Raw genomic sequence first — 72089 nt, 5'->3', positions numbered from 1 at the left:
CTACTTTGCACAAGTGATTTTAGAAGTGTTACAAACCCAAACAGCTTCCTGGCCAACAGCAGTTTTTCACATGAGATCATGGCTTTAAATCTCAAAATCACAGCATACCTTGTTATTAATATCCGGGGATTTAAGCTCAACAACACAGTTCTCCAGTCAGCTGCTAGAAATGCAGGTTTAACATCCTCCCGACTGTGAAATTAAAAGAAAATTCCTAAAAGCATGAACATTTTCATTTCATTATAACTACACCTTTCATGTTTTAATCCAACATCCCAAAACATCACAGGATCCTTCCAAACTGGATCTTGGAACAGGTAACCACATCTTAGCTTTTCAGCTTCAGTGCTATTGTACAGTGAGTTCTTGTATTTGTTTCTCCTCTGCCACTGCAATAAAAAAAAGTATCTTCCCTGTCTTCTTTGTGTTGGAATTAGTCACAAGATTTTGCTTTGTCCAATGGGATATTAGGGAATGTCATGCAGCAATAATGGAAATTGTGTCCGTGCCATTGGGACTGAGCTCTTGGAGTTCCAACAGACTCATGAGATATACTTGTCACTGGACCAAGAAGGAGAATGAGAAGAACAGAGCTTGTAGCTCCTGCTAGACCTGTCGCAGCCAACCTAAAGCCAACCCAAACACATGAGCTTATGATTTTATGTCATTATCATCCCTTAGAATTCTGTTTGTTTTCTAATGAGAAACAGAATGGGATAGATCCAGATGGGAGGGGAAGAAGGAGGGACTGGAAAAAGGACAAAGAAAGGGAACCATAATCAGGATATATTGTATGAAAAAATATCTATTTTCAATAAAAGAAAAAATAATAACCTATTGCCATGTGTCACTGGGATATCACAGCCACGTGTTACAGCACACTGGAGTGTGACAAAGTTTTTCAAGGGGAAAGTATGTAGACTGCAAGACTACCATACAATGACTCCTTATTGCCTGGAGCTTAACAAGAGAGGAACTAGGTCATTTGCCACTAGACATGTAGTCTTTTGCCTCCCGCTGAGGAAAGTGCCATAAGAGTGCATGCCACATCTGAAGAGTTACACAACATGACTTATAATTTGCTATTATGTAACACCAGACAAACTAAAAGAGAATTTTTTCCAGTTTATTTTTTGTTGTTTGTTTGTTTGTTTGTTTGTTTGTTTGTTTGTAAAGGGGCCTTGTGTAGCCCAAGGTAGCCTCAAACTTACCATATAGCCAAAGATGCCTGTGAACTCCAGGTCCTTCTGCTTCTACCTCCTGAGCACTGGGTTCACAGTTATGCACCGCCGTGCTCGGTTCTTCAATTTTGTTTCATACTCTCCTTCTCTGACCTTGTCTTTATCCCACAGATAAGAAAACTCCCTTCTGAGAAGGGCAGAACTGTCCTGAAGTCACGCTGTGCAGAGGAGAAAAAAAATCTAATCTCTTCTGTAATAAAATGCCTTAGAATTTATAAGAATCAAGAATTCCCAATAAGCATATAATTGAACTTGTTTTTACTGCTGTGGTAGAACTGGGCTGAAAATTAAAAATTCATTACCTAGTGCAGTTTACAGAAGCTATGTTTCAGCTCTTTGGAAAAAGGGTTCCCAATTCACTCAATTTAACAAACATAAGAACACAAACATTACCAAACCAGGTCAGATCCCCAGGACCTTCAGCACAGAGTTCTCTGACAGTTGAAAAAGGCAAAGTTGTCCTTGATGAAAAGTTAGGTTGGAAGCAAAAGACCCCTGGCTCTTAATAAATCATCCTGGATCTGTCATTCAAGGAAGCCTTTTGTACAAGATTTGCCTATCACACACAGACACACACACACACAAAGAGACAGACACACACACTCGTGCACACACACAGAGAAAGAGGCAGGCAGACAGACACAGACACATGCACACATATATGCATACGCACACATGCACAAAAACTATGAAAATAGGTAAGTAGAGGATTTATTTTCACACATTGAGACAATCTGCCTGAGCATAATTTCCTAACCTTCAAGCTGAAATCCAAGCAGTACAGGGATGTCACAGAGTCGGAGTAGCAAAGATAAAAGTTCAGGACAGTTGGTTTATCAGAAGCTATGAGGTAGGGTCCCAAAGAAATGAACTACCTAACAGAAAACCCAAAAGTTTCAGTCCAAGACTGAGCCCATGCACTACAGAGTGAGACCACATGAGGTTTTCCAGGGAATGGCTGCCATCAGCTTGAGAACAGAACAGAGGGACTAGAGTTAAAGCAGTCCTAGAGCAGTCTGGGAGGCTTGCCCAGTGAAAAAGTTATTTAACGCCTCATTAACTTCTCATACAGCACACTGACACACCAGAAAGACTTCCTCTTAGGAGTAAAGGCCATTAACTAAGATAAGGTCTACTTTGGGCTTAGTTTAACAAAGCCCTCGACCCAATCCTGAAAGAGTTTAGAGGAAAGAGCTTACAGGCTGAGTCCCAATAAACCAGAGGGGTATGGAAGCCGTGCAGGCTTTTCCATATGGCACAAAGAACTATACAGCCAAGCCTACATTATTTAATAATTTCATTGTGTGCCAAACAAAAGTTACCCTCAGGAGATGATGAAAGAATTCAATATGTTGGCAATATACCATCAATGAGTCATAAATGCTACAGTGTTTAAAGGACCCAAAAAAAGAAGAGGCAGAAAGATGTAAGAGCTAGAAGATAGAAGGGCTGCAAAATGCCACCTTCTAAGCACAGTGTAGCCATGGCAATCATGAACTCATAGTAACCATCCCTATGTACCTACAAACAATGGGCTCACACAACTCACGCGTGCTTAAGTCTTTTTTGAAGGAGAATGATTCTCATGGAAGTAGAACCACAACATGCTGTTGATCTGTTGGATTAACAGATTCTGGGAGAGTAAAAGACAAAATATACAGCTGTATATCCACTGATGGATCCATTAGCCTCAGATGAGTTTGTTGCAAACTCAGGGTCACACAAACAGCCCTCCATATGAGGGCTCCATGAGACACTAAACAAAACAAAAAGAAGTAAAAGTAAAAGAAGGCTTGTAAGAAGGAAAGTGAACTGCTAGAGATGAGGAAAAAATAAAAGATTAGAAAGACACTGCTCAGAACACTGTGTGTGTGTGTGTGTGTGTGTGTGTGTGTGTGTGTGTGTGTGTGTGTGTGTGATTGTCAAAGAACAAAATCTGGCAATTAAAAGAAAATTTAAATGTCACCATGGTGAACAAAGAAAATAGTGAAGAGACACAAACACTTGGACACTTACTCTATAGAAATGCCAACTTACTTATGTATGTTTAAAACATGACATGTACTTATTCTGCCAATGGAGCAAGACATAGAAATCTCAGTTCCTTCTTCAGTACTGTGCTAGCCGGGACAGTACAGGAAAGCTTGCCTTGGTGGTGAGGGTGCAGGAGAACTGGCAAGCTGATGAGATCAGCTATCATCCATGCCCAGATCCAGGGCTTTGAGTTGGCCCACCTCAACATCTACCTCATTCATGAGTGGCTGGAGCTCAAGAAGGGTCCAGTCTCAAAGATCTAAAGCTGCAGGATCTCTATAATGCAGGGCAGCAGCAAGGTATCCTAGAGGAATCCTGGTGAGGATCCAGTATTGATGGTATAACAGAATCCAGAGGCTTTGAACCAGACTGATGACTCAGTGCAATGAACATTTGCAAGTAAAAATGTGTGGACAAAAGGGTGTACTGTATGGCACACTGTGACACACTGCAGCTTCTATGGTGATTTTTTTTGTTTTTTGATATTGTTGGTTTGGTTTGGTTTGGTTTGGTTTGGTTTGGTTTGGTTTGGTTGGTTTGTTAACTAATTCTGGGACTGAAAAGATACCTCAGCAGTTGGTAGCAACAGCTGCTCTTCCCAAAGACCAAGGTTCAATTCCTAGCACCCAGTTGGCAGCTCACAACCAACTATAACTCTAGTTTCAGGGATACCGCACCACCCCTTCTGGCCTCCACAGACAGCAGACACATATGTGATGCACATATGTAAATATGCAAGCAAAACACCCATGCCCATAAAATAAATGAACACTTAAAGCAGAATTATCTAATTCTGAAACATGTAACTATCCATCAGTGGCTGAATGGATAAGGAAATTGTTACATGTACATATATGTAATGTCACTCAGCAATAAAGAGAAATCAGTTCTTGGATCCGGCACCAAGAGTGACTCTTTGAGGCTTGATGCTGGAGATACCAGTCTCCAGAGGTTAACATTGTTTAGTTCCATTCACATCAGGTTTGGAGAAAGGCAAACTGTAGGTAGGGAGAACAGAACAATGGTTGCCAGGGTTCAGAAGTAGGAAGGGGAAGACTACAAAGAGCCCCAGCTCAGCGTTTCCTAGATTGTGGTGTTCCATGCATGCCTGGTGCCTATGGGAACCAGAAGAGGGCATCAAATCCTCTGGAACTGAAGTTATGAATGGTTGTGAGCATCCCTCCCTGTGGGTCTTAGGAACTAAACCTGGATCCTCTGGAAGAGCAACCAGTGCTCCTAACTGTTGAACCATCTCTTCAGCCCTATTATATCCTGACCGTTACACAAATTGAAAAATGTGTTTAGCTGCGCAGTGGTGTCGCACGCCTTTAATCCCAGTACTTGGGAGGCAGAGGCAGGTAGATTTCTGAGTTCAAGGCCAGCCTGGTCTACAGAGTGAGTTCCAGGACAGCCAGAGATACACAGAGAAACCCTGTCTCAAAAAAACAAAAAAAAAAAAAACAAAAAAACAAAAAAGAAAAGAAAAAGAAAAATGTGTTTAAGCTGATAGGACAAAAAAATAAATCTAACTGTATATTAAATCTTAAAATAATCATAAAATCTGAAGGGAAATAGGATACAAGTGGAATGTTCTAAGCATAATCATTCTAAAGCACTGAACAACAAAAAAATTGTAATACTGCACCAATCTAAAAGTTTGCAAAAGGTTATATAAGCAGACAATGCACAGAAAGCAAACACAATTCACTGTTAAATATGTGAAAGGATGCTGAACTTCCCCTTTTCTAACCAAGCTGGTAAGATCTAGAACTTAGAGAACATAAGTATTTGGTGTTTGGGTTTATGTTGCTAGTGGAAGGTAAATTGTTATGAATTTAATAGAGGAAAAATAGAAGGTATATTAAAAAATTAAAACATGCATGTGCCAGTCCACTGGAAAATCTTTTTTAATGTCTCTCTCTTCCTCTTTCTCTCTCTCTCTCTCTCTCTCTCTCTCTCTCTCCTCTCTCTCTCTCTCTCTCTGTGTGTGTGTGTGTGTGTGTGTGTGTGTGTGTGTGTGTGTGTGTGTGTTTCTGTGGGTATATGCCATGTGTGTGAATGGGTGCTCATGGAGACCAGAAGAAGGCATCAAATCTTTTGGAATTGTAGTTATAAATGGATGTGAGTTCAATGATGTTGAGTGCCTGGTCCTCTGGAAGAGCAGGAAATGTTCTTAACCACTGAGGCATCTCTCCAGACCCTGAACAAATCTACTTTTAAAACTTATTCTGTAAATATAGGTGCACATGTGCAATGACCTAAGAACCAGATACTGTATTGATTAAAGCTATGTTTAATTAGCTCAGTGTGGGAGGCAACCTAAAGACTGTCAGCACCTGACTGGATAAATAGAGAACAAGACATATAGGGGAGTATAAAGTAGCTACTACGGTGAAAGAGAAAGATTTCAAGTTCTGAGATAACCTGTTTTACATATAGCACATTTTCCAATTTATATATATATATATATATATATATATATATATATATATATATATATGTATGTATGTATATTCCTTTAATATAGTGCTCTCGTCTCCTTTTAGCCTCTCCTCTCTCTTTCTTCCTCCCACTGGTCTCTTCCCTTCTATTAGTCTCCCAAAGGCTTTGAAATGAAACATTACATACATATTGTTAAATGATCAGCACAAGGTAGGAAACACACCAGGGCAGCCTATTTAAAATAAAAATGGATTAAAGATTCACAAGACTCCTTGAATGGAAGAAGACATCCTTAGAACAATACACAGGAAGTTGGTTATACAGGTTGCCACTGTAGAGAACCTGGTTGGCTGGGTGGATAGCTGGGGGAAAGAAGAGAAATGTGTTATGTGCATCCTTTCATTACTTTAAAATTATGAGCCATAAAATTGAATGACCTGTTTCTAAGTAGATGAAAATTTTAATCTAACCTCTGGGGAAGCAATGCATTCTGGCCTAGATTATTGGACATTGGTCCTTTAGGCACTGATTCTCCACATGGTGCTACAGCAACAGATCCCATGAGAAAGTGATCTACATAAGCCTAATCCTATCAAGGATGCTTCTCCCTGGAAGGTCTGGTCCAAGAAAGACTACAACATCTGAGTAAAAGGAATCCCCTTACACTGAAGGCATACAGGTACTTCTTATTTTATTAGTCTCAAAGTTTGACACTCGGCCACAAAGGCTAATTCTCTCATTTTTAATTAACCTATGTAAGGCTAATCATTCCTTTTATTAGAAATAACAGGCACTTTGAGCCTGATAGAAAGGGTCTAATACAAGATGCTAACTTTTGCCCTAAATACCTACTCATGGCTAAAGTTCTTAGATTCTTAGTAATAAAGATAAATAACAATAACAAATAATAGCAGACTTATTGAACACACACTATGCACTTGGTGCACATGCACAGAGTTTGGCTACACTCTTCACATAACCTACCTCAGGTACAACTGTTTGAGGATACTCAGCTTTTGGAGTGGGTCACAGACTGGGAAGAAATAAACATGAATTAAATACACAAGCATGGCACATACCCACACTCACATGAGATGCCATTTCTACTATTAAAAAGATAGGGCTTAGAGAACTCAGCTTATAGTAAGCATTTGTCTCATTAGTGACGGGCTAACCAGCCCCAAATTTACGTCTAGATAGGCTAACTCCAAAGCTCACAAATAATCTCTTATCCCTAATTGCAGAATCTGAACTGGAAAAGTGGAGGTCTTCTATGAAATTTCTGTCATCATAATGTGGGTTTGCCCCGCAGTCTACTCCACAGGCAGTTACCCAGCCACACTGAGTGACAAGGAGCTCGCAGTCACCCAAAGCTCCCAATACATCCTACAACACCTTCAGTTCTCTTCTTTCCATGGATATCAAACTCTGTTTCCCTGGCATTCCCTTCTGATCACTGGAAAAGATCATGTAAGCATCCTATTTCTTCGTAGGCAGGCTTTAGAAAGCTGAGGATTAAGGCGGTATGCCAGCATTCAGGTCCCCACTCATGGGTAAGTTTTAGGATTCTTCTTGGAAGGATTTCAGAAGTCTCCAAAGCTTCCCCCCACCCCCCAAAAAAAAAATCTCAAAAGCCCTTATTTCACAAACTCTGTAGATTTTTTTAGGTTTTATAGATCAACTCTATTGACGTGTAACCAACCCATAGTAAAAAGTACAGTTTAAAGGAGACAGCTTAATGAGTTTTGACAACATACACAAGCTCGTAAAACCCACATCTCTATAGAAATATGGATGACCATAGAACTATCACTTAAGAGAGTTCCCTGGAGTCCTGTGTTGCAGAATAATCCCTGGTCTCCTTTCTATCACCATAGACTAATTTCTTTTCTGTACTCACACAGTAATTTTGAGCCTTGGTTCTATTTTAACTGGCTTCTTAGCATCATCCATGTTACTATAAATTGCAAAAGAGCTTTACCTTTCTCTCCCTTTGTCTATTTACTTATTTATTTATATACCTAAAACATAAGGATATATCAGAATGTGGTCCTCTTCATCCTCCAGCTCACCAACATTTGACTATTTCCATAATGAAGCCATTCTGAATAGTTGGTATAAACACTGTTTTACAAGTTTTTGTTTGGGTGTGTGTGTTTCACTTCTCTTGGATAAATACCCAGAAGTAGAATAAATAAGTTCTTGGAAGTAGGTGTCTAGTTAAGTTTTAGGGAATTAAAACCACAGAAAGGTCCCACTTCTCACCCTTTGGAATTAGGCATAGTTTAAAAGATTGATGACCCAGAAGATTGGCACAAATGTGAAAGCTCACCCCATCACAAAAGATCAACAAATAGCATGTTGAATGTAGGGTGGGCTGACCAGCTCTACGTGATGCTGTGCCCATGGTTCTTGATTCTCAAGGTCCATTCATTCATCCAGCTGACACTGTCCTGGCTCTTACTGAGCTTGCCATCAGATGACATGCCGAATGCTATTGTAAATGATTTGCTTGTATTTTTAATTATGTGCCCATCCGTGTCTGTGTATGTGTATGTGATTGTATGTGCCTGTGGAAGCCTGAAAAGGGCACTGGAACCCCTGGAGCTGGAATTATAGGAAGTTGTAAGCCACCTAACGTGTGCCGAGAGGAGAACTGGGGTTCTCTAGCAGAGCAGTACACACTTTTAACCACTGAACCACTCCGACTACCTGAACACTTTTCCATATTAACCTTTATTGAACATCCCTTCCAACCTGTTCAGTTCACATGACTTTTACAATCCGAATGCTGGATGTAATTTTCCAATTTAATATGATGTTGCCAATCACATTTGTTCCAATTACAAAGGGTAAATCGCTGTTTTCCATCAAGTCAGTCAAAGAAACCTCATAAGAAAAACAAATAAAAATGCTTGTAAAATGTCTATGAGGTAAAAAGAAAAACAAAAACTGCAAAGAAAAAAACAGGAATATAAGTTATTAGACACAAGAAATACATTGACTGTATTTTAGTCTAGAAAACAACCTGAATAAGATCTTGTTTAGTATCACAACTACAACGTTAGATAAATATCATAAACCTGTGCCCATGGGTCTAGATACTTGGAGACCATTCATTCATCGAGCTGACTTTGTTCTGGCTCTTTCCCTTTCATGTCTATTAAATAATGGAGCAAGTTTAAAGTCAACAAACGACTTACCCAAAATCTTACAATTAAATGATTCACGTATGACTCAAAAATCAAGTTGATGGTTGCAAAATTGTGGTGTTTTTCTACTACACTGGCACATCTCACTCTGGTTACCTTAGTAGTCTACAAGAAGCCCTAGTCCATTTGATCAGTTTGCAATGGACTTACGGTTCTCTGACCCCGATCATTGGAGTTAAAATGCAATAGGTCTTTTGAAGCACTCTGATGAGCACTTCTTTCATTGTGTTATCTGAAGTTGGCATTCTACCACAGCGCCAAGAACGGGATCATGAAATGTAAGAGCTTCTTTTCTGATCCTACTCCAGGTACTGAAGGCTCTAAAGCATGACATAGAAACAATACGGTTAGGGGAAAATGTGGGCTCTGGAAGCAAAACAAACCTGGGTTCAAGCCAATCACTGGAGCTATGTGGCCTTTAGGAAGCTACTCCACCTCTCTCTGCATTTCCCCATGTATAAGAATAGGTATGGTAATACCTATCTTGTAATTATTCTGAGGATTACATTAGATGACATGTACAGACTCCACAACAATAAATGTTCAAGAAATGGCATATATATCATCATTGCCACCACCATCATCAACAAAAATTAAAACCATGGATTCTGGAATCATAGACTACAATCCCAGTTTTTCAGACTGCTTTGGCTGGGGAAAGGAAAGAGGGTTTTAGAAACTCATCAATTCCTAATAGTGTATTCTTCAATCCCTAAAAGGTGAATCATTTCTGAAATATATTTTTTGGGTCTAGACTTTTATGTCTCAAAATTGTTTGACTAGATAAAATAACTGCATTTTCTGAGGAAACTCCATGTAAAGCACACCTTCCCTATTTAAAATTATTTATCATCATGGCCTGCAACTGCCAACGCACTAAACAATGATGAGTCTCTATTTTATTTTGTTTTGTTTTGTTTTGTTTTGTTTTGTTTTGTTTTGTTTAACAGACATATTATGAGCAAGAGGCGTTAGATGGATATTTGTGTGACATTTGCTCCTTTCACATAGTAAACTGGCAGGAACTGGAAGAATCGGAAGGTTTAAGTCAGAGAACACCTCTTTTCCCAATGAAAAAGAATTCATAGACAAATAGCATGGAGTAGGGAAGCTGCAGAAAAAGGTGAGGTTGCCGGGCTACAAAGGTTGTGTTTCCAGCCTAGGAAGCCCATCCCACTAGCAATCTGCAAACTGTGTTTTATTAAAAATGTAATTTCCACAGTATTTTTATTTGCCAAGCCCGTTTGCAGGTATTGACATTTGGAGCCACATTAAGACCTCTGGTATCATCACGGAGCCCTGGAATCTTCCTTATCTGACTAAGTGAGCAGAAGTAGTTTTCTTCTCAAAGGCATGCAACCCTTCATACCAGCAATGTGATGGTTTGAATATCTTTGGCCCAGGGAGTGGCACTATAAAAAGGTGTGGCCTTGTTGGAGGAGGTGTGTCACTGTGGGTATGGGCTTTAAGACCCTCATTCTAGCTACCTGGAAGTCTTCTCCTAACTGCCTTCAGATGAAGATGTAGAGCTCTCAGCTCCTCCTGCATTATGCCTACCTGGATGCTGCCCTGTTCCCACCTTGATGATAGTAGATGGAATCTCTGAACCTGGAAGCCAGCCCCAATTAAATGTTGTCCTTATAAGAGTTGCCTCGGTCATGGTGTTCACAGTGAAACCCTAAGAAAAGCAACATCTGATTATTCACAGCTTAAAAAGAAAAGAGCAGGAACTTGGGATCTCTTTCTCAGCTATCTCCATCCTACCCTCGTCTAACTACTGATTCCATGGTTACACGGCTGTCTCCAGGATCACAGAGACTGGGAGGGACCCCTTTGGCTTAATTTTGTGCTGTTACCAACTTAAATTGTTAATACATGTCCTAGAGTCCCCATGTTTTTTGGATTCAATGGGTTCAACAAGCAGTACAGTTAGTCCTGCAAGCTACCCTACTTCCTTGTTTTCTCCCTGTGAGGTCAAGATGCAGGGATACTCTTTCAAACCCAGAACTCAAGACAGAGCTGCCTGGGTCCAATCTTTCCTCCTCTGAGTAGCTTGGAAGCTTGATTTCTTCATCTACAATAATGAGGGCAGCATCCATCCCATCCCATAGGCTCACATGACAATTGCTGAAGATAAACTGTGTGGAACACTGAGGAGAGGGTCTCCCCCTCCAGCAAGAGCTCTTCTTCCATAATCCTCATAGTCTGATAGAAAGAAAACAGGAACAAAGCCCACAGCCTCCCCTGCAAGGGTGGCCTGCCCTCCCAGGTGGAGCCCTTCATTGTTTAATGAACTACATTGAATGAAAAAACCCTGCTATCCTTGTGCTCAAACTGCACCCTTCCTTAAGCTTCAGTCATTCCTGCAACAATCTCAAGGTTTCCACTGTGTCTCCCATCCTTAGCAACTTCAAAGACTTACATAGATCAATTCAACAACTAAAGTGAATAGTTTGTATCTTCAATACACTTATATTACTCATATATACTGTAGAGTATATAATTTCACTGTTTTATGCTGTCATGGAAAACCAGTATCCCATGTCAAAACACGTTAAAATGTTTTAGTGTGTTAACATGTTCTTTCATGTAACTAACTCTTAGGTACTGCTTGTAGCACCCTTACTAACTAGCTTCCTCTCTAAGGGGTATTAGACATTCTGCATGCAGCTTTTGGCCCCGTTTCTCTATCACAAGGTCCAGAAGAATGAATTAGGAGCAGCAGGGTCTCCAGAGTTGTTTGCTGAATGAACACTCTAGGTAAACTGGTAGGAGAAGCAATCCCTTGCAATGGTGCTCAACCTTTGGCTGGGAGCCATCCTGAAGCCAGCGAACTCTCAGATCCTAAAAGCAATGGAATGTTTCTTGAGATGTCATTGGACAGCCATCTGTATCAGAGACTCAGTTTCCCAGCTCTCACCAAAACCTACAGAATCTTAAACCTCCGACTACTACAGTATAACCCAGTGGCAGGATCAGAAATAGAAGTAGCATTAACAGCAAGAGCAATACTAAAACCAGGTCACATTCATTTTCTTCACAGTACCAGAGAACCGTGCCATGTGTTTCCATGTATCATCTCCCTTAAGCCCTTTAACAAATATGTAAGACAGCCACACTTAAAACCAAAGTCATTAAACTATTCAAGGGTGAGGAAAGGGTATGAGACCAGTAGGCTGGCATCAGGACCCAGCTCTTAACCACCACGATATGTTTCTTCATAGAGAGGAAGCTTCTAGAAATAGACCTAGCTAATAATAGAGCCACCATTCATAGACCCTCAGGCCTGGTTCCTCTTCCAATACCTATATGGTAGCTCACAACCATCTATAGCTCCAGGGCCAGAGGATCTGGTGCTCTTCTCTGGCCTCAAAGGGCTGGGTTGTCACCACAAAAAGAGATGATTGTGTGGATTAAGTCATTTGGGCCGGAGAGATGTCTCAGAAAGTAAAGTGCTTGCTGTGTAAGCATGAGCACCCGAGTTTGGGTGCACAGCACCCACATAAAAGCTGGCTCTGACTATACATGACCTTGGCATGATGAGGATGCAGAAAAATCACTGGGGACTGCTGATCAGCTGGTGTGAGTCTCAGGTTTGGAAATCTTGTTTGAAAAGGTAAGATGAAGAGCAATGGAGGGCACCCAGTGTCAACATCTGGTCTGTGAAAGTACACATACAGGCATGTGCATACACACACACACACACACACACACACACACACACACAAAGATGTAGGGAGGGAAAGTACTGTATTCCCTTAGAAATGATTAATGTCTCATAAGCCTAAAGGTAACAGAGGCAGGTGCAGGCAATGTGTACTATTAGTCACGAATCTAAAGAGAAACAGAAAAACCACTGAGCTGGGCAGCGTTCACACTTAAAATATTTAGTGCAATATTTAGTACCTGCTGAAGGCTGCAGGTCAGAACCTGCAGTTCCATGCCCAACGGAAACACTTACTTTATCAAACACTGAACACAATACAAGTTGCTTGTTCCATACAGTCATCTCTTCAGTTGGCATCACAGCCTTCCGAAGCCAGAAGAGGGCATTGGATCCCCTGAACTGGAGTTACAGATGGTTGTGAGCCACAATGTGGTTGCTGGGAATTGAACCAGGTCCTTTGAAAGAACAGCCAGTACTCTTAACCTCTGAGCTATCTTTCAGTCCCAATAAAGATTTTTAAATAAATAAACCTTTGAAGATGACTGTTCATAATCCCTATCTAATTTGGCCAAAAGGATTGGCTCTACCTTCTTTGTAAATTGGATCTACTACAGTGTTGGTGACCAGCAATTTCTGTAGGTGAGAATGTGTAGGAGAGTCTCTGGAAGCAGTAGTTGTGGTAGATAAGCCCTGGAGTGAGTCCTTCTGTCCTTCTCCCTACTGTGAATTTTGTTGTTTGGCCTTTTGGTGGAAAAACCACCCACCAGCCATTGCCCCAGGGCTGGAGCTAGGCTTGGCATTTCAAGGATATTCAAAGTCTCTGTAAACACACTGTCAGGCATATACAAATACAATAAAGCATCTGCAGTTTTATGGCTCAGTTTCCTGTCCACAGTCAGCAAAAGGCTCTGCCAGGAGCAGACTTGTTACTTAGTTTCTATTTTCTTAGTTCTGTAAAGTTCTCTTTTTGATACAGGGTAGATTCAGGTCTTCATTTGGGATTCTTGGTCTCATTAATAAAAGAATTCAAGAATTGACTCAAAAAAAAATTCAAGGACTTTTTTCTGCCTGTCTTTCTTTCCTTTTCCCTAACCCTAACCCTAAAAGAAAAAGCCCAGAGTATTAACGAAAGCATCCTTAGAGAAAGTAATGAATCTCTAAAACAAGACGACCAAGATGAATTCGATTTCTATCCTCTTAAAGCATCTATTTTGTTTTCTCTCAGTCTCAGTTTGGAAGCACTCTATTTCTTTCGAAATGTAAAATCTTTACCAGGATGGTCTTGGCATAGATCTTATTTTAAGTCGGCCTGAAAAACTTGGGCAAACACTTACTTTCCATCTGTCTTAATCTCTGTCTGTGTTGCTATGACAGAATACCACAAGCTGGGTAATTTGTTAGCTGCAGAAGTGCATTTGGCTCATGGAACTGAAAACTAGAAAGTCCAAAACCAGATGCAGCATCCCTGGAAAGGAGGAAGGGGGAGAAAAAAAAAGAGAGAGAAAACTTTTTCATGAGTTACTCACATGTACAGAACCCTTGTGACCTAACTTTAGACAGTATCTCATATAGCCCAGGCTGACCTCACCCTCATTATACAATTCAGGATAACCTTGAATTTATGATTGTCCTGTTTCAACCTCTCATGTGCTGGGATTGCAGGCATGTGCCACTAGAACTGACTGCCCAGTTTAGGTCCTGCCAGACACCAAACCCAGAGCTAGGCAAGCACTTTACCAGCTGGGCTGTACCCCAAACCCTCTGGTCACTGAGCAAGGGCTCAGCTTTTCCAAACACTGCCGTGGGGATTAAATTTTCAGTACATGGAGCTGAACAGATCCATTCACCCTGGGAGCTTGGTGTTTCTCTTTCCCTGTTTTAGAATGGCTCTTTGGATCTTTCTTTATGACCTGCTCCATATTTTTCTTAAGAATTACTATTCATAGTTGACACTCACGTCCTCAGACTTCCCTGTCTTGGTCTTCTATGCATCTCTTTCAGCCTTCCCTATATTCTATAACATCTGAAATCTGTCTCAGTTCTGATTAACTCTTCCACGGGGTGGACTCGACTCTCCAGCTTCCAATCCAGAATCCCTGCTGGGAGCTTCATTGTGTTTTACTTTCTTTTGGTACCACACGTTTTAAGAAAATGATGACTTCTCCTTTTATCTCATCTAACATAAATCATGTCCTGAGTTTTGCATTTGTTCTCTGGGAGGCTGAAAAACAAGTCTATTTCAAAGCCAGGCAAGCATGGGGATATTTGTCCTGACCAAACTGGGCAGCCACTACTGGTCTCTAGTCAGAAAAACATCAGTGAAAAATGCAGATGTTTACATACCAACAACATTAAGACCTCGTGGCAGTTGCTAACCTGAGATATCGTTTTGATTCAGCCTAGAGACCAGAGAGTTGGTTGATATACTATGTGAAAGAAAGATGAAAGAAAATCCGGCTGCCGTGCAGAATAGACCACTCCAGACCACACGATTCCAAGGGGGGGGGGGAGATTTATTCAGGAGATGGGGCAAAGGTGGGGAGAGATAAGAGGTTAAAGAGGGCACGAGTCCGGGGTTCTGCCTGTTTTATATGGGCGGTGACGTAGTATCTCCCAGGTAAAGATGAGGTAGCCAGGTGATTTCTGGGAGTGTGCGCCTGTTGCCTCAGCAACAATGTGGGAGTCGCCTAAAAGTGACGTCACTGGGTTCAGACCCTGATACCAACACTATGAGTTAGCAAAGCCACTAAATTGAGTGTTGTTGTGTTGCATTTGTTTCTTTGTTTTTCGGTAGAGATTCACTGCAGCTCAGGCTAGCCTCCTACTTGATATGTAGTCAAGGATGACCTTGAATCCTGATCTTCCTGGCCTTACCTCCCCAGTGGCAGGCTTGCTCCATCACCACCCCCTAATTTTATGTGCTGCTAGGGATCAGACCAAAGGCTTCATGCATGCTAGGTAGGCACTGTACCAAATGTGCTACATCCCAAGCCTGGACTGGGTTTTCTCAGGTACAGTCATACACCGTCACCCCTCACCCTCATAGACAAGCATTCCTACTTACAAATTCTGACAAGGGACTTCAAGCATCAAATACAAGAAGCAGGGGCTGTGCCTTAGACTGAGGTTGACTCTTTCTATTCAACCTGAGAATCTCCCTCCCACGTTCCTATCACTTACTAAAGTCCTCCTCATCCCCACCCAGGAGGACACACCTCCATCTTGAAGCTGCCCAAGATTAACTGCTCTCCGTTGCTGTTGTGCCTCTGCCACTTTGCCATTCCCTCCCTCGTTGTGTGCCTCTCTGGTAATTAACAGTTCAGCATGCCATCGGTAATAACTTTTGTCTCTGAAATGTTCTGTATGCTTTACTGGCAATAAGTCTTCAACGTTACCTCACAAAGATTTTCTTGGTTTTAGTCTTATTTTTGTTTTTCTGAAAATGCCCTTTGACAACCACAAAGCAGAAAATATTTTACTGGTATTTTGGAGATAATAATAATTATCTCTCTGGTTGCCCCTTTTCCACATTAAAACCATGCTCCAGATTCCCACATCCAGTCTCGCTCACATGAACACCTGAAGCCCAAATGCTGAGCATCAATCCTGGCCCTTTAGGGCTGTCCCTGAGTACCAACTGTCTCTGGCTCCACCTGCTGGCCATTCACTGTACCAACCAACCACGCGAATACTAATATTAAAGTTCCTGAAGATGAGATAGGATGCTTTGCCTTAAAGAATAGAAAATCCTTAAAGCTCAGACAGACATCATAGCAGGAAACCATTGCCAGAGACCCACCCCTGCCTCCTGGGGTGCGGGGAGAGCAATCATTTCCCGTGGCATAGCTGCAGTATACGACAAATAACTCTGACTCTAACTTCTCTGTCTTTTGAGAGATTGTTATACCATATGTTCATCATTATCTCACAACAAGCTGAGCTAGACTGAGCAGTACTGAGAAAGCAGAGTCCTCTGTCAGTCATACGCCCCTCTACTCATGTGACTTTAACAAGGGAAACTTCCTCAGCATGAGCTCACTTACCTGCTCTCCAGCACAGAAATTATACATTACATACCAAACTTTCCACTCCACCATGCCAACATGTGGACCATCATGGAGGCCAGCAGTTTCACTGTCCCCAAGATGACCCCTGACTCCCTGATGTGTGTCTAGCCAACTCCAAGACACGCTTAAATGTGAAATGCACAATAGATTTTTTTAAATTAAGCATAAAAACAATCTATGAAATATCACAAATAGTTTCATATACATGGGATCATATTTTTTTAATATATTGAAATAAATGACATGCTATTCATCCCAAAAGATGGCTTAGGAGTTACGAGCACTTGCTGTTTTTTGTAGAGGGCCTGAGTTCAGTTTCCACTACCTACATCATACAGCGCAAAACTGTCTGTAACTCTAATTTCAAGAGATTTCATACCCGCTTCTGACATCCATAGACACCTTCATTCATGTGGGACACAAAAACACATACCCACATACATATAATACACACAAATAAACATTTAAAATCTTTATTATTTATTTATTATTTATTTATATCCCAAACACTGCCCCTCTTCTAGTACTAACTCACAGAGTCCCTCCTCTCAACCCCCTCCCCTTGTCATCTGAGAGTATGGGCCCCACTGGTGCATCAAATCTCTGCCAGATTAGTCATACCCTCCCCAGATGAGGCCAGACAAGGCAGCCCTGTTGGGGAACAGATACCACGGTCAGGCTACAGCTTTAGGGAGAAACTCTGCTCCAGTTGTTATAGAACATAACACATGGAGACTCAGCTGTACATCTGATACATATGTGCCAGGTGCCTCCATCCAGCCTGTGTATGTTCTTTGGTTTGTGTCTCTGAGAGCTCCCTGGGGTCCAGGTTAGAAGACCCTGTTGATGATTCTGTAGGGTTCCTATCTTCTTCAGGGCCTTCAATCCTTCCCTCACTCTTCCATTAGAGTCCCCAACCTCCATCCAGTGTCTGGCTGTAGGTATCTACATCTGTTGCAGTCAGCTGCTAGGTAGAACCTCTCAGAAGACAGTTATGCTAGGTTCCTGTCTGCAAGCATAACAGAATATCATTAATAATGTCTGGGATTGGTGTTTGCGTGTAGGATGGGTTTCATGTTGGGCCAGTTATTGGGTGCCGATCCCTTCAGCCTCTGCTCTTTCTTTGTCCCTGCATTTCTTTCAGACAGGACGAATTTTGGGTTGAAGGTTTTGTGTATGAGTTGGTGTCCTTATCTCTCCACTGAGGGTCCTGCCTGGCTACAGGAGGTGGCACCTTCAGGTTCCATGTCTCCACTGTTAGGTATCTTGGCTAAGGCCACCTGCATTGATTCCTGGGAGCCTCCCCCATCTCAGGTCTCTGGAACTTCCTAAAGATTTTTTTCTAACCCCCGACCCCCAGCAGTTTCAGATTTCCATTCATTCTCCTGGCCTTCTGGGCCACTCTCCTGCCTCTCTGCACACCTGATCATGCTTCCCACTCCCCTCCCAATCCCCTTTCCCACCTACTTCCCTCCTTCTCTCTGCCTCCTATGACTATTTTTTCCCCCTTCTGAGTGTGATCCAAGCATCCTCATTTGGGCCTTCCTTCTTCTTCAACTTCTTTGGGTCTATGGGGTATAGCATGGGTATCCTGCATTTTATGGCTAATATCCACTTCTCAGTGAGTATATACCATGCATGTCTTCTGTGGTCTGGGTTATCTTACACAGGAAGATGTTTTCTAGTTCCATCCATTTGCCTGAAAAATACCATGATGGCCTTGTTTGTAACCACGGAATCGTATTCAATTGTGTAAATGAAGCACATTTTATGAATCTATACTTAAGGGACATCGGAGTTTTTTCTAGTTTCAGGCTATTACAGATAAGCTGCTATGAACATAGTGGAGCACATGTTCACATGGTATGGTTGAGCACCTCATGGGTATATGCCCAGCAGTTGTATAGCTGGATCTTCATGTAGAACTGTTGAATTTTCTGAGAAACCCAATTTCCAATCAATGTGGAAGAGTGATTGGACAAGTTTGCAGTCCAACCAGCAATGGAGGAGTGTTCCCTTTTCTCCATATCCTTGCCAGGATTTGCTATCATTTGAGTTTCTGATCTCAGCCATTCTGATTAGTGTAAGGTGGAATCCCAGGGTCATTTTCATTTACATCTCACTGATGACTAAGGACTTTGAGCTTTTCTTTTGGTGCTTCTCAGCCATTCCAGATTCCTCTGTTGAGAATTCTGTTTAGCTCTGTACTCCACATTTTTAATTGGTTTGTTTGGGGTTTTTTTCTGAAGTCTTGACTTCTTTTGGATATTAGCCCTCAAATGTAAGGTTAGTGAAGATCTTTTCCCAATCTGTGGGTTGACATTTTGTCCAATTGACAGCATCCTTTGCCTTACAAAATCTTTTCAGTTTTATGCTGTCCCATTTATAAATTGTTGATCTTAGAGCCTGAGCTACTGGTGTTCTGTTCGGGAAGTTGTCTCCTGTACCAGTGTGTTCAAGGCTTTTTTCCCACTTTCTAGTCTATGAGATTTAGTATATCTGGTTTTATGCTGAGATCCTTAATCCACTTGGACTTGTGTGGGACTGTGAAAGGATAGCACAAGCCTTGAACCCCAGACCCTAATGGGACAATGGCAGGTGTTCAGCCTCACTCCCAGACCCCAGGCTCCTGATACGCCAAGACCTCCATTCACTAGGGTAATGCCCCTACAGCTCCTCCCAAAGAGAGGTTTGTGTCATCAAGCACAGGTAGAGGGCCTTAAAAGATTTACATACTAATGAGATACCTGAAGGCCAGAGGGCGTAGGTAATTAAATATTCCTTCCCAGATCCTCCTCCCTCCTCTCTCCCTATTTAACTCAGGTCTGCCCTGAGTTTCAGGAGAGTGTGGCCAGATTCATCTACTTTCTGCCATGACACTAAAACTTTTAAAACCATGGACTTCCTAGTGTCTTTGGGGCCCACCATGGGGAACTGTGGAGAAGGCCTTTAATGAGCCGCCACCGCCACCACCTCAGCTGCCTAATCTCCCGCCAAGGACTTCCACTATGGAGGCCGCCAATTCAACCATGCTAGCCAGAGCCTTGATCTAGCCAAGTGAGTGACAGTAACAGAGTCTCAACCCACCGGGCGCTGGCCAGGCTTCTTTCCCGGTTGTTCCTCTCTACTGCGGGCCGGTTCAGCCCATAAGTCCCCAGTCTCAACTCTTTTGTGGCTACCAATGGCACCTGGTTGCCCAGGAGTCTGAGACCAGTCATTCCTGCAAGCCTCTTGTCCAGGGGTCCCCACTCATAAGCCCTGCCCCTAGGGGACCTCAGAGTGAGATCTCCCCATGCCCAGGCAGAGCCCAGCAGCGTCTGCCTGGCACCGTGTGGAGGAAGCTCAGTCAAATTTCCATGCTTCTGCTAACACTCTGGAGCCACGTCCAGCAGCCTGGAGCAGCAGACACACTAGAATCACAACTTCGCCCAACAGGACCCACAAGCCTGTGCCCACACATGAGCTATCAACCCCACAGAATTGAGTTCTGTGCAGGGTGATAAATAGGGATTTATTTTCATTCCTTACATGAAGATTTCCAGTTAGACCAAAACCATTTACAAGATTCATTCATTTTTCCATTATATGGTGTTTATCAAAACTCAAGTGTCCATAGATGTGTGCATTTGTTTCTAGGCTTTCAATTCAATTCCATTGATCAATGCCTCTGTCTCTGTACCAATACCAATCAGGATTTTTTTAAATCACTATAGCTCTGTAGTTGTTTGAAGTCAGGGTGGTGATTCCTTCAGAAATTCTTTTATTGTTCAGGACTGTTTGGCTATCCTGGGTTTTTGTTTTGGTTTTGGTTTTTGGTTGTTGTTGTTGTTGTTTCCATATGAGGTTGAGAATTGCTCTTTCAAGGTCTGTAAAAAATTGTGTTGGGAGTTGGGTGGGGATTGCATTGAATCTGTATGTAGATTGCTTTTGGTAAGACGGCCATTTTTTACTATGTTAATCCTACCTATCCATTAGCATGGGAGATCATTCCATCTTCTAATATCTTCCTCAGTTTCTTTACTCAGGGACTTGAAGTTCTTGCATACAGATAATTCACTTGCATGGTTAGAGTTATACCATGGTTAGAGTTGTGGCTATTAAGAAGGGAGTTGTTTCTCTTGTTTCTTTCTCTGCCCATTTATCATTTATATAAAAAAGGGCTACTGGGTTCTTTCACTTAATTTTATATCTAGCCACTCTGCTGAAGTCATTTATCAGCTGTAGGAATTCTCTGGTAGAATTTTGGCAATCTGTGTTTTATACTGTCTTATCATCTGAGAATAGTGAAACCTTGACTTATTTCTTTCCAATTTGTATCCTTCTTGATCTCCTTTTGTTGTCTTATTGCTCTATCTAGAACTTCATACACTATATTGAATAGATAGGGAGAGAGTAAGGCAGCCTTGTCCCTAACTTCAGTGTGATTGCTTCAGGTTTCTCTTCATTTAATTTGATGTTAGCTATTGGCTTGGCGTACATTTCTTTTATTTTTAACATGAAGGCGTGTTTGATTTTGTCAAAGGCTTCTTCAACATCTAATAAGGTGATCATGTGAATTTTTTTCTTTCAGTTTGTTTATATAGTGGATTATGTTGATGGATTTTCATGTATTGAATCATGCCTGCATCGTGGGATGAAGCCTACTTGATTGTGCTGAATGATAACTTTGGTGTGTTCTTGGATTTGGTTTGAGAGAATTTTATCGTATATTTTTGCATCGATGTTCATAAGCAAAATTGGTCTGAGCCTTTGTTTGCTTTAGCTACTAGGGTAACTGTGACCTCGTAGAACAAATTTTGTAGTCCTTCTGTTTCTACTTTGTAGAATATTTTGAGGAGTATTAGTATTAGTTCTTCTTTGAAAGTCTGGTAGAAATCTGCACTAAAACCATCTTGCACTGAAGGGTTTTGCTTGTTTGTTTGTTTGGTTGGTTGGTTGGTTGGTTTTGGTTTTTTGGTAGGAGACTCTCAATGATTGCTTCTATTTCCTTAGGGTATATGGTACTGTTTAAATAGTTTGTCTGATCTTGATTTAACGTTGGTAAGTGGTATCTGTCTAGAAAATTATCCATTTCATTTATATTTTGCAGTTTTGTAGAGTACATGCTTTTGAAGGAAGACCTAATAATTTTTTAAATGCCTCAGTTTCTGATGTTACCTCTCCCTTTTCATTTCTGATTTTGTTAATTTGGATACTGTCTCTGTTTCATTTAGTTAGTTTGGCTAGGGGTTTGTCTATCTTGTTCATTTTCTCAAAGAGCCAGCTCTTACTTTTGTTGATTCTTTGTATTGTTCTCTGTTTCTAATTGATTGATTTCAGCCCTGAGCTTGACTATTTCCTACCCTCATTGTTGCTCTGGTTAGTTTCTGTTTCCATGACCTGTCCATTGGTGAGAGTAGGGTACTAAAGTCTCCACTTTTTGGGGTTCAATGTGTGATTTGAGCTTTAGTAAAGATTTTTTTATGAATGTGGGTTCCCTTGAAATTGGGCCATAGGTGTTCAGAATTGAGGTATCATCTTGGTAGATTTTTCCTTTGATGAGTATGGGTATCCTTCCCCATCTCTTTTGATAACTTTTGGTTGAAAGTCTAATTTAATAGGCATTAGAATGGCTACTCCAGCTTGTTTCTTGGATCTTTTTGCTTGAAAAACCTTTTTCCAGTCATTTTCTCTGAGGTAGAATCTATCATTGTTGCTAAGGTGTGTTTCTTATATACAGCAGAATGATGACTACATATACAGTCTTTTAGCCTGTGTCTTTTTGTTGGTGAGTTGAGTCCATTAATGTTGATACCAATGACTAATGAATGTTAGTTCCTTTTATTTGTTGTTGGTGGTACTTCATATGTGTGATTCTCTTCTTTTGAATTTGCTGTGAGATGATGAATTTCTTGTGCTTTCTTGGGTATAATTACCCTTCTTGTGTTAAAGCTTTTTTCTAGTATCCTCTGTAGTATTAGTGGAAAGATATTTTTAAATTTGGGCTTGTCATGGAATATCTTGGTTTTTCTGTCTATGGTAATTGAGAATTTTGTTGGGTATAGTAGTCTAGGTTGGCATCTGTGGTCTCTTAGGGTCTCCAAAACATCTGTCCAGGATCTTCTGGTTTTTAGAATCTCTGTTGAGAAGTCATGTATAATTCTGATAGGTCTGCCTTATATGTTAGTTGGCCTTTTTTTCTTGCAGCTTTTAATATATTTTTTTGTTCTGTACATTTAGTGTTTTGATTATTATTGACAGGAGGACTTTCTTTTTTAGTTCAATCTATTTGGAGTTCTGTAAAATATTTTTATAGCCATCTCTTTCCTTAAGTTAGGAAGGTTTTCTTCTGTGGTTTTGTTGAAGATGTTTTTTGGCCCTTTGAACAGGGAATCTTCACCCTCTTCTATTCTTAATATTCTTAGGTTTGGTCCTTTCATAGTGTCCCAAATTTCCTGGATATTTTGAGTTAGGAATGTTTTACATTCAGCATTTTCTTTGACCAATGTATCAATTTTCTTCTATGGTTTGTTCCACAATCAAGATTCTCTCTTCCATCTTTTGTATTCTGTTGGTCATTCTTATGCCTGTAGTTCCTGGTCTCTTTTCTAAGTTTTTTCCATCTTCAGGGTTGTCTCCATTTGAGTTTCCTTTATTGTTTCTATTTCCATTTTTAGGTCTTGGGCCATTTAATTTATCTCCTTTTCCTGTTTGATTGTATTTCTTTGTGTTTCTTTAAAGGACTTATTTGTTTCCTCTTTAAGGGCTTCTACCTGTTTGATTGAATGTTCCTGTATTCCTTTAAGGGATTTATTTATATCACCTTTAAAGGAGGCCTCTATCATCTTCATGAGATGGGATTTAAGGTCAAGTTGCTTTTCTGTGTTAGAATATCTTGGGCTTGATATAGTAGGAAAGCTATAGTAGGTGGTGCCATGTTGCATTGGCTTCTGTTGAATATGTTCTTGCACTCGCCTTTCATCATCTGGTTGTCTCTGGTATTCGCTGGCCTGTGTGTCCTAGATTGGAGCAAGCTTCCCAGAAGGCAAGAGAAGCTGTGTGTCCCAGGCTTGAGCAGGCATCCTGGAAGGGAGGTAAAGCTGTGGGTTGGGGGATGGTATTCTGATTCATGACTGCAGGTGTAAGCAGACTGGAACACATATAAGTTTTGTCTTCCTGTTGCCTAAGCAATGCAATGTAGCAATTATTTGCATAGTGCTTACTTTGTATTAGGCATTGTAAGTTATGATTCAAGCATAAATTATGTCCAGAGCTTATGTGCAAACATGACAGCATTTTATACAAAAGGTTTGAATCCTCAGAAGACCTAGCATCAACTCCCTTCAGATACTGATGGATGGCTGCATATCAGCAAAAGAAAGACCATCTCAAAGATCTTTTCCTTTTATTTTCTTGCCTTTTCTACCTAAGTTTCTGCTACTAGGATACTGATTTTGATCTTAGAATGTTGAGGACAACCTCCACATGGCTGCAGTGAGCCTGACCAGGAAACCATTGCTGGAAGAGTTATGAGCAAGCTGGTGACATGGCTCAGTGGTTAAGAGCACCGACTGCTCTTCAGAAGGTCATGAGTTCAAATCCCAGCAACCACAAGCATTCATAATGTGATCTGATGCCCTCATATGGGTATCTGAAGACAGCCAAAGTACAGTGTACTTTGGGCCAGAGTGAGTGGGGCCTGGAGTGAGCAGGAGTCAAGGTGAGCAGGGCTTGTCCAACCAGAGCATGCGGGGTTCCAGAGCAAGTGGGGCTGGAGCAAGAGGGAGAAGAGAAGGGAAGGGAAGGAGAGAAAAAAAAAGAGTTGTGAGCTAGGATCACTGCTGCTTTCAAAGGAATCCAGGTTTGATTTCTGGAATCAATATCAGAAGGTTTACAACTACTTGTTAAATCTTTTTTTAGAAGAGTTATGGACAGAATTATAGACACATAGGATCAAGTGCCACTCAAGAGCTACAAATGACCAGAATGGTTACAAGAAGACTGGAAATCAAAGAAATAAGAATTAAAACATGAGATCTCATTTTTACCTTAATATAGCACCTACTTTTGTAAAATCATGGTGAGAATTGGCCAATGAAAATCAATATATTTCTTCCTTCCCTCAGAGACTTGAAGCTTACATAACATTTTTAGGGGCGATTTAGGAATATGTTGAAAGGTTCTTATACTTGCACATGGCACCTGGACCAACAATGAGTCCACCTCCATGAACTTCTGTCAGCAGTTGCCATCACCGACACACATAGTAAACTCACCTATAGGGACACACCTTGCCTTGAGAATTATTACAAAAATAATACTAACTCAAGGGATTCTGACCATTACAGCTTACTGAGAAGCTGGAATACTAAGTGTGTGGCCACTGCATATTGTGTGACTGTGCATTTAATGATAAACTCAGCATCCATCTGCCTCATCCTAACTCCTCAATTCAGGCAGTGTGATCGTTTTTAAATGATCGTGTCAATCCTTGTTTAAAACCCCTTTGTGCTTTCTGGTGCTGTTAGGACCAACAAGCCTAGACCTTTATGGTCCTGGAGAATCTGAACATTTTTTTTTTCCCTCACCAGTTTTGCCTCTCCCAGGATCCTCTCCTTGGCCACCTCCAATCAGTCACAGGGCTGCATTCTTCTTTTAACTCCACAGCTCAGAAAGCTCTCTTTGGCCCTAGGATTCCACTATTGCACTCTGATTCGATGCTTTCTGTAACCCCACCCTTACTCTTCTCGCTGACAAAAGCCTCTTCAGCCTGGAGGATTCAGTTACAAGTGACACTTCTCTCAGAAAGCCCTTCCCTAACCTCTCAGTCAAAATCAGGTCTCCCTCTTCTGTGGCTCACATCATTTTCTTTTGTTCCTTCTTGTAACTTATCTTCCATCTGTGACTCTGCATTTCTTACTGAGATTATCCACTCACTGCCAGCTGACTATACAAATCCCACCTGGTGTGTAAGAACTGTGCTGTAAAACTATGGGGATAAACATAGAGTACTTTAATAAACCAAAGAGAGGTTCTGAAATCATATATGCAATATGATTTTAATATCAATAAAATGTGTATATGATTATTTATGGACATAAAAACCAAAAGGGCCAAGAGAAAATCCAAGATGTGAATAACAATTAGCTCTTTTTATTTTGTATTAATTCAGAATTCCTGGAGTGAATATACCTAACTTTCAGTGCAGTTAGTTTTAAAATAATAATTGAAAACGTTCTGGGCTCAAGTCTCAACTCTTTTATTTTTAATATTTTACCTATAGGTATAGATATACTGTGTCTGTGTAGATGTATATAAGGGCCAAAGGACCACCTGGGGTGTCATCTTCAGTAGCACTGTCCTCCTCCTCCTTTGAGATACTCTCTCATTAGTTTAGAACTCACCAATTAGGTTAGGCTACAGGCACTGATCCCAGAGGTCCTCCTGCCTTCCCTTCTCCAACACTGGGATCACAAGGACACTTTTATGTGAGTTCTGCAGATCAAACTCAGTTCCTTATGCTTCTGAGGCAGGCGCTTAACAGACTGAGTTATCTCCCAGCTCTCAGTCTCAATTTTTAGCAAAAGCTTAATCTTAGAAAATGAGATGGCAGGCCTTTCCCCTTAGGATCTTAAGGCATTTGTAGAGTAATATACACATAAATCATGTGTGCTCATGTATATATATGCACAAATGTCAGAGAAGGACATCAGGTGGCTTTGGCCTTGTTGACTCACTGACCTTGGATGTTTCTTGACCAGTTTGACAGCCAGTAAGTCCAAGCTAAGCTCTTGTTTCCACATCCCCTAGCACTGAGGTTGCAGGTGTATGCACAACCACATCTGACCTTTTCATGGATCCTGGGGATCTAAACCCAGGTCCTCATGTACAGCGAGTGCTCTTACCCACTGAGTCATCTTTCCAGCCCTTGTACAAATTGTTTTACACTTTCAGTTCCAATTCTTGGTGTCTACAGAAGGAACAGAAGCACTGCATAGGGTGCTTTACAACCATTATGCAGAACCATTTGAGTAGTTTAGGCTCCTGTCTCCTTCGTGGCTTATTAAGAGGTATGAGTATGCAGAGAGGTGAGAGGTTGATGACACTGGGAATCCTGGAGACGAGTTCAGATGTAGAGAGAAATAGGAAGGACTTCACAGTTACAGGGATGCCTCTCCCATCCCCTGAGACCAGCGCTGAACTCACATGACCTCCAGAACCCAAACATTCTCACCCCTTTCTCAGCAGGGATGAGAATGGTTCGGTTTTAGACTTGAAGTGCTTGACACATTTTATGCTAAGAAACTCAACTTGGTGAACTCTCTCTGTGCTGTCTTAGCAAAACTCTAACAGTTAGGGGAATCTTGCTTGAATCCTCCCTCTTCAAACTTGGCTGTTTAGAGAATAACTCTAGACAAGGGTTCTGGACCTAGTAGAACATGAGACATCACTGTTTATTCTGCACATGTTTGTCGAACATTTGCAGTGTACTAGACACTATGGGAGGACAGGGGCTAAGACAAATGAGCAAAGCATTGTCCCTACCTGCTAGTAGTGTGAACCTAGTCATTCTGACCTACTGCTGCAGAAATCCTTCAGCCTTCCTCAGTGATGGCAACCCTTTCACCCTTTGCTCATTTTTGCATTAACACCACCAAGGCACAAACTAATAACTTAAGAGCCTTTTTCTATCAAGCCTATAGATAATCTTGATGACAGACTATACTTTGGGCTGCATCTGTATTCTGAGTCTAACACATTCAAGGCATGAGCAAAGGAAGAAATGATTCAGTTGCTAATTATTGCCTCCTTACATCCAAAAATTAATAAAACAGTGAAAGTTACTGAAGTAGAAGATTCTGGTTGTGTCATGTGATACAGACTCTTGTGATGTTTTGCTGAGGCAAGACCTGTAGGAGGACACATGATGTTTGGAGAGAGTATAAAGTGGACTCAATGAACAGTGATGGGGTCCTTGTATAGTTAGCTATGCAGCTCTTCATCTGTCCCTTGTCTTAGCTGATCTTCACTTTGTTGAGAGGCACCAGCAGAAAACTTCTCTTGGCATCCAGGCTGGTTCTGGCCGCTCCTGCTGACTCATGCTAATTCAGGGGAGGCCTGGCTGTTTCTGCTGGATCATGCCACTGCTGCTTATTTATGTTTGGTATCCTGACATTACTGAACTGGACTGCCGGTATCCTGACAAATGGATATTGGAATCACCCCCAAAGAACTATTTCCAAACAGGTCCACATCTTGTCCTATTTATCATCTTTTTTTCTCTACCTTTGGACAGTAGGCTAGAAAAGGAGTTGAAGCATTTGAGAACCCTTATTAAAAGTAGGTTTTGAAAAATCTAAGCGTACAGTTTCCTTAGAAAGTAAATACTCAGAGGGAGATCATGCTTTGACACCTGAAGGAAATAGGTGCTGTCTGCATAAGTGCACTGCTCTTATAGCAGACTAGACATGAAAAGAGACATATACAGGAAACAGGGAGCTACTTCTTCAAGGCCCTCTTTGATACAGATGCTTCCTTTATGACTCTACAGTCAACACCCCAAAGGTGATTGCCGACCAGAATACCAAAAGGCTTAGAATCCCTCCTAAGAGAAGTAACTGCATTTGTTGATGGCTACTTCCGAGATGTAAGTCATTCATAAATCCCAATCATTTTGTCACATGGTATAAAACTGAACAAAATTACTAAACAGAGAAGCTTTAAAAGGGGGGTACCCATGGCTGGAGTGATTGCTTAATGGTTAAGAGCACAGACTGCTCTTCTAAGAGGACTAGACTCAACTCCTAACACCTCTATAGCAGATCACAACCTGTAACTCCAGTCCCAGAGGATCTGAAGCCCTCTTCTAGTCTCTTTAAGCACCAAGCATGTATTGGTACACTGCTACATGCAGGTAAAACATTCTTACACATAAAACTTTGTAAACAAAAAAGGAGGAAAAAGGAGAGATCCAAAATAGTGATATTGGGACAAATAGACAGATAGACAAAATGACTAACAGGTAAGAGACAAAATCCAAAAGAAGAACAAGTATCAGAGTGAGATTTCTTCCATGTAGCTCTCAAGGTCAAAAGTAAATCTTACAGGTAGGTGGGTGTTAGAGAGAGGCAGATTCTTGGCTCAGTAAAAGAGGCACATGTCAGTAAATTATCATAAGCAATGCAAGTTGTTTGTAACTCAAGATCAAAGACAGTAACAAATCTGCCTTTAACAGGCTGCTTTCCAAGTACACAAAAAGAGTGTTGGACACTAGAGCTGAGAATATATAATGGAATCCGAAATTCTTAGCTTCCTGAATACTAAGTCCAATACCCTATAAGACTGATCTCCTCAAATTGATGGATTCATGGCATTCCAAGTGGATCTTGGTTTTCAGGAAGCTGGCTTGCACATAACAGATTGAATTCTCTTGAATGGACTTTGACCCATGTAAGTCTGTAAAACTGGACTAACATCTTTGTAACAAATATACAGAGATCATTGCAAAACACAAATATCCTTCCAGCCTGGTACCTTTGCTTTGACCTCTTAAGATTTGTCATTTCAACCGTTCAACCCTTTTATCCTTCAATTAGATACTCTTTAAGGTGGTTTCTCTGTACAAATATAAAGACTAGCACAGTATCTTTCATTCAACAGGCTGGATCCAAGCCAAAAAATTGGAGGCAACCCACTCCGTCAAGGTCTTGAACAACATCTGTGTTTTTTCAGCTCAGCATTTGCCATCCATCACCGAGGAGACCGGAACAGAAAAGTACAAGGTCATTTTCCTGAGCCCCAGCAACTCCATTCTCCAAGGTTGGAACATTTTCTCCCTTTCTGCAAACAGTAGACCAGATGGTCCCCGAAACTTGGCTTCTGTGGCTTAACTCTAATTACAATGTTAGTTAGCAATGAGTTTGGTGATTCAAAATCACTGGTCGAGTCTTTCCAGGCAATCGGGCTTTCTTGTGTTCTCACTAAGAACAGGGTGGGTTTGTGAGTTTGTCATCTGCCTTGAGCTGGCTTCCTGTACTATAATTGCTTAGAGATGAAATGAGCCCAGGGCTACCCAAACCTAGCTGAAAGCAATGAGCACTCCAGGAGAGGGGAGGCGGCAGCAGCCAGATGGCTAAGTCGCCTGATGGTAGTGCAGTCAAATTGGGAGGCACAAATCAGAAAACACTCAATTATATAATGCCACGTGCCAAGTGTGGAACTCAGAGGTGCACATGTGTCTGCCTCAATGCTTTATGAGTATGGCTTAAAAAGAACCTTATAAACTACATCCTTGCAACACTAAACATTGGAAATAATGTTTCAATGTCATCTGATTCACATCTCTCCAAAGACAGGAAGCTCCCACCAAAAAATCTCATTCAAGTTTTGTTCAAACACTTTCCAGGAAGAAAACTCAACTTCAAGAAGCGGCCCAGTTTTTCTCCTTACTTTGGAGGTTGGTTTGCTTTGGGAAGATGCCTGCTAACTCACTTTAGCTTGTACTTACTCGGTCTTGTTCTCTTCCCTAGAGATAGGCAGGAAACAAGGTAGGCATTCTGCATCTGTGGGTGAAACTCTTTCAAACAATTAAGGAAGCTTTTGGTTTCTCCTAAATCTTAATTTCTTTAAATATCCCAAGTTCCTAATTGCTCATTACTTAGTTTAATCTCAAACCTCTTCAGCTCACCTGCCTCCATGTTTCCCTGGGGAAATCTGTTCCCTGCCATGCTAAGTGTAGCTGATTATCTTCTACCCACCTGACCTCACCCTCTGGCCACCTTTGATTGGTCCCAGAAAGCCATCTGGCATAAGCACAGGCCCCCCCATGAGAAGAACCCTGTACCTTTAGTTTGGAGAAAAAAAGATGAGTGTGAGATTGGTCTGCTGTCTTTAGAACCAAAACCAAAACTAGAGATCAGCATTGCACAGCTCCCTCCCATTTACTTTGCATTCACTGTGATATCCCAAATCCTTGATTGTAAAACCAAAGCCAAGAACTTCTGGTTTCTTCAGAGGGGTTGAGGGGTGGGAATGAGGGTTGTGTGAGAAGGCAGAACCAAATGAGTCTGGGATGGTGAAGGTGAAGATGCGGTCAGAATAAAAACTAGTAACAAAACTCGCAGCTGTGTTTGGACCAGGTCCCCAGGGATGAAGGGCTTATGTTGAAACTTCAAGTGTTTTTTAGCATATTCCATGTGGTTGGGCTGTGGACATTCTGCTTTCTGAACCAAAATATTTGCAGTACTGAGACTTCATTTGGGTCAGCTGAAAATATGCCAACCTTCCAAACAACCGAACCTATATGACTTTACAGAAGAACCCAGGGATCAAAGTTCAGCAGCATCCATCTAGAGGAGCAGATCTTGCACCAAAAGACAACAGCTTATTCTAATCTGAGACCAGCCTTCTTTCAACTGAGTTAGTCTCAGATTTCCAAAGAAGTTAAAGCAGCATGACAAAGACCCTTCACACACAGACCGAAAGACTGCCTAGAAGCAGATGAACCACAGCTATGAAAAAGGACCAACTTCAGTTCAAAAATAATTGTATTGTTTTGTAGCTCAGCAGACTATCCACCTTTGCTTGGCCACGTACCCTGTCATGCCTCAGCTCAGGTGCACTCAAGGGGAACACCAGACTGTGCACTGAGACCTTTAAAACTGTAAGCCAAAATAAATCAATTCTCTTTACAACTGCCACTTATCTATCATAGTGGCAAAAATGCTTGAAAATATTGCCATTCATACAAGAGATAAAACAAAGGAAATGAGATGAAGTCAAGGATATGAAAATATGTGTAGGGAAGAAAGGAAGGAAGGAAGGAAGGAAGGAAGGAAGGAAGGAAGGAAGGAAGGAAGGAAGGGAGGGAGGGAGGGAGGGAGGGAGGAAGGAAGGAAGGAAGGAAGGATGAACAGAAACAGAGAGAGGGAGAGAGATCAACAGACTTGCTGCATAAACTCAACAGTCACGTAGTGTGTTCACTATGAACTCCAATGTCAAGATTATAACTGGGTAAATGGCATCCTGTCACTATGCAAGAGATATTGTAGACAAGGAGGAAATTACATCTAACTAGAAGAAGCAGGTGATACTGCAGGGAAGTGCTACAAAGAGAATCCTAACTCAACCCAGAAGCACTGAGAAAGACTTCTAAGAGGAATCAATATTAAAGATGAAACGTAGCAAACGTGCTGTATAAAACTCAGCCATGCAAACACAAGAGCACAAGTCATGGAAGATGACTGGGACGGCTTTGCAGCTTTGAACCCTGTATGTGGTTTGCCAGCAGCATCACCATGAGTGAGTTACTCATTCTCTGTGCCCTGTGGTCTTTACACAGTGAGTGGGAATCACAATCCCCTCCTTGTAGAACTCTGAGACAGGTATATTAAATAAACAAAGAGCCTTGTGACTTGTGACTGCATCAAAGGAATGAATGAGTTTATTTTTAAGAAATAAGAAGGAACCATCTATGCAAAGGCTAAAATGTAAGAAAATCATGAGCTCGAGGATGGTAGGTCAGCACTGACAGAGCACTGTGGAAATTTAAATGATGTGTCTGGAAGAGGGAAGCAGAGTCAAGGAGAAATGACAGGTGTACAGTGATGAGTCACAGATCTGGAGACACCATCATTAAATCCTCGGTGTCTCCCAAAGGCTCAGGTGTTAGAGAATTAGGACCCAAAACCCCTCAGACCAGGGCTCAAAGCAATAGGGTCAAACAAATATTGACTACAACCTCCATAACTAAGTGCCAAAATAAACCTTTCTTCTTTATAAATTGATGGCTTCAGGTAACTGTTACAGTGCAAGAAAGCTGTCTAACATGGTGAGAAACCCACAGTATTATAAGGGGAAAGTCACAGCAATTTTATCACAACCACAATGGGGATGGGATTTGAATAGAGCTACAAAGACTGGGACACCAAGTGAGAGACAGTGGGGGACAGGAGGAATGTGAAACAAGAAAGATGCCAATGTTCTTACAATAGTAGTGGGGTCCACCGAATAGGAGGGCAGAAAGGGAACCTCTGTCTTTTGGGAAACTCGACTTCTGACCCTACCACTCACCTGTGTCCGTACTTCTGCCTCACTGAGTGTCTCAGTAAGCAGGTGGGTATCCTAGATTGGAGATTTAGAACCTAGGAACCACAGATACTTGTAAGTCCATGAAGGTGTTCCATAGTTTGTCACTGTGGACATGACACAGTGCTCTAAACAGGATTAATTCTTAGCTCACTCAAAAGAGAGTGGAGACTGAACTGTGTAATCCTGGCCTGCATGGCTTTACCAGACCATTCCAACTCCATAATCTAGAATCCCACCTTCATCAACTATCAGCGCCTGGTATCTATGGCAGTATGTATCCTTAAGGTTAAAGGCATAGAGCCAGAAAGTCCTGGGTTCAAATCCAAGTTCTGAAACTTGCTAGCTAAATGATGATAGGCAAATCATAAATCCCTATCATCTACATATTTTGGTTTGGGTTTCAGTTTCTGAAAGATAGTCCCATTGTAGCTCAGTCTCACCTTGTGATCACTGTGTAACTAAAAACATAATCTTGAACTTCTCATCTTCCTTTGCCACCTCCCAGGTGCTGCGATTATAGGAGCAGGCTATCACAACCAGTTTTATACAATGTTGGAGATCAAATCCAGGGCCTCATACATACTATGCAGGCAATTTACCAACTTCCCTAAATCCTCACAGTCCCAGCCCCCTTGATTTCTTAAAAATGTAAACTTTAAAAGGATATTTTCAACTCACACAGTTGTTACAAGAAGTGAGATAATTCGAGCCATGCTCATTTGGCAGATTTCTTCCTGAGGCTTGCCAGATCTGCATAAACTATGAATTAGGTAGTATATTTTTCCTTTAAATCAATCCATGGTTTCACTTAGCAGGAAGCATTATATTGCTGCCACAAACGAGAGCCATAGATTGATAGCAACCATAACAGTAATAGCAAGAAGAATCATATGAAATTTGCATCTTAGTCAATGAAACTAAAAATCAGTTAAATTCTAGGAGAGTACATTTTGCTATTAGGGGTTCTGGGCCTGAGGCTGCCTTCTCTGTGTTAATATGAAAATTAGCAAAGGTATTAAAAAAAAAAAAAAAACTTAAAAATACCTAGGCTTCAAACTGAAATTTTCTCCTTGAAGTAATCAGAAAAAGAAATAACAAGGTCACTGTGATTCAGCATTATTCCGAGCTGTGACTGGGCATCACTTAGAACATTCTCTCCTTGCACATGCACAGTAGTTACATATGGTTCACTGATGTCAGGCCTCAAAGTACTCAATACTAGAACTGGTCTGAAGTAAATGGAGAAGTGGCCATTTTTGTTAATATCGGTAACCTGACAGCCCCCTGCTCACTCCACCACCACTCACACTGGGTACTGACAACCTGGAGCTTCTAGAAGCTACAAAGTCCTACATGTCTTTCAAAGACACTTATGTAATAGTACATCTTTAATTTGTCCTTTTCTGTCCATCTTCCAAGACTATCCATCATGTGGCCTGGTATCTCAGCCCACCCTCTGTGATTCCTAACTCTTCAGGATACATCTGGGAACCCTGCTCTGAGGACTCTCTCCTTACCCTCAACCCCATGCTGGTCAGAGGTAACAGCCCTCTTTACATGGTTGTTTGGACCAAGTACATAAAGTTCGGTGGTGATGATGATGGTGCTGTCTTCTCACCACAGTTACACATTTTCAGAAGCTGGGGAGCTTGGTATCCTTGTGCACAACAGATGCCTGGTTGGGTTTTTTTTATATATGTAGTAATAAATGTTGCATGTGTGGATGATGGATGATTGGGTGAGTGAGTATATCGATGGACAGACGAATGGATAAGGGATGTATGGAAAAATAGAAGGAGAAGAAATGGAAGAGGAGAAAAAGGAAGGAAACATCTATGGATTGTATTACTTCTGACTTTGTTCCTAAAGAGAAAGAACAAGAAAAGCATTCAGAGCTCACTAAAGTCCCCCCTGTCCAATTTCCGTACATCACCTTCACACCTTGTTCCTGGCATTTTCCTCGTCTTACAAATACCTAAGGGCTGCTGCAGCCTTCACAGAACACCTTGACTTCCTGCCAGAAAGCCAATGTGGCTAAGAATAAAGAAAAATAAGTAAGCGACAACAGCGATGGCTCACACTTTGAAGTCTGGGGAAAAAAATTCCAAATGGGAGCTGAACTTAAAACCAAATGTTTGGCCTTCAGTGACAACCAGCTACTTGGCTGTGAGCCTCGGGCCCTTCTGAGACCACTTAGGAAATGCAGCCCTGGGCTCTTCCCTTCTCAGACAGGGGAGGAATGACTGCCAAGGAAAGCAAACATCACACTTCTACCCACTCCCTGAAGGTTATTGCTTGAGTTTGATTGCCTTCTGCCTTGGGAACTTTCCAAGTAGTTTCTTGGGAACAATGTGTGCTCAGGGAGGGTTTAGACAAGCCAGATGTGTTACTTTTCTGTTGCTATATAAAATACCCTGACAAATGCAATGTAAAAAAATAAAGCGTTTATTTTGGCTTATGGTTCCAGAGGGATAGAGTTCATCTCCTCGTGGTGGGGGAGGCAGAACATGGCCGCCAGGGTAGGAAGCTGGATGATGGCATTTCGATCCACACACAGGAAGCAGAGAAAGAGAATAGGAAGTGGATTGCAGACTATAAATCTTAAAAGTCTACCCCCCAATAACACACTTCTTACAGTTAAGAGCTCTACCTCCTGAAGTTCCCATGACCTATTCAAACAATACCAACTGAAAAATCAAGTGTTCGACTGTATGTTTCATATTCACTCACACTCATATCTATATACACAAATGTGAGGTGGAGATCACTTTTAATATGGAGGATCAGATTTCTCAGGATCTTTGTCTGGCAGCACAGATCATGTACTTATACCCTCTGACCCTTGGGACAAAGTGAGCTTCCAACGAAGGAGTGAAATTGGGAAGGATTAACTGAGCAACTTTCTGGGTATGCAAGGAGAGAATACTGATTGACAGGACCTCAGAAAGCACAACAGAACAGTTATTATGTACCTTAATAAACAACTATAGACCCCTGCAAAAGTGCAAAGTGAACGCCATGTTGAAGTCCTTCCACTCTTCATCCTGGAGCTACCACATCTGGGGTTTTTTGTCGCTTTTCTTCCACTGATAACCTCAGCAACATTCCATGACAACACTTGTAGACCCCTTTTACAGTTATGATGTTAATGCCTTATTTCAGTCTGTCTGAGGGAAACATCACCCTTCAAACATACGATTGCAAGCAATTGTAGGCCTGGGTCAGTAATGCAAAACAGAAGAGGGCTTGAGATGCTGGCCAAATACCTAAGATACACTAAGACAATTTCTTCCCATTTGAATTTGGATTCTTCATCTTTAAATTAGGAATATGGCATGTTTTGGGGGATGAGTTATTAAGATAAAATCAGATAATGTAATACAGACACATGCACACACACATACACACACACATTAATTCTCAGTTAAGGAGATGCAAGCAGATATTCAACTCACTTTTAAAGCAATCTGCTTAGTCTCTGACTTTCTTTTTTATGCCAGTTGTATGTACTATGTACAGATATATATATATATATATATATATATATATATATATATATGTTCATAGAAGCCAGAAGAGTGAGTTATGTCCCCTGGGACTGGAGTTGCATAGGCTCATGGGCTTCTTGATATGGGTGCTGAGAACCAGTCTTCTGCCAGCAGTTTATTCTCTTTACCAGCAAGCCATCTCTCAAGTCCCCTGATGCCCTATCCCTAGGACTCAGGTCCTGTGTTCAGAGACAGTCAACATAGGGGCAGTAAGCTATGTCCAGACAATAAAGGGGTACAGTACATTTAAAGACTTTAAAAGGAGCACTGGGGAGATGTTACAAGCACTTGTTATTACAGAGGATAAGTGTTCAGTTCTCAGCTCACAAGCATCTGCAATCCACTTCTAGGAGATCTAACACCCTTTTCTAACCTCTATAGGCACCAAACACATACGTGGTACATATATATCCACTCATGACTCTAAATAATGTCGATTAAAAAAAAAGTGTCTCCTGACACCCACTACTCCCTACTGGTATGGCAATGCCTATGCTACAGAAGGATAATGAAGAGTCCTAGATGAACTCCTGTCTGGGCTCAGATTCCACCTGAAGAAGTCATAAGTCACAACCATAAACTCTTCTAGCAACAAAAAGTACACCTGATTCTTCATCCGGTTTTATAGAGGGACAGATGGCATAAGTGCTAACACTCAGGAGACAGATGCAGGCAGATCTCTGTGAGTGTGAGGCCAGCCTGATCGACATGGCAAGTTCCAGACCAGCAAGGGCTACAAAGTGTGATCCTATCTCCAAACAGAGAAACAACAAAAAACCCTGTAATGTGTGTTAGTTGTATAGTGGTGTTCATAGCTGCCTTCTGTAGAACTTCTTGAGCCTTTTGGTCCCAACTGTTTTGAGAACACAGTATGAAACTAAGGATCCTTTAAGACACTCATGGCAGACAAGCCTCAAGCAGAGTGGGTCCAATCTAATCTTCCCTATTCATCTTCCATGACTGCCTATTTGACATCACACAACGAGCCTTTTTCTTTGAAAAGTTTGACTCATGAAGCCTCACGTCTAGTAGGTTCAATAGTGATGGAAACAGCACACATGCACACACTCCCAAGTGTGCACATGCACATGACAAGAGTTTAATTTTATCTAATTAAACCCTCACAGAAGACAGAACTAAAGGAACAAGCCCAGGATGGCACAGCAAGTGAGTGGCCAAGAGAAGAAATGAACTGCGGCCTCAGGAACAGGGAGCAGTGCACACAGCATGCTCAAACAGTTGACAATCCCTGATCGCTATTTTCGTGTTGCCATAATTCTATGTTTTCGCTCTTATGTTGTATTAGCTATTTTTCCTAAGTGCTGTGATAAGACACTTACAAAAGCAGGAAAGAATTTATTTTGGTTGTCAGTTCCAGGGTACAGTTCACCACAGCAGGGTAGTCCTGTAGGCAAGCGCTTGAGGCAGCTGGTCATGTTGTGTCCACAATCAGGAAGCAAAGAGGGATGAATACTAATGGTCAATCTGCTTTCTCCTTGTTCAGCTCAGGACCCCGGGCTGTAAGATGGTACCACCTACATTCGAGATGAGTCTTCTCACCTCAATTAACCTAGTGTAAATAATCCTTTACAGGCATCCCCAGAGGCTTGTCTCTTAGGTGATTCTAGATCCTGTCTCAGTGACAATCAGTGTTACCCTTCACAGTAGTTGTTAAAAACAAGACTAATCCCACATCTCTAACCTTTGGGGTTTGGTATCTTAGATTCCTCTTTCATATTGAGCATAATATAAATGTTCCTCACATGTCCTTGGAATAAATAAATCAACCCTATAACTTCTCAGAGATTTTCCTACACTTTATGAACATCTCTAGTCTGAGAGGCCCATCCCACTCCTGTTTCTCACTATTACACCACTCTATATTATAATGAGTCAATTTTAAAAATCTATCTCCAGGTCTCTTGTGTCCACTGGTTAGTCTGAGATTTAATCTTCCCAGCACCGAGCCTTTTACAAAGAAATTTTGATGTTAAATCAGAACATGGAAGTCCCTGAATAGAAAGCATCCAATTAACCTGACTGGATGGTTAAAAAGATGCATATTATCTTCCATCAGTCATTCACCTCAAGGAAGACAAGGTCAGTCTTTATCTTAATAACAGAGAGGATACCTTAATCGTGACAAATCCGCAGCACACATCAAAACAATAAGCTTGCGGAAGGCAAATGCCCTCGGTTAGGTAAATGAGAATGCCTGCCTCAATAGGGGCCCATTGCCTTGACAGAAGCAGAGAGGAAAGCTTGTCTCTGTTGAGCCCCCTTTAGAAAAGGCAGCATTGATTAGAAGCTGACAAGCATTTGTGTCTGAAAAGCAAAAATAAGCAGAAAATAAAAGGGATGCCTCGACATCTTTCCACTCCACCGCACGCATAACAAAGCATGCCCTCACAGCTGTAGACAACTGTCTTTGTACCTCTCTTTAAAACTTCATCAGCTTACTTGGCCCTCATAGATATCCTGGGATACAACTGGGGGGGGGGGGAGGGAGAAAGGGAGAGAGAGAGAGAGAGAGAGAGAGAGAGAGAGAGAGAACAGGCTAGAAGACAGAAGTCTAGATGTCTCTCTTAGTTGTCTCCCTCAGTCATTCTCCACCTTGCTCTCACTTTTACTGGGAACTCACCAGTTGGCCTAGGTTTGCTAACCAGTGAACCCCAAGGATGAGCCTATCTCTTGTCTCCCAGCATTGGGATTACAAGAGAATACCCCAATACCGGCTTTTTTTTTCTTCACTTCACTTGCGGGTGGCTTGCCTGCATGTATAAATGTATATTTGTCCACCGCATGCATGCTCTGTGCCAAAAGAGGCTAGAAGAGAGTGTCACATTCCCTGGAACTGTAGTTGCAAAGGGTTGTGAGCTTGCATGTGGGTGCTGGGACTCGAACTGATATGAGAAGCAGGAAAGTAAATATAAATGCAGACGTCCTAGGTTCTTGGGGTTTCTCACCTCCTGGGGTCCTACAGTGTTAGTGTTGAAACATGATAAGATTTGACCACTAAACTGGAAGGGGACCAATGAACCCAGAAACCAGGCTCTACACTCTCATCTGCTGGATGACCTCACTATGCAGTCAGAAATAATGATTAGCCACCACCCCACTGCCCATCTCTACTTGTAGGGAGCCAGAGGGCTAGGGATTGCACATCTCACTTGACTGACACAAAGAGAAAAAGAACTATATTCTCTTTAGGCTAGATCTTTGAACATAAGCCTCTAGACCTTTCACCTGGAGCTGTAAGAAGGCAATAGCAAGCCTAAGAAGACAAGATACTTCACAACCCTATTACACTGTCGCTGTTGACATTATGAAATGGTTTTTCTGAGCACTAATGAAAATGTCTCTTATTTAAGACATCTCCTTTTCTTTCTTGCTTTTTAGTGTTTCCCAAAAAAAATCAAACTTATAGAGCAAATATCTGTACCAATGGTTTCCAACTTACAAAGGTTCAAATGACAATTTTTCAACTTTATCATGCTTTAAAAGTGGCATGCATACATAGAAAGCATACTTGGATTTGGTGTTTGCCTAGACTAGAAATAAGCAGTGTTACACAATACTCTTCAGGATGGTGAGTAGCATTGAGCCACCCTCTGTCAATCACAAAATGGTGAGGATAAAGAACCACGACTCTACCATGTTTTCTGTTGATAAAACAGCATAGTCCTTGGATCAGGGCTACATAAATGTCCTCCTTGCTATTATTTTCCATATAGTTGCATATATATATATATATATATATATATATATATATATATATATAATACAAATCAAACACTAAACAAATTATTAATTTATTTCAAAGCAGTTCTTTAACATACATTAATTTTATCATCTATTAATAATGAATTACCAATGGGACGAAGGAGCTTGCACATTTTTACATAAAAATTTAACTCTTGACTAAAAAGTTGGTTAATAGACACAGACCACTGTTAGCATTTTTCTGGGCTGCTTGACAATTTAATTTTATAATAATGCTAAGAGCTCTATTTCCCATGATACAAAATCACAGAGGCATATTTATCACCATTTCAGAAATTGTAGACATTTCTGTTCTAATCTCAAGCCAAAATTCAAAATCACCATATCTGCAGTGATTTGTGTATATTGTAAAACTCAACTCAAATAACTTCTGAAGTCAAATCTTCTAACACAATACAATCTAAAGATATACTAATTTGATATTTATATGCTGAGAAATGACAGTGGAAATCCATTTTTTAAAATCATTGCTTTCCATAATTACAGCAGGCATCACTGTATGTATAGTAAGAACATAACAATTTGTAACATACAGTAGTCTCAAATCTGAACTAAAGTATTTTGGGCAACATTTTTTGGCATTGTATGGCATGATGCCATGTGCAATGTATAATGTACATGTATGTTCAGAATGGAGGCTGTGGTGAAGTCATGGCATGCAGCATAGACAAGAACTCCCGGAAACAGCCCAGATTCATTACACATTTGATTTTTTATTTAATTTTTGGTAGTTGTACATTCAAAAACCTTTTACTCGTGCCAAAATTTTTACAACCCCCACATTTATTTACAAGATTGACATGGGGTCATAACCCACAATTTAATCATTTTTTACAGGTTGGCCTGGAGATGTAAAGATGACGCAGGGGGTAAGTGCTTCCCACGCATGCCTGAGGTTGGTCACTGAAACCATAGTGGAAGGAGAGAACTGACTCATAAACATTGTCCTCTGACCTACTCACATGCACACGTACACATACATACACACACATATACACACACATGCACATACACACACACACATGCTACAGTACTAACAGCCATGCAAGCACACATGCACACACACAGATACTATGGTGCTCACAGCCATGCAAACACACACATGCACGCACACACACATACAATAATAGTAATAATAATAATCAATGAAATAATTATACCTCAATTTGAAAGAAGCCGTATCACACATTATGTGATGGTGAATTTTGTCAGCTTGGTTATATTAAGAAATGCCTATGGTATTAGTAAAGCACATATTTGGGCAGAAAAGTGAAGACTATACCAGAGAGAATTAACTAATGGGGAAGACATGCTGGATATGAAAGGCACCATCTAACATGCCAGGTCTCAAACCAAATAAACAAGGCAAACTAGAAAAGCAATTAGAGCACCAATGTGCCTTTGTCTCTGCCTTCTGATCTAATAAAATGTTCAAGCAGCCTCTGGCCATCCACCGTGACTTCCAAACTGTGGTGGTCTGTACACCCTGAGCCGGGAGCCAAAATAAACCTTTCCTCCCTTCAGTTGCTTTGTGTCAACTGTTGGCTCACAGTAATGAGAGAAGTAATCAATATAGATTGCATGTATATCCACATTTTTTATTTACAGTACTTGCAATTTATGAAGAGTTTTTGAACACATAACCTCATCTCAAACACACTCATATACACACACACACATATTTGAGATCCATAAAAGAGAGAAGAGAGCGAGACCATGGGAAATTGGCTCATAGAAGTTAAGAAATCCAGTGATCTGCTGTCCACAAGCTAAAGATCTAAGAAATCCAGGGACATTATTTAGTCCAAGTCTGGAGACTACAGGAGCAACGATGCTAACCACAGTTTAAGGACAGAACAAGACCAATGTCTGCCCAAAGCAGTCAAGTGTAGCGCACAGCCTCGCCGATAAGGAGCACGCCACACTCAGGATTCTTCTGACAGCATTTATTGAATAGCTCTTCAAGATGGTGAGGTGGAGGGAAGGACGCCGAGCTCAGAAAGCCCGCTGCTTAAATAGAGCTTTGGGAGACGTGCAGATCCCTCATTGGCTCAAATCTTTCATACTCGGTTTTCGCGCCATGCGCAGGCGCATTCTCAAGTAAAGCTTCCGTGAAGAACCAGGAAGCAGAAGCCTGCGCCATCTTTTAATGGCAAATGCGGCTCCTCACAGTCAAGCAGGAAGAGGCCAACCCTTCCTTCAACTTTGTATTATATTTAGCACTTAATGGAATGAATGATTCCCATCCATGCTGGGAAGGGTTGTCTACTTCTCTGAATTCACCAATTCAAATGCTAATCTCATCTGAAAATACCATTGGCCAACATATCCAGAAATAATATTTGATGTTACCTAGTCAAGCTCACATATCAAAATTAACCATCACAGATCATTGGTTCTTTTGGGGAAATGTTGTTATTAGGGTTCACATTGTGGTGTTCTATTCTCACTTTTATTCCTATAAGGAGGAAGGAAGAGTCACAGAAGACACGAGACCAGTTTTGAGACCTCACTTCTGCTCTGCAAGATCTCCCTAAGACTTTCTCTTTCCAGCTTCAATCTGTATTCCTCATCTATGGCCATATTTCCCCAGCCCTGAACCCTGCTTTTACTACTTTGTTTCCCAGGTTCATAAAAATGCTTTCCCTTCCTCTAGTCAACGAAATTTATGAAAGGTAATTTGGTTTACGTTGGCTACTCTGTTGCCCCTCCTCAAGTCAGTGTGAATCCCCCCATACTGCTCCTCTGTGCTCCCTAACCATGAACAGCAAGTCTCTTTCATGACATCACTACATGTATAGAAATGTCACCAGAGAGCTCAAAAATATAAATAAATAAATAAATAAATAAATAAATAAATAAATAGCTCTATTCACAATTTTCTGAGCCATATTCCCACTTAATCAGACAAATGGATTTCTGTTTTACCCCTCAGGGACTCTATAGATATAGTTTGGCTCATCACATTGCTGCAAATGTCTATCAACAATGTGTGGTGTGGAACCACTGGTGGCCAATGATAGGCTTTTATTGACTCATTGAACAATAGTGTTCTGTCAACAGAATACCATTGACAAATGCCCCACTCTCTGGTCCCTAGTATGCAAACAAATTATTTTCATTCTACATATTTACAGTCTGAAATCCCTTTTTATGCTTGTTCAATTCTTCTCTCCCAAAAAGATACACATTTATATGAAAACATCAGTTTTCCCAGCATCTTGTCCTATGAGTTAAATATAGTGCCTGGTTCACAAGAGATATGAGACCATTATTGGTTGGGTGCAGTGCTGGATGCTGAGAGCAGTGAACCAAAGACATTTCTTCCACTTAGGGGTTTAAGAACTGCATCTACTCATGTTTCATGCCCCTATGTTTACATGGGTAAATCATACACACACAAGCACGTGCATACATACACACACTCACACACACACGTATCTCAGTTAAATCAATTCCTTCCTTCTCAGCCACTATGAGGGGAATTTGGTAGCAAACACTATAGGCAGATGTCCAAGAGGCCACTGTAGAAGCTGAGGAAGTTAACAGGCTAAGAAGATCTCAATACTTTTTCTTGGTGATGTCTAAGGCTGTTGATGTAATTCAGATGGATTTAATGGCATTCTTTTAATACTAAAATCTGGGAAGCATGTTAAGAAATAAGTAGCCTCAAACAGACGAGCACTTTTTTACTAAGTTATTACATCAGGTATAATGAAGGGTATTTCCCTACAGGAAAAGATAGAGGGTCCCAAATTCAAAAGCAACTGGAGTGGTTACTCTTCTAGGTAACATTGAAAGTCCATCTGTCTCTAGCCCACTGTGAATCTCTTTTTCTACTCTAAGATTCCACACTCCCTTTAACCTATGTGCCCTATACTTACAAAATGAAGCTATAAACACCGTAAAATCAACTTTGTTTATACAAATTTGTAAGCTACCCAATTAGCCTTCAGCTTGGAAAATGATGCCATAGCAATGCACTGTCCTGTACTGTACATAGATACATGTTTTCAAGTCTTGTGAATCTTTGCAACAGCCTTATGGCTTTTTTATTTACAAGATGATTTCTTTTCTTCTCCCCAAATTAATATTTAAAAACACAAAATACAAAAAAAAACTAACAAACAAATAAAAAAATATTCAAAATAATATTGAAGTTTGCCCAATGTCACAAAACATGTTATAGCTAAACCAAGGCAAGACCCTAGTCCTAACCCTTCGTCCTTTGTATTGTTGAGCCCAGAATGATCACTTTCCTCCCTTTCCAACTGCAGCAGACATTATTTATCAATCACCAGCCTCCTTCCCAATGCACCCAGAGGCAACTTTATTTAGAAGCCCTTTCATCACTGTTCCAGGCAGTCAGCACCAATTGATCTCAGGTTTCAAGCTGAGAGCTGAAACCTATCTGCCTTGCTGCACTACCCAAGTTGCTTCTGTGAGTCAGGAAGCCTGGGTGCACTGCTTGCAGCAGGATACACAGTGAAGAAACACCAGGGGACTGCGCAGTGGTCACTGAACAGATCTGATCCTTCTCATTGATGCACCTCATTCTCCACTCCTTCCACAATCATGTCAGACAAATACAATAAAGGCCGAGATGGAGAAATCCAATAAGTCGAAATTGACGAAGGCAGAAACACAAGAGAAAAACACTCTGCCTTCAAAAGGAATGATTAGACAGGAGACACACGCTGGTGAATCATAATGAGGCAGACACTGCCATTGCGTACTGCACAGTCCACAAGCAGTGCCTACTTCTTTACCTTCTTTTAGCTGTCTAGCTTTGTAAGATACAGAGGTTGGATCAAGTTCAAGTGATTGTGCCACCCTTTTCATGGCAAAGAATCAGAACTACAGGCCACAGATGCCTCCCTGGACTCTCCTGCTCATCTGCCAGTCTGGCTAGTGGGGGAAGGAAAAGAATTCGTCGGTTAGTGAAGAAAAAAGCTGGGTAAAAGGTAGTGAAATATAGAGTAAGACTTTAGATAGTCCAAGGCATTCTCTAGGCTGTAAAATGCAGTTTAGTCATGGTGCCATTTTGTTGTTGTTCAAACAATTTTAATTATTGGAATGCATAATTTTTAAACAGGAAATTGAAAGCTCTTAACCAGAAGGAAGGAAGGGAGGGAGGGAGGGAGGGAGGGAGGGAGGGAGGGACGGAGGGACGGAGGGACGGAGGGAGGGAGGAATAATGGAATGGATGACAGAAAGGGGGCAGATAAAGTGGCTGTCAAGATAAAAATGACTGCTGCCAAATCTGATGATCTTTGATGGATCCCTTGGACCCACATAGTGGGAGAAATGAACCAATTCCCCGAAGTTCTTATCATACTACACACACACACACACACACACACACACAATTTAACTAAATTGGGAGGAGGGGTGATTGATTAAATACACAGAAAATAATCTACAAGGACAGTCCACTGGATGAATTTTAAATTTCCCATGTTTTAATTGCTCAAAAGTCACAGGCATGAGTTTACTTATGTTCTAGTTGTGACAGGAGGTAGGTATGAGTCATTGTCACAGGAATATTCCACCGTTACATGCAGATAATGTTTATTACATCCTCTGCCTCCATTAAAGAGCTAAGTGATGGTTTCAACCTCCCCCTGGGTGACCAGTGAGTGCACATCCCTTTCCTAATCCCACTATGAAAACACTTAAATGGTGCTTTTTGCAATCAACCCAGCTTGAAGCAGCAGCACTAGAGTTCAGCACAAACCTAACACTTTACATCAACTCGAATGGTCCTCAGTTGGAGAAAGCAAATGAGAGTTGTGTCTTTTAGAATCTGTCTTGGATATTTCATTCTCCAATTTAATTGGGGGGGGCTAAATAATAATAAAACTGATACTCTAGCAAATCATTTCCTCTTAGATGATTGTACCTTCCTTACTCTACCCCCCCCCTTCAATAAACAGACTTAAAGTAGATGCTTCTTCAATTAACACTTTAACAGGAATTGGCATATAGTTAAAATCTTCTTGTTAACTGAATTAAAACACAAATTTGAGCATGTATAAGAATTGATGACGGGGGTGGGGGGAAAGGATGGGAAAAGGGGATAACATCAGAAATGTAAATAAATAAAATATCCAATTAAAAAAAAAAAAAAGAATTGATGACCTTCCCAGGATTTCAACCCAAATAGAGATTGTTGATAAAATATGCCTGAGAATACCCCTTCTGACTCTGTACAGAGTTTCAACTTTAAAAATCACCTCTAAAACAGAGATGAACACTTTCCCCTGCATTGTCTAATTGCTGTGCCTAAACTGAGCATATGGGGCTCTGGGGTGGGTCTACCTCTTGAGATCTCCAGGCATTTGTCTGTTTAATTGTACTTTAAAAACAGATTGTTCTGCTCAGGCATCTGTGACCAGCGGCATTTGGGAATTTGCCCATGAAGTTTGATGGAGGTTATCCAATCTGCAGGTCACCTGCTTTATATTTCATTGTGACCTCCTTCCTCCAGGTTATCCTTGAAGATGGATATCTGGCACATCCTGGATATCAGCAGACCTTGAGTTTTGGTCATTCTGGCCAATCCCTGATCTCATCTTCCTCTAGCTCGGTCATAATGACTGATTTAGCCCTAGAAGGCGCTAGGCAGTCTCTTTGGAGCTTTGTAAAGATTATCACCTAAGTATCCTAAGCAAAAAGAGGATTCTAGAGTCATAACTATTTCAGCAATGAGGAAATTGAGGCTACAAGATTCAGTGATGCTTCTATATCATTCATCTAGTAAGGAACAGAACCCAGACTGGGTATAAGAATGCAGGGCTTTAGGTTAAGATCATGGCCAACGTCATTTCATCCCAACCCAGGAAATGACAGTGAGTGACATTGGTAGTTTCCAACTCCTCTGCCCACCCATGTTGCTGTGTTGCACTAACAAAGCATTTTATCATCAGGACCTAATCAACCATGGCTTAAAATGGGCCATTTTCTTTCAGCTACTCAGCATACAAAATCCTTCCCTATATATAATAAACTCCCCCTCCCCCGCCCCCAGGGAGTTTACCAAAACTCTCTTGCCTGCTTTAGTCGCCTTGTTAAGAGCCAGGGCCTGAAAATGCAACATTTGCTCTCCTTTCCAAACACTACTGGAAGTAGATCATGGGGACATGACCTGGAGACATGGCCTAAAAACAGCAGCTAGAAACCCAGGAAACAGTAGAGTACAGAATGTATTCTGAGGACAGGTCTAGGAAAGTATAGCCAGTGGTTTCCATTATGGTGAGCAGTAGCCAGTTGCTTGTGGTTTCCATAGCACAGCTCTGTGGTCAGAGTCTGTCCCCTCTCCTAGCACTGGTTCTGCTTGTTTGCTCTCCCTCTACTCATACTGAAACATCCAGCCTTCCTCCAACTCACAACCCCATTGTGAGCTGCCCCATGGCCTTTAGACCCAGTTCTTCCCAAATTACAGTAGTCAGGTTTTAATGTTTCCCCTGAAGAGAGGTAGAAGTCAGGATCACAAAAGCTTCCATTCTCCCTGATTCCCCTGATAATGACTTCACCAAAGAAGAGGCAAAGGGATGCTGTTTTATAATAAAAACCCAGAAACTCAAATTTCTGCATCCTTAGATAACAGTATCTATCTAGGATTAAAGGTCAATGCTAAAAAAAAATTCATTTTTATCTACATGTCTATAACGGCTAAATTTACCAGGCTTGGCGATTCTACTAACAGAAGCATACAGCTGATCTCATCAAAGGTGGAAGAGGTTTAAGGAAACACAAAATATCCTGGGGAGGAAGATATCATGTCTTTAGATTGAAGAAAAAAATGTTTACTTAATACTAAAAAAAAAAAATAAGGCAAGGAGATTTCTTTGGCAAATAAGGCTTTATGAAAGTAAACATTCTTTTCAAATTAAGTGAATAAAAGCTGTGGTATATAGGATGCATAGGCTCTGTGTTTTACTTCTAATTTGGCATCCTTCAAATATGCATTGTCTTTGTGAGCATGTTATAAAAGGATGTTTAAATGTTTCCTTTCCAGAATGATGTCCCAGATACTTATACATGCATTTCGGGCAAGATACTTTCTCTACTCATCCAACGGCTTCCATGAGTTAAGTATTTCTCCAAGCCCTATAAACAGACAATATTAGCTAGCTTTTGTAGTATCAGGAGGTGCTATGCAGACGGCTAGGAGAAAAAAAGGTCATCAACAATACTGCTTAACTGTGAACCCTAGGAGCTAAGGATGACTGGCATGCCAAAATATAACCATAGGTTAAAAAAAAATAGTGCATAAATGTTATAGGAGTTATCAGTCACATTCTGATTGTGATTAAGGTCAGCTATATGCAAGAAGACACATGTCTAGTACTGCAAATCTGGACAAGAAACCATGGTGAGGAGCTCACAGGCTCCAGGGGTGGGCCTACTAGTATTAGTTTCCTCTAAGAACAAATTGCCTCCTCACTGGTATCGCTATGCTCATAGATTAGTGCAGCTCTCAGACATCATCAGAGACCTTTCTTGGTAGAAGAGATATGATGGTTAACACAAAAACTGACCACTGGTCAAAGAGCAGAGAATAAGCATCTATGCCGTGCTCGGCCACAAATAGAACAACTAATATCACAATTCATCCTCCCTGCGGCTCAGAAGACATCACAGAAGAGGGAGTAGAAAGGTTGTAAGAACCAGGAGTAGGAGAGAGTGAAAAGAAACAATATTTTCTGGACATGACAGTACCATCTATGGTTGCCTGCACAAGACCTGCACAAGTACAAACCAGTCAGCATTCCGGCATGGAACAAGGAGAGATTCAGGAGTCCTCTTTCTATCTGAGGAACTATAAACAGTTGATTTCTGGAGGAAGGAAAGTTGGTTTTCTTTACATACCTTGTGTCTGGTTAGGTTAACCACACTCCAGAGAGTGGCCACAGCACAAATTGGGTAAGATGGGTTATTTTAAAGGAGGGGAGTGGAGTTAGAAGGGAGCTTGGTGGTAAAGAGTGAATCTGAAAGAATTTTGAAGGAAGATTAGATGTAAACATGATCAAAATACATTGTATATGAACCATGTGAATTTTTTAAAGAATTAATAAAATATGTATTTTTTAAAGTTGCTAACACTGGCAAGACCTGTAGACCTAAAAACTCCAGGCTATTGTGGAAGTGAGTTCCTGAGCATGCTCACAGTACAGTGTGGCAAGAGCTGGGGGAAAAGAGAAGGGCAGTCAGAATATTTAGATGGGGAGTTTGCTGCACGGACCCAGAAAGGCAAGCAACATTTAGTTGGACCTCAAAGAATATTAGAAAGCTGATTGTTAGCTAATATGTCACCACCTTGTTTTACAAGCTAAAGATGCCTGTATCTATTTCTTCTAGCCCCCAGGACACTCTCCCATCTGTTTCTTCTGGAAGATTTACCACCGCACACATAAATCACAGGAGCTTAATGCCAGGTGCCATTAGCGTCTTACTGTCCACACTCACAGCGAATAGTCCTATGCTCAATCATCCAGGCCTCCTTGTACTAGAGCTTCATGTCTGGAACTAATGCTTCAGGAAAAGAAAGAAGACCAGTTGCAGCCAGCAGTTGTCCAACCAATGTCTCACGGCCTTGAGGCTCTCCACAATTCCTGCTTCCTGGTTCCTTTAACTGCTAGTTGTTTGCTGCCTTTCCCAAAACCTAGTCCTCCAATGCATCTTGTGCTCTAAAAACCTCTCATCTCTTCCGCCACAAGTACCTGACTTCCAAAGCCTCCCAAACACTTTGGTAGCAAAACTCTTTCCAAATAAATCATCCTATTTGATTCATTGCAGCTGGACATTGGAGTAAATGTTTTTAGGACCCACAGAAACTGTCATATCAAGGTCAAATTCTCCTTACCAAAGAGCACCAATCCTTTTTCCACCCACCACTACCCAGTTCCCTTCTCAGCTTTGAGCTTTCCCTTGAAGCATTCACTCCCTCATTTGAAAACATACAGCCTCAAACCCAAAGCAGATATTTTACATAGGTACTAGTTAATGGTGAACCACACATCTACCCGTCCAAGCCTTTGAAAACCATTAAGTGTAATGTTTTCAAGTTAACCACATATAGATTACTGAGCTGGAAAATGATGTTAGACCTCGAGTATTCTTGATTCAGTTTTATGGGCAATTAAGCTGAAAGTATTGCTGGGGCTTGAGGAATCAATTAAACTAAATGTATAGAATAGAGTGTCCATCTTCAAAAGCTTATACAGTGGGATGTTAGGGAACATACTTGCCAGAACAAGTAGCTTCTAGAATTTCATGCTCAGACTCCATGCACAATGTGAATGAGACAATGGCGAAGAGCTATAACTGAGAATAACTCAGCTACAGCAACAACTATACATCAAGTTCTCCACGAGAGCAGGACCAAATCCACTTTGTTCACTGCCAAATCCCCAAAGCCTGACACGCTAGAGCAAGTGCTGTGTATATATTTTTTGAATCAATGGATGTCAGACCCAGGCTAAGCACTTTATCTACATCATTTCATTTAATTCCTTCAACAGCATGGCAGATATTCTCATTTATAGCCAATGTGACAATGGGGCACTGAGTGGTTAAGCCAACAGAAGGTAGAAAGTTAAGGCAACCTAAATACAAGCTCAGACAACTCTGGGGCTTAGATTCTTAAGCTCTATGTTGTTGCTCATCACACGACATTACCTAAGCCTCACCACTTAGTAGTTCACTTCTAGTGATGGGGGCAGATGCAGATTGAATCATTATCGACAGAAATTGAGTAACCGAGTGGGAAAGAGCTAAGGAGTTGCATGTCCACTGGGTTGACAGGTCTTGCATGGCTGTCTCCTACCACCACCTCCTTTCCAATTTCCACTTTCCAAGTTTGCTCACCAGTATCCACTTACTGATCGCCTAGCAGTAGCACCTTACTACCACATTATTGGGTCCTGTCTTTCTCCTGTCTAAGACCCATCACTGATCATGAGCAACATCACCTGGAAGACATAAATACAGACTCTGGCCCGACCCCAATCTCATCCCCTCATATCCAGCCTCTCCGACCACCCACTGTTCCTTGCCTGTGTTGCTCTATCTCCCTGCAATGTTTCCACACCTTTGTCCTGCTTCTTAGTGCCCTAGAAACCCTTTCATCATCCCTTAGATATCAGCACTTTCGAGTAACCTTCTATGACCTTCCTTTGAGCTCCCAGCCCCAGACATTCAAGTTCTTCCTACCATGTTGAGAGGCCACAGCAGTTACGTGTTAAATCATGTCTCACTCCATCAAAACAAATGAGAATAAAATGTTGGATCTGCCTTGCTATCCTATCATATCCCCATTGCTTAAAGTGTAGACCTTAAATAAAACAGATCCTGGAATGAAGTATTTCATAGAATCAACCATGTTATTACAAAGCAATGTTCAACACTGCTTTTTTTTTTCCAGTCCCCTGAGTTAGGAAAAACAGACACCTGCAATGTACTAACACAGTGTTTCTCTTCCCCATTGACTTATTCTAGGAATTAGCAGTCTAAGTGCATAGTATCTGATACTAATGCACAAGCTTATCCATGGTCACAATACAAAGTGACACCAATTATCCATTCAGCCAAAAAGAGAAGGGATTCATATACTGAAGTCAAAAGGCTGCATAAAGGAGCATTAGCAAAGAAAGTAAGTCCACTGATAAGAGCTGAGTCACGAAGCTGTGTGGGAAGACCTACAAAGATTCAAGTGAGGGCAGAGAGGGCAGAAAAGTACTCAGCAGATAGTGGCAAGGAATGGATGCTAGGGGACACCCCTGATGCCTTCTCGTTCTAGTTGTTAACAACACAAACTCTGAGGAATAAGTAAAAATGTCTCCTCTAATTTTGATAACCCAAATCATCTCTTTTACCAATTCTAGTAAGACTGCATCTTTGCATCACTTTTCCCTGCTATGTAAACTAACATAAAGTTGCTAATGTATTCCCAGAACAGAAGTAGACACATGTGCACACACACACACACAAACACACACAGAGAGAGAGAGAGAGAGAGAGAGAGAGAGAGAGAGAGAGAGAAGATCACCGAAGCAATGTCAACAGAAACTCTAACCAATCTTAAAACTTATTTTTTTTAAATTCAGTGAATATTTTATTGAGAATTTATTGGATATTTTTGCATCGATGTTTGTCAGTTACTGGTTTTTTTATTTTATTTTATATTTTATTTACATTTAAGATGCCATCCCCTTTCCCCATTTCCCCTCCCTAGAAAACCCCTGTCCCATGCCCCCCCCTTTCCTTTTTTGCTTTTATACAATTTTTTAAAATATTAATCAAAGGATTTATAAGTTTGGTAATGCTCAATCAGAAGTGTAACCCAATACCCAACCTAGATATAAAAACTATCTTTGACTGGTGGAGACATGTGAACATCTGCCTCCATGCCCCCTCTCTCTTTCTCTCTCTCATCACCTAGCTTCTCCTCTCCTTCATCTTCTCTCCTTACTCCATCTCTTCCTCTCAGTACTCCTTCCCACTTAGCTCCTCCTACATATCACTCTTCCTGTTAAAGTAAAACTTTTCTCTCAAAATACAATTAGAGCATACTTATTCCTAATTGTACCAGTGAGGTACACAATCTTAAAACTTATGGAGGAGACTTTACTTTTACTTTTGGCAACTTTTAAGACACCAGCCCATCTTCAGGTTGAAGCTCTGGTGTTGCCCTGCCCCTGCCCACACTCCAGGAGGGGTGGTTAACATATCCCTAAACGCCATAAGTATCCCCTTCCTGACACTCACAGCAGCTATCCCTAATGACCTTCTTATCATTTTTTTTGCCAAGACACAGCTTCCAATAGCTCATCCATATAGTATCCCAAGCAGCCATTAACTTAGCAGAGCTGGCATTCAGAATGAACCTTGATTTTGCTGATTCAGATCACAGAGCTGATGTCCTCCCTTCCTCCCATAGCATGCTTGGCTCAGATTTGATGACCTACCAACCAAAGATTCTGATTTGAATCAAAGTCCCCTTTCCATGACTATTTTGAGCACACAGATCTTTCTTGGATCAAGGCCAATGTTAATCCATTTAATGCCTTTTTTCTTATAGTGCTTTTGACTTTTACAAAAGCATTGTAAATTACATTACTATTGCACACTCAGAAAAATCCCTGAGCTAGGTATTATCTCCAAGAGAACTAAGGCCTAGAGGGTTAAGATGAATCACAGAAAATCACCTAGTGAGTAAGAAGGAAAATTGGGCAATATATCCAGGGGGCTCCAATTTCCATACCCCCATACCCATACTCTCTACCTGACATCAAACTGTTCATTAATATGTTACAGAGAGAGCACTCCTTCCACTTGAACTACACACACAGCAACACACACACACTCTACATACACATACAGATAGGAACACACACATGCATACAGAGAAACCTACACACAGAAAGGAGTAGGCCAATTCAGTGAAACAGAAAATCAAACATATTCTTAGAAAAACAAGATGTAGAGACATGCACTTAGGAAAAACCACCCAGAGTCAGGCATAGCAGCACATATCTGTAATCATAGTGAAGACCCCCAAACTCAGGAGACCCTCACTCAAGTCTTGGGAAGTCATGGCTACCCAAAAACTCGCAAGACACCATACCTGGATGCAATCAGCAGAGGCTTTATTAGGGAGACTTGGCCAGCCAACGGTCAATTTGTTTGCCCACGCAGGAGCTGAATTGACAAAGACTGGCTGGCTAAGGGGCTTTTTAAAGGGGAAAACCACAAACCAGGGAAGTGAAGAGGGGGTGAGGAGTTGCTAAGGAAATATAACATAAAAATAGTGGAGAATTCCAGAGGAACCCAACCTAAGTGAGTCAGGGTCATGTGGAAAACACTCTGTATACTCATTCTTCTCAAAAATGTGGTCTTGCTATGTCACTTGTTCAACTAATTCTCAGTTGCTACCCTGTCACTTGCTCAACTATTTCTCAGTTGTTGCCCTGTCATCATGGTTACTAGTTTCTCAGCCCCACCTAGATGACTTGCATTCCTCTGTTCCTGAAACTGGCCAGTCCACATTTTTAGTTTGCTTCAGAGAAAATTTTCTATGCCCTTTAAAGAAAAGCCTAAAGAAAAGCCTGTATATATTTTATAAAATGATTTTTATAATTTTTCACTCTACATCAGCACTTATGAGGCTGAAGCAGGAGAATTGAGAACTCAATACCAGACTAGACTATATAATGAGACTATCTGAAAAGAAAGAAAACTGATAAAAAAAAAAAATACCCCCAAACCACAAATACACAAAAAGACAGATATAGTGGCTCCATACATATGTAGGTAAATACAAACACACATACAAACACATACATACAAAAATTAAAGACACAGAAGAATACAGATATGCTAAACAACAATTTTCATTTCATTAGCCCAGTGTGGAAAATCTTATTACCTTCTGTGGGACTCTATCAGGGAGAGCTCTGAAAAGCATTCTAGCCCTGACTTTGTTCTAGGAAGAGTAATCTTCCCTCAGTGAGCCCAATGCTAAATGCATGTTCGATGGGAGATTATGGCGTGTAGCAGAGCTGGCATGTGGTGATCTATACAGCACTTAGTAATCAATCATTCATAACCCAGTTTGGCTTGAGATGTTCTCAGAAGCTGCCATGCTCGTCATGAGAAATCAATGATGCATTGTAGTTGTCCAGTTGGGTTCTGGTGACCCCATCTGGGGTCTGAATTTCTATCATAACTGTCACAATTGCTTTAAAAACATGTTATTTGTGCCATTACCTGATTTCCCAAAAATGAAAGCATCTGCTCTCGATACTAAAGATGGTAATGGATCTTTGAAAAGAAGCAAGAAGAGAGAAGAACAAAAATGATAGAGAAAAGAAAGGTGGTTTTCTAGGCTCTTTAGACAACAGACACAATAAAAGCTATCCTCACCGTCTTCCTTTAACACTTCCTGATTAGTCCAGACTCTCCTTACACAGAATTTAGCCGGACACACTTGGTCGCCTACAGAAATCCACTTTCTTGGGACTTGAATATGGTAAAGCCCCATGTGAGAACATTTATCTATGCCATGAGACCTACTATCAAGGAAAGACTTCAACCCTTGACTCAAAGTAGGCGAATAATAATTAGGCTAAGATAATGAATGTTGATTTACTTTTTTGCCAATGACTGAATTTAGGGAAATGCACATGGTAATTCTAAACAATGACATTTAAAGAATAGCCTATGGGTGGAATTTTCTGGGGACATTTTCTTTTCAACCTCCAGACTACATGCACAGAATAGCTGCAGTCTCCTTACCAGACTTCACAGGTTCTAGTTCCTATTATCAGCACAAAGGAGAAAGAGCACGGAGATAAGACTCTGTTTGAAACACAAAGCTACAAACAAAAACAAACACACAAAGAGATGCACACCTCAATCCATATACAGAGACACGCAAATTCTTTCATGCACCCTCTTCCAAAAGTATAACAGATCAAGCCCGTAAGCATGCAACAGAGACATGATGTCATAAAAAGTCATATGATATCTGTCTATTCTCTGAAACACTCACTTCTGGCTTTCTTGGCTGAAGGAAAGACATTTACTTTGTAAGTCATCTGATTACCCTGAGATCACTGTGCTTCAGAAGTCAAGTGTATTTGGGTGTCCCAGATACAAAGTCTGCTAAACTCAGCCCAAGATTCCAGGCATAGATTTTAAAACAATAAAATAAAACAGCATTCTGGAAGTAGATCTTTCAGCCCTGCCTGTCTCAGTCTTCTGCATAGAATACAAAATAATGACAAGTAGATTTAATACCTCTTTGAACTTTGGCTAGTTTGTATAGACAATAAAAATAATAGGGACAGAATCACTGGGAATGGGGGAAAAGGTAAACTAACTGAGGACCCTCACCACTTCCTCCTCCCAGCCAAATCCAATCCCCCAGTCTCATCACTAACACTAATGCTGCAGTCTTCTTTCCCCCTCTGCCCACATCTCCTGTAGATCACCTTCTAATTTCCCTCCCCCAACTTAGTTGCTGTATCCTAGCCCTCAATTCCAGGCAGGCATCCCCTGCTAAGCCATAGACCCTGCCTGCCAGTTAAACTAGGTAGACTGCCTACAGACCTTTTCTTCTTTTGTTCTCCCAGACGCAACCCCCTAGTCTCATTCCTGGCTCTATAGCAAAATACAATGGTCCCTTCCTCTTGCTCCCTTTTCTTATAGATGCCACAGATTCCTCCCTTCTAATCTCCCTCCAATGACTTCTTGCACTTTCCCAGTCCCCAAATTCAGCCTGCACCCCTTGCTAATCCACAAGCCACACCTGCCAGAAAAACAGCTAACAGGCTTTATAAACCAAGTGGACCAAACAGATATTTACAGAACATTTCACTGAAACAACAAAGATTGTACTTTCTACTCTTGCACCTCATAGAACTCTCTCTAAAATTGACCACATACTCAGTGACAAAACAAATCTCAATAGATACAAGTAAATTGAAATAACGCCTTGTATCCTATCAGACACCCATAGATTAAAGCTGAATATTAACAACAATAGAAACAACAGGAAGTCTGTAAATTCATGGAAAACAATGCTCTAGTAAATGAAAAATGAGTCAAGGAAGAAATAAGGAAAAAAATTAAAGACTTCCTAAAATTCAATAAAAATGAATACATAGCATATCCAAACTTATGGGACATGATAAAAAATGGTGTTAAGATGTCTACATTTTTTAAAAATGGAGTAATCTCATACTAACAACCTAACAGCACACCTGAAAACTCTAGAACAAAAAAGAAGTAATCAAATCTAAGAAGAATAGATGGCAATAAATAGTCAAAACTGAGGGCTTAAATCAACAATATAGAAAGAAAACAATACAAAGAATCAATGAAACAAAGACTTGGTTCTTTGAGAAAATCAACAAACCCTTAGCCAAGCTAACGAAAAGGCTGAGAGAGAATATCTAAATCAACAAAATCCTAAAAGAAAATCCTAAAAGACACAGCCGACACCAAGGAAATTCAGAGAATCATAGGGGATACTTTAAATACCCATATTCCACCAAACTGGAAAATCTAAAAGAAGTAGACAATATTCTCAAGAGGTTTCACTTACAAAAGTTAAATCAAGATCAGATAAACACTTTAAATATACCTATATACCTAGGGAGGAAAGAAGGAGTCACTAAAAGTCTCCCAAGCAAAACAAAGCCCAGAGCCAAATGGTTTTAGTGCAGATGTCTACCAGATGTTCAAAAATAGAGTTAATATCAATACTCCCCAAATTATTATAAAAAAAATAGAAACAGAAAGAACACTGCCCGATTCATATTATAAGGCTACAGTTACCTTGATACCCAAACTACATAAAGACTTAACAACAACAACAAAAAGATCAATTTCCCTTATGAGCATAGAGCCAAAAAATACTCAATAAAATATTTACAAACAGAATCCAAGAACACATCAAAAAGAACGTCCACCATGATCAGATAGGCTTCATTGCAGAGATACAGGAATAGCTCAATATACAAAAATCACTAAATGTAGTTCATCATATTTTTTAAAGAAACACAAATAACCACATGATCGTCTCATTACATGAAGAAAAGGCCTTTGACAAAATCCAACACCCCTTCATGATAAAAGTCATGGAGAAATTAAAGATATAAGACCCATACTTAAACATAATAAAAGCAATTTATAGCAAGCCTATAGCCAACATCAAATTAAATGGAGAGAAACTCAAATCAATTCCACTAAAATCAGGAACAAGACAAGGAATGATGTCAAATCTCTCTATATCGACTCAATACAGTAATTGAAGTTTTAGTGAAAGACTCCCAAAAGGGGACCCTCACCCAAGTCCGGACCTGCACGAACCCAAGGACACATGAGAGACCTTCTTGATGCAATTGCAGAGGAGGTTTAATGACAAGGGCCCTCGAGCAGAAACATATCTCACGCAGGAGATAGAGGTTCCGACTCAGAACCCAGGAAACGGGGATATTTATGAGTAGGGGTTGGGGAGAGCGGGAAAATTTGGCGCAGTTACATATGATTGGTTGCACTTTTGGGCGGCTACACATGATTGGTTGCACTTTTGTGTGGCTACACATGATTGGTTGTTTTATAAATTTTGAACATAGCACTGGGAAGACCAAGGGAGGGAGGGGTAACCAAGAACAGTGGAACATTTCAGAGGAATCCAGCCCAAATGATCTAGAGTCATGTGAAAATCACTCTGCATACTCATTCTTCTCAAAAATGTGGTTTTTACCATGTCATTGTGTCCTATCCTGCCATTTCAGATTAACTATCTTTACTTTTTCTGGCTATAGCCCCACCTAGGTGGCAGCATCTTTATCTGTAGTCAGGAATGTGTCTTCCTGCCTTGGGCCTCTCCCACCCATAGGTGGGCTTATTATTTGAGGCTTGATTCAGGGAATAATGACCTCCCATCCGGAATGTGCTCCAGGGAAGTAAAGGCCTGAAATCTTATTTTCAGTTCCTCGTTCTGGAATCTGCACTTTTCTGCCCAGGTCTAAGGGCAAAGAATCTACACATATTTCATAAAATGGCCTTTATAATTTTTCACTCTACATTAGCTAGAGCAATAAGACAACTGAAGGAGATCAAAGGGATACAAATTGGAAAGAAAGAAGTCAAAGTACTGTTATTTGCAAATGGTATGCTAGTATACATGAGGGACCCTAAAATTTCTACATCTATAGTTCAAAAAGCCAGAAAACATCTTCAACACAATCATAGAAGAAAATTTCCCTAACTTAAAGAAACAGATGGCTATAAACATACAAGAAGCTTACAGAAAAATAAATAAATTGAACCATAAAAGAAAATCTTCCCACTACATAATAATAAAAACACTAAATGAACAGAAAAAAAAGAAAGAATATTAAAAACTGCAAGGGGAAAAGACCAACATATAACGTAAGACCTATCAGAATTATACCTGACTTCTCAACAGAGATAATAAAAGCCAAAAGATCCTAAACAGATTTATAGGCCCTAAGTGTTAGTATTCTGTCTAAACTCCCCCTCTACAGTTACCTGGCAACAGCCAGGTATGCTCCTCCCCACAATTACCTGGCACCTGCCAGGTAGGCCTGGTCCACTATAAAAGGGGCTGCTTGCCTCCTCCTCTCTCTCTTAATCTCTTTCTCTCTCTCTCTCTCTCTCTCTCTCTCTCTCTCTCTCTCTCTCTCTCACTCTCTTGCCTCTCTGTCCCCTCCCCCCTTCCTCTCTCTCCACGTGGTCATGGCCGGCCTCTACTTTTCTACTTCTCTGCCTGCTTCTCTGCTTCTCCACCCCACCCCCCACCCCCCGCCTCTACTACCCTTCTGGCTCCCCTCCCCATCCCCTCAATAAACTCTATTCTATACTATACTGGTGTGTGACTGGTCTCTCACGGGAAGAGATGCCTCTGCATGGGCTCACTGAGACATCCCCTTCCCATACCTCTCCACACCCACAGAACATACTCTCTTTATCTTTTTATAAACACTTCACTAAGAGCCCACAGATGCCAATTCAGACTACCATACCCAGCAAAACTTTTAATCACCATAGATGGAGAAACAAGATATTCCATGACAAACTCAAATTTAAACAATATCGTTCCACAAATCCAGCCCTACAGAAGATTCTACAAGGAAAACTTCAACACAAGGAGGATAACTATACCCAAGAAAACACAAAATATTAGTCATCTCACAGCAAAACCAAAAGAAGAGGCTCACACATACACCAAAACACTTCCAACATCAAAATAACATGAACTAACAATCATTGGTTGTTAATATCTCTCAACATTAATGGACTCAATTCACCAATAAAAAGACACAGCCTGAAACACTGGATACATAAACAGAATCAACCATTCTGCTGCATATAAGAAACACACCTCAGCAATAAAATAGATAATACCCCAGAGTAAAGGATTGGAAAAATGTTTTCCAAGCAAATGGACCCAATAAATAAGCTGGAGTAGCCGTTCTAATATCCAATAAAGAAGATTTGCAACCAAAAGTTATCAAAAGAGTTAAGGAAGGATACTTAATACACATCAAAGGAAAAATCCACCAATATGACAACTCAAATCTGAACATCTATGCCCCAAATGTAAGGGCACCCATATTCTGGAAAAAAAAAAAACCTTTAATAAAGCTCAAATTATACATTGAACCCCAAACAATAATAGTGGGGCACTTCAGCACCATACTCTCACCAAGAGACAGGTCATCAAAACAGAAATGAATCATAGAAACAATGAAAATAATATATGTTATAAATCAAATGGATTTAACCACTATCTACAGAACCTTTTACTCAAAAACAAAAGAATATGCCTTCTCAGTATCTCACAAAACCTTCTCCAAAAGTGCCCATATAATTGGGCACAAAGAAAGCTTCAACAGATACAAGCAGATTGAAATAAGCCCCTTGCATCCTATCAAGTCACCATGGATTAAGGCTAGACTTCAACAACAGAAACAACAGAAAGTCCACATACTTGTGGAAATTGACCAACTCTCTACTCAAAATCACTTGGTCAGGAAAGAAATGAAGAAAGAAATTAAAGACTTTCTAGAATTCAATGAAAATGAAGGCACAACATACTCAAACTTATGGGACACAATGAAAGCAGTGCTAAGAGGAAAATTCATAGTGCCTTCACAAAGAAATTGGAGAGATCTCATACTAGCAACTTAATAGCATACCTGAAAGCTTTAGAACAACAACAAAAAAAGCAAACATCCCCAAGAGGAGTACATGGTACAAAATAATCAAACTCAAAGATGAAATCAATCAATTAGAAACAAAGAGAACAATACAAGGAATCAATAAAACAAAGAACTGGTTCTTTGAGAAAATGAAAAAGATAGACAAAACTTTAGACAAAACTAACCAAAAGGTACAGAGACAGTATCCAAATTAACAAATCAGAAATGAAAAGGGAAACAGCAACAAAAACTGAGGAAATTTTTTTAAAAAATTATTAGTTCTTCCTTCAAAACGCTGGACTTCAAAAAACTGGAAAATCTAGATAAAATGGATGATTTCCTAGACAGATACCATACCACTTGCCAAAGTTAAATCAAGATCAGGTAAACTATGTAGACAGTCTCATAACTCCTAAGGAAATAGAAGCAGTCAATAAAAGTCTCCCAATCCCCCCCTAAAAAAACCAAACAAACAAACAAACAAAAACAAATGGTTTTAGTGCAGAATTCTACCAAACTTTCAAAGAGCTAATACCAATACTCTTCAAACTACTGCACAAAATAGAAACAGAAGGAACACTACCTAATTCATTCTATGAGGCTATGGCTTTGATGCCTAAACCACACAAAGACTCAACAAAGAAAGAAAATTTCAGACCAATTTTGCTTATGAACATCAACACTAAAATACTCAATAAAATTATCACAAATTGAATTCAAGAACACATCAGAAACATCATTCTTCATGACTAAGTAGGCTTCATCCCAGGAATGCAGGGATGGTTCAATATATGAAAATCATCACCATAATCCACTATATAAGCAAACAAAGGAAAAAACACATGATCATCTCACTAGATGCTGAGAAAGCCTTTGACAAAATCCAACACCTCTTCATGTTAAAAGCCTTGGAGAGGTCAGGAATTTAAGGCACATACCCAAACACACAAAAGCAATAGATAGCAAGCCAATAGTCAACATCAAATTAAATGGAGAGAAATTTAAAGCAATCCCACTAAAATGAGGGACTAGACAAGGCTGCCAACTCACTCCCTGTCCCATATGAAGTTCTAGCTAGAGCAATAAGACAACAAAAGGAGATCAAGGGGATACAACTTGAAAAGGAAAAATTCCAAGCATTGCTATTTGTAGACGATATGATAGTATATATAAGTAATCCCCAAAATTCTACCAGAGAACTCCTACAGCTGATAAACAACTTCAGCAAAGTGGCTGGATATAAAATTAACTCCTAGTTCTCCTTTATACAAATGATAAACAGGCAGAGAAAAAAATAGTGAAACAACACTCTTCACAATAGCCACAATATAATATAAAATATCTAGGTGTAACTCTAATCAAGCAAGTGAAAGATTTGTATGACAAAAACTTCAAGTCCCTGAAGAAAAAAAATAAAGATATCAGAAGACTGAAAGATCTCTCATGTTCATGGATAGGTCAGATTATCATAGTGAAAATAGCCATCTTACCAAAAGCAACTACAGATTCAATGCAATCTCCAACCAAATTCTAACACAATTTTTAACAGACATTGAAAGAGCAATTCTCAATTTCATATAAAGAAAAAAATAAGATAACCAACATAATCCTAAAAAATAAAAGAACTTCTGGAAGAATCACCATCCCTGACCTCAAGCTGTACTATATAGAGCAATAGTGATTAAAAAAAAATTTAAATTAAAAAAAAAAAAAACTTGCTTGGTATTCATACAGAAACAGACAAGTTGGTCAATGGAATTGAATCAAATACTCACACACCTACAGATACTTGGCTTTTGACAAAGAAGTCAAAACCAAACAGTGGAAAAAAAGAAACTGGATGTCTGCATGTAGAAGAATCCAAATAAATCCATATTTATCACCCTGTACAAAACTCAAATCCAAGTAGATTGAGGACCTCAACATAAAACTGGATACACTAAATCTAGTAGAAGAGAAATTGGGAAAAAGACTTGAACTCATTGGTGCAGGAAACAATTTCCTGAACAGAACACCAATGACTCAGGCTATAAGATCAACAACTGATAAATGGGACCTTATGAAACTGAAAAAGCTTCTATAAGGCAAAGGACACTGTCAACAGGACAAAATGGCAGCCTACAGATTGGGAAAAGATCTTCACTAACTCTGTATCTGACAGAGGGCCAATATCCAAAAAATATAAAGAACTCAAGAAATTAGACTCCAACATACCAAGTAACCCAATTTAAAAAATGGGGTACAGCTCTAACAGATGATAAGTATACATACATATACATTTATAGGGAATACAGCTAACAATGGATTCTCAGCAGAGGAATCTACAATGGCCAAAAAGCACTTAAATGTTCAACATCATTAGTCATCAGGGAAATGCAAATCAAAACGACCCTGAGATTCCATTTTACACCAATCAGAATGGCTAAGATCAAAAACTCAAGGGACAGCACATGCTGGCAAGGACATGGAGAAAGGGAACACTCCCCCATTATTGGTGGGAGTGCACACCATACAACCACTCTGGAAATCAATCTAGCAGTTCCTCAGAAAATTGGAAATAATTCTACCTAAAGATTCAGCTATACCACTCTCAGGCATATACCCAAAAGTTGCTCCACCATATGACAAGGACACAGCTCCACTATGTCTGCAGACAAGGAAGGAACCAGTGCTCTGGGCCAGGAGTAAATTCCTGGGTCCCAGTGGGTCCCAGTTACTCCCTATTTGGGGCGGGTGTTGCTGTCTCCTTACCTAAGATACTGCCTGAGTTTGAGCTCCTGGGAGGCCCACTTCCTCTGGGTTCTGTGAGATTGGGGGCAGAGCTGCCACCCGGGATCTGCTCAGTGCTCAGGCCCAGACTGGAAGCTAAGCTCTGTTTTAAAACAATAAGAGAGAAGGGGAGAAAGAGTGGGGGAGAAATATAGACAAAGACACAATATAGAAAGAAGAGGAAGATGGAAGCAGAAGAAGAAGGAGGGGAGAGAGAAATGGGGAAAAGGAGGGAAGGATCATGCATTCTACCATTGATTAAAGAAGAAGGCAAAATTTTCATTCTAATGAGGGGGATGTATGTTTACATAAAGAATTAAATTTTTAAAATTTACTTCATTGAATATTTGATACTGGTTGAATATTTGATACTGCAGGATATAAAACATTTTTAACATTTGTCATATTTTATTGATATCTTGTTTTTATAATCATCATTGATAAGAATGTTGCTCCACCTGTAGCAGCAATGGGCTGACACATGTTTGGGGACAATTTCAGAAATGGTTGGAAATTCTGTACTATTCCCATCAAGAATTCAATGAATATTATTTTTAAAGAAAGTCAACTCAGCAACTCAAACAGTATTTTTTTTTTTAAGCCACTGGGTTTGGTTTATTGCATAGTACTAGGTAACTGCAGCTTTTACTACCCAAGAGCAATGTATTTCAGAACATACCCTATAGGTATCAAACCGTCAGAATATGCACAAGTATATTATAAAAACATCTCTGCTGATTTGCTGAAGGGCAAAAAAAAGAAAAATAAACAACAATAAAACTAACCCTTGAAAAACCACAGTACCAGTTAGTAGAGAACTACTTACATAAATCATAAATCTCATCTACATCATAGTAGACTATGAAGTTATTATGAAGAGCTGAATAAGTTAGATGAATATCGATCATCTCAGAACATTTTTTTGTGTGAAGTATTATTGAAGGAGAAAAGTAAATTTCCAAGCTCAGTAGATAAAGGAGACTACATCTAAGCTTGGTCCCTGGAAACCACATGGTTGGAGAAAAGAACCAACCCTTTCAAGTTGTCCTCTGAGCTCCCTTGTTCACATACACAAAAGTGTTTTCAATTTAATAAACAATACACTAGTTAACCTCTTTTTCCACGTGAGTATTTATGCTACTAGAAATCTGGAAAATTGTATGAAAAGATATACTCTGTGCCAGTAACACTGGATACTGTAGCAGTGTGAGTGGAATAGGTGGAGGTTATACTTATAATTATGATATTAAGGAGTATCGTGGGGTTAAAAATACTGACTTTATACATCTTTGGGATTTTCTACTGGTACATGTGCTAGATAGTTTTACATCAACTTGACACAAGCTAAAGTCATCTGAGAGGAGGGAGTCTTGATTTTAAAAATGCCTCGATAAAATCAGGTTGTGGGCAGGCCTGTATTCAAGGCATTTCTTAATTAGTGATTGATGTGGAGGGCCTAGCCCATTGTGGGTGGTGCCACCCCTGCGCTGGTGGTCCTGGGTTCTATAAGAAAGCAGGCTGAACAAGCCATGAGGAACAAGTCAAGAAACAGTACCCCTCCAGCCTGTGCACCAGCTCCTGCCCTGTTTGAGTTCCTGTCCTGACTTCCTTTGATGATGAACAGTGATGTGGAAGTGTAAGCTGAATAAACCCTTTCCTCCCCAACTTGTTTTTTGGTCATGGTGATTCATCATAGCAATAGAACCCCTAACAGTGCAGTAGTTACTTTTTTAAAAAAATAAAACAAACAGAAATAAATGAAATGTACTTTTCCTACTAAATTTTTTAAAAGGAAGAAAAACCATCAAACTGGGAGTGCCAGGTGATATTTCAATCCTGGCTCTACCATAAATTACGTGGTCTGAAGCAAGCTACCTCAATCTCCTGGGCCTTTGTATCCTCACCTATAAAGGAAGAATGCCAATGCTGAAACTGTAAAATTTTGCTAGGATCAAATAAGCACATCAGGAGAATCCCTGTCTTAAAAACACACACACAGAAAAAAAATTAAGAAACAAGTACTTGAAGATTCTTCTCAAGAGGAAAAATGAAATCTTGCAAACTTACGTTAAAAACCCTTTCTCCTACTACTTAACCTGTCACTGGAGTAACCTCCATACATGTAACAATGGTAGTGGTGTAGTGGTGGAGGTTGGGGTGGGGGGAAAAGAGGAAGAGGTTTGTATGTGTTTTATGGTTTGTGAGGAAAGAGGGAGGGAGAGAGGGGGGGAGAGGGAAAGAGAGAGGGAAAAGGAGGGAGGGAGGAAGGAAAAGGGAGGGAGGGAGGGGGAGGAAAGGAGACAGAAAGAGAGGGATAAAGAGAGAGGGAGGGAAAAGAGAGGGAGGGAAGAGGGAGAGAGGGAGGGAGGGAGGGAGGAGGGAGGGAGGGAGAGAAGAAGAGGAAGAAGAGGAGGAGGAGGAGGAGGAAGAGGAAAGAAAGAAGGGAAGGGAAGGGAAGGGAAGGGAAGGGAAGGGAAGGGAAGGGAAGGGAAGGGAAGGGAAGGGAAGGGAAGGGAAGGGAAGGGAAGGGAAGGGAAGGGAAGGGAAGGGAAGGGAAGGGAAGGGAAGAGAAGAGAAGAGAAGAGAAGAGAAGAGAAGAGAAGAGAAGAGAAGAGAAGAGAAGAGAAGAGAAGAGAAGAGAAGAGAAGAGAGAATGATTTTCTGATCCTGGGCTGTGTGCCAGGAACTTTTTGTGTTTAATATATATTACTACATTCCAAAGTCAAAAACAAGGAAGCAGCAGAGTTATCAGAGATGTTGCCCAAGTAATCTGTTGCAAAACAACTCTGGATTTTTCAGACAGGGAAGAGCTATGTTGCCAGGCTACCCTTGTAGTTCCTAAGCTCCAGTGACCCCCTCTCCTTCAGCTCCCCAAGTAGCTGAGACTACAGCCCTGTACCACTGCAGTGAGCTAACACCAGCCACCTTAAACATACCACTGAAGCTATAATTAACCCTGAACATACCTCAAGACACCACACTGCACCTACTCTTAGGAAATTCTCAACAATTTCTACCCAGCTTTGACCTAAATGTACTCAAATCCTCTGGATACCTCATCGATCAGCTCTTGGAAAACTCATGTTTTCAGTGATTGGCCACAAATGGAAGTCCAGTCAGTCAAAGCACGGCATGAACAAACCATGGATATGATACCTACCTAGACAACAAATTAAAAAAAAAAAAGTTCTGATTCAGTAGCCCACCAAAATTTAGTCTTTATCTACCCCTCAAGCCCTAGATACCTCAAACTCCCTCCCTCAATCTCCCATTCTCCTTGCTTGTTTTGAATGTTAGACATAGATTCTAAGCCTTTCTTCCTGCTTGTGAACCACATGGGGCTGATCTGACATGATCAGATTCCATAAAGATGCCTTCTGATCTTCTACAGAGGGACATGATGAGGCTTCAGTAAGGTCATTCTCTCATCTGGACTCTTCTCCCAAAGAAAGATGAAATATCAAACATTCTAGCAATATAATCCAAAAGTGACTGAGTTGGTATGTGCTAAGTATTAACAGTAGGAAATACTCAAAATCTATTTCCAGTAATTAAACCATTATGTTTCTATAAGAACAGGAAACCACACACAGTAGGAAATTTCATGATCTACAATAGTCGAGAATGTAAGTCCAGGTGTTTTGGGTGACACCTTTTGGTGTCACGTGGTATGGCATGACACCATGTACAGTGCTGTGTGTGCACGTGTATGTGCTCAGAACCAAGGCTGCAGTGAACTTTCATGGGGTAAGATGGACAAATACCACCTGCAACACTGTGGGTTCATTATGTGTTTGGGTTTTACTGGATTTTGTTGTTGCTGCTGCTGCTGTTGTGCATTCATAAGCATTTTACCATTGCCAAATTTCTTGTTGCTCACTAACACCTATTTTATTCATTGGTCTTCTTCGTTAGCAGAACCCACATGGAATAACCAAAACTGAGTAGATCTTCACACCACATACTTAAGCCTCTTTCATGGGAACATGAATGTTACCTATATTCTAACTAAAGCATCAGCATGGCAGACTCGTGAGTAGTCAGTGGGTCTCATTTTCTTAATTTCATATTTGACTGCACATTATTAAAGGGATTCTAAGATTCCATGCTCATATCAGGCAGAGGATAGGCAGCTAAGGGCACGTGTAGAAAGGATGCTGCTTCTTTTCCCTTTGCTAGTGATCATACCCAATGCTCGGATACTGCCTTTCTTCCCCAGAACTCTTTACAAACATTAACTGCACAATCTTACTACATTAGCAGCACAAAGAGCCAGAGATGGCACTATAATTTTAGAGTCACTCTGGTGGCCTTCTTTGTCTCTCAAAATGGTACATTACACATCAGAATCTATGCTTTAACCTGATTTAAGGTAGGAAGGGAAGAAAAGAAGGAGAAAGAAAAGAGGTTGTATTGTAAAGTACTGGCTTTCTCGGAAGTTTGCTTAGGGTTTCTGGATACAACCCATGGATCAGAGTATGGAACCAGAAAGTGGAACCTGAACAGGGACTCAGCTGAGAAAATAAATTCTCAAGACTAGTTTTGTGCTTAGAGCATTACATTTTGCATTTAAAGATTTATTTTCTTCTGTTGTTTATTTTTGTGTACGTGGCTCTGTGTGGCTATGTGTACCTGTAAGCACAGTTGCCTACAGAATCCCAGTGAGAATTTTTCTCTGCTAGAAATGATTTGATGCCTTTTCCTAATAAAATGTTTAGTTTCAAATGTAAATTATTGGAGCTTACAGAGATGGTTCAGAGGAGCTCAGGTACCAACACTCATGCTGAGTGGCTTAAACCCCCCACCCCCACCCCCCGTAACGCCAGCTCCAGGGCATCTGTCACCCTCATCTGGACTCTGTAGGCATCTCCTAAAGGAGCATTTGGATGAAGCAGTCACTTCAAGCAGACAGTCATAGAGTCTCTCATCTCCTTTAATGTTCCTGGAGATTTTTGTCCAGGAATGCTTCTTGACTTAGGCTATCACTCATCTTTTCCCTGTAACTTAATTATAACCTGTACAACTTTATACGTGTCTGATCCTTTAATATACAGACTCCTGCTTACATAAATGGGTTCTTTAGTACCAACACCAAAATGAAGGTCAATGTTCAAAACCAATATATATATTCAAGATGAAAATCTCTGCAGGAGACTTGGGTCCCAAGGTATGGTCAGATGCTTGCAAGTAAACCTCATGCTCTAGTTGCTGGAGAGTGCTGAGTCCAGAGAGCATGGGAAAATGTTGCAGGGGCAGGAGATGCTCTTAGCTCTTTGGGAAAGTCCTGTTTATGTAAGAACTACTTTGTTAAAACATCAGTTGCTCTGCTAGGAACTTTATATAGATACTATTCCACTTTATCCTTCTAGGAGCCTTTGGAGGTAGGAACAGTTGATCATGTCCATAACAACACAGGAGGGAACTCAGATGATGCTCAGCTAAGAACCGAAAAAGCCTAAGTAACTAAGTAACAATTCTAAACAAGGCTTTGGTGTCTCATCATTTTGGCTCTCATGGTACGTCCTATGTGTCACTAGAGTTTCAAGATGAAGAAATTCTGGGAAGGGTGTGTTCTTTTTGTTCTTGCAGTACCTTGAGGCTCTATAATTAGTAAAATATTAGTCATAGAACTGTTGAATGCATATCAGAACTGAATCCAATGAAGCAGAATTAAAAGACAGGCTCTTTAAGAGCTTCTTAAGCTAAGATGTCAGTGTCTTTGCAGATGTGATTAACATCATTATAAAACGGCTTGAGGGAACCACTTTGGTACTTCTGTGCTTTACTGTTCTTTCTACCACAGGAAGATACAGTGTTCCTCTCTTTTGAAGGACAAAGCCAAAAGGCACCATCTTAAAAGCAGAAAACAACCTTTACCAGATACCAAACTGCTGGCACCTTGATCTTAGACTTGGCAACCTTCAGAGCTATAAGAAATAAACTTCTGTTGTTTATAAAGTTACTAGTCTCAGGTATGTTGTTATATCAAAAGAACCAAGATACTGAGTCTCTGGTTACATTTAAATAAAAATTTTTTAAAGCAAGTTAGGAAATATGGGGTATAGAAGACCTAATTTTTAACCAGGATAAAGTGAAACATTCTTTACATCATTGGGAAACTAATAGAGGGAAAGAAAAAAGGAAGTCTGAAGTCATTGTGGCCACACATGACTTAGAGAATACTTTTGAAGAATAGGAATGTAGAATATTAAGATATAAATCACATACATCACTGTAATCTTAAACATTTCTATTTCCCCAATCCTTTAGGAAAACTAGCTCTATTCTAGTAAATCTAAGTCCCTTCATGTGTTGTTATGGAGACAATCACTCCCATCTTCAAAAGCCCCCGGGAGGATGGAATAGAGTAGCACACCTATGTAAAGTGCATAGCAGGGCAATTGATGCTGCAACAAGCTAGTTCTTATATAAATTAGGCTTACATAAAGAGGTAGGTATGTGGGGTGGGAGGCAGAATCAGTTTTCTTGGTACTTTCAAAATAGTAAACTTCCTGTACCATAGACTAGGAGAAAAATGGCAAGAAAACGATAAGAATGGCCTCAACCTCTTAAGGCAAGAAAGATAAAACTGTTTTGAGGCCTCAGGCTACCAGTTAAGAAATCTTCTGGCCACTGGTTTTTCATTCCTATATGGAAAGTCTCAGCCTATACTAAAAGTGAGAAGGGGGCTGAGGTTGAGGCTCTGGATAAACCACTTGCTGTACATGCAAATGCACCTGAGTTTGGATCCCCAGCACACATGTAAAACCAGAGAATAGCAGCAGCATGCACCTGTAGTCCCAAACCCAGGTGGGCAGAGAAAAGCAGATCCCAGGAGCTCACTATCCTGCTAGTCTTACCAAAATAAGGAGTTACATCCTCAATGTGAAGAGAGACCAACGTGCATGCACACACATACGTACACAAACACATATGTGCACATATATAAATACATACATAATATTTTTTAAAAAAACTTATTATATAGTTAGTTAAGTAGAAAAATGAGAAGTGAATTCCAGGAATAGACCCTGACCAGCCAGTCCACGGCTCTCTGTTTTGCTGCCCACCTTCTACAGAGCAATGAGTTCAAACACCAGAGTTCAACTTCACTGAGCCTTAGCTCACATTTTCCACATCCCCATCGCCTCTATCTGATCCAGCACCAAGATCTAGCCTGAATGGCACTCTTTTGAACTTCCTTACAAGTTTTATCATTACACTTGCCTACATTATGCAAGCAGTTTGCAATCTCCCCTAATTCTCCAACCTTAATTATATAATTGAACAAGCCAAAAACTCATTTTTCCCAGGAAACATTAAACATTAGCATCTTAATGAAATTCTTAATGAAATGGTTCACTATGCATGCAAATGACCAGTAGTAGCTGGGCTACTTGTTCAGCCCTAAGACAAGCGAAGGGACAAATGTTCTTTCTTCTGTCAATCACGAAGAATGGCAGTTCTCAGACTCTCACTCTACACTAGAAGATGAGTCTCTGTAAGATGTGTGGGTATTGGATGGAAGAGTTTAAACTGAGTAGAAATGGATCTTAATCTACACAAACTGAAAGTTATTTTCAGAGCTGAAAGAGCTTACCTGGATGTTTCCTTAAAAGTTATCAGCTTTCCTTCCTATCTCCGGAGAGTAGGAGTCTGACATAAAGTAACAGCATTTACCTTCTCGACTTTCTTTCAGGATTGTCCCTAGAAAGTGGAGGGGAAAGGGTAAGGGCTTTGGAAGCGTTAGCATCGTTAACCGGTAACATGTTTTGAGTACCCATGCTTTTTAAATTGCATTTTTAATATTCTTAGTGCATCTAAACTCCAACATTGCCCATATCAACACCATCTTCATGCCAAAGTGGAAGCTAACCTTGCAGGCAAACAGGCCTGCTCACACTTCCATCTAACAGCATGGTCAGTGGTATCTTGTGCCAAGTAGATACCAAGTTCAATCACTTTGAAACAGCTATAATTTTATGACAAATTCCTAGCTTCCAAAACTTGTCAGAGGATTACATCAGCTCAGTGGTTCTCAACCTGTGTGGGTCATGACCCCTGGGGGGGGGGGGTGGCTACATATCAAATATCCTATATATCAGATATTTATATTACAATTCAAAACATAGCAAAATACAGTTATATATATGAAGTAGCAATGAAAATAACATTATGGTTGAGGCTCACCACAACATGAGGAACTGTATTAAAGGGTTACAGCTTTAGGAAGGTTGAGAGCCATTGCACTGGCAAAAAAAGGTCAAGATTCCCAAAGTGCCCAATAAAGAACAGAACTTTATCAGGAACACCCACAGTGCTTTAGTCAGAGATGCAGTGGTGACATCTGTCATGCTCCCTGTCTCTCAAGTTGATTCTTCTCCAGAAAAACTTAAAGGCAAATGAAAAAATGTTTGTGCTTTTTCTTTTTTGTTTCTTTTTTTTTTTTTTCTTGGTTTCTGAGACAGGGTCTCTCTATTATGTAACCCTGACTGTGCTAGAACTCGCTATGTAAAC

The 72089-nt window shown here is 40.6% G+C and overlaps 1 protein-coding gene across 1 annotated transcript; it reads left to right on the top strand.

Moving 5' to 3' along the window:
• The first annotated feature begins 37178 nt into the window (after window positions 1–37178).
• LOC117709959 (thymosin beta-4-like) lies at window positions 37179–44773 on the top strand. Its single transcript, XM_034504408.1, has 2 exons — window positions 37179–37205; window positions 44660–44773. The coding sequence occupies exons 1-2, from the start codon at window positions 37179–37181 to the stop codon at window positions 44771–44773; spliced, it is 141 nt and encodes a 46-aa protein (XP_034360299.1).
• Window positions 44774–72089: the final 27316 nt, after the last annotated feature.

This window comes from Arvicanthis niloticus, chromosome 6, assembly GCF_011762505.2.
Source record: "Arvicanthis niloticus isolate mArvNil1 chromosome 6, mArvNil1.pat.X, whole genome shotgun sequence".
In the NCBI taxonomy this organism is placed as follows: domain Eukaryota; kingdom Metazoa; phylum Chordata; class Mammalia; order Rodentia; family Muridae; genus Arvicanthis; species Arvicanthis niloticus.
This window is presented reverse-complemented; position numbering and strand designations above follow the sequence as displayed.

What these genes read in the sequence shown, in the direction of transcription:
- LOC117709959 (XM_034504408.1), top strand. Translation starts at nt 37,179, where the DNA reads ATGGCAGACAAGCCTCAAGCAGAGTGG. An exon ending in ACAAGCCTCAAGCAGAGTGG is followed by an intron (nt 37,206 to 44,659) that starts GTCCAATCTAAT and finishes AATACAATAAAG; the next exon opens with GCCGAGATGGAGAAATCCAA.